The 72,089-nt window shown below is 42.1% G+C and overlaps 2 long non-coding RNA genes across 5 annotated transcripts; one reads left to right on the top strand and one right to left on the bottom strand.

Annotated features, from left to right (window-relative positions):
• Window positions 1-13,915: 13,915 nt before the first annotated feature.
• Window positions 13,916-38,227, bottom strand: LOC111097822. Of its 3 annotated transcripts, none has more exons than XR_005365351.1 (6): window positions 37,371-38,227; window positions 37,152-37,212; window positions 34,870-35,214; window positions 32,086-32,355; window positions 26,945-27,041; window positions 13,916-14,083 (listed from the first exon to the last, which is right to left on the bottom strand). It is a non-coding gene; the product is annotated as an uncharacterized LOC111097822 (long non-coding RNA). The 3 variants fall into 3 exon arrangements; XR_005365352.1 differs by lacking the exons at window positions 13,916-14,083; window positions 26,945-27,041 and adding exons at window positions 27,752-27,804; window positions 31,121-31,300; XR_005365353.1 differs by lacking the exons at window positions 34,870-35,214; window positions 37,152-37,212; window positions 37,371-38,227 and adding an exon at window positions 32,892-34,863.
• Window positions 37,383-40,221, top strand: LOC111097821. Of its 2 annotated transcripts, none has more exons than XR_005365354.1 (3): window positions 37,383-37,747; window positions 38,668-38,805; window positions 39,615-40,221. It is a non-coding gene; the product is annotated as an uncharacterized LOC111097821 (long non-coding RNA). The 2 variants fall into 2 exon arrangements; XR_005365355.1 differs by lacking the exon at window positions 39,615-40,221 and adding an exon at window positions 38,890-39,120.
• Window positions 40,222-72,089: the final 31,868 nt, after the last annotated feature.

Here is a 72,089-nt window from a genome sequence, read left to right as displayed (position 1 = left end):
TGGGTACAGAGGGACGTACTGTCTTGGGTAACTCAGATCTGGAACATTCCACGGCCACACATCGCAGGTGTGTTGTTCGATATCCATATGTCCCTCTGAGTAAGATCAGAAAACATCAGAAAACACCCTTGCCCTTGGGGGCTGGCCTGGCCAGTGGGGCCTGTGCCTCGGGAGCTGCTGTGACCCTGATGGCTTGACTTCTGGCACCTTCCTCCCTCATAGGTTATTGGAATCGAACACCCCTGACTCATCAGGGTTTCTTTCTTTATTTTTTTTAGATTATTTATTTATTCATGAAATACATAGAGAGAGGGAGAGAGAGGCAGAGACACAGGCAGAGGGAGAAGCAGGCTCCATGCAGGGAGCCCGATGTGGGACTCAATCCCGGGTCCCCAGGATCACACTCTGGGCCGAATGTGGCACTAAACCGCTGAGTCCCCCAGGCTGCCCTCATCAGGGTTTCAAAGGCTGCAGCTAACCAGTTTAATTCAAGGGGATTATTCCAAAACAGCTCAGGACGTGTGGACGCTGGGCCCCCTAACTGTTCCTCCCAAATAAGCATCAGAGGCGGCTGGGATCTCGAACTTTCTCCAGGAAAGAGAAGAGATTTCTTTTTTTTTTTTTTTTTTTATTGGTGTTCAATTTACTAACATACAGAATAACACCCAGTGCCCGTCACCCGTTCACTCCCACCCCCCGCCCTCCTCCCCTTCCACCACCCCTAGTTCGTTTCCCAGAGTTAGCAGTCTTTACGTTCTGTCTCCCTTTCTGATATTTCCCACACATTTCTTCTCCCTTCCCTTATTTTCCCTTTCACTATTATTTATATTCCCCAAATGAATGAGAACATATAATGTTTGTCCTTCTCCGACTGACTTACTTCACTCAGCATAATACCCTCCAGTTCCATCCACGTTGAAGCAAATGGTGGGTATTTGTCATTTCTAATAGCTGAGTAATATTCCATTGTATACATGAACCACATCTTCTTTATCCATTCATCTTTCGTTGGACACCGAGGCTCCTTCCACAGTTTGGCTATTGTGGACATTGCTGCTATAAACGTCGGGGTGCAGGTGTCCCGGCGTTTCATTGCATCTGTATCTTTGGGGTAATTCCCCAGCAGTGCAATTGTTGGGTCGTAGGGCAGGTCTATTTTTAACTGTTTGAGGAACCTCCACACAGTTTTCCAGAGTGGCTGCACCAGTTCCCATTCCCACCAACAGTGTAAGAGGGTTCCCTTTTCTCTGCATCCTCTCCAACATTTGTTGTTTCCTGCCTTGTTAATTTTCCCCATTAAGAGAAGAGATTTCAATATAAAAGAGCAGCAGCTGGCGTCAGACAGGCCCAGCCTCCACCCAGGCAGAGATGCCTAGTGCCCCTGGGGGGCTTTTACCTCCTCGTAGGCCAGAAAATGAGGATTTGAGCAGGTGAGCTCTCCAGGCCCCTCCAGCTCTGACCTGCTCCGCCTGTGCTCTCGGAGGCCTCTTCTAGCTCTGAAATTGGGGGACTGAATAATTCAAATTCCTCTCGGCCACGAGCATCAGGAAGGCTAAAGCGCTCTGGCTCTGCTCCCTCGCCTCAATCTGGCGCTGAACCAGGTGGTAAAGGTTCTGTTTAGATGAAGGACTTCCCACCTGCTACCCACTGAGTCTCAGCTTCCCTCTGAAAAGTCTGCAGCACAACCTCAGGCCGGGTATTGTGAAAACAAAATTATTTACAGCATCCCGTGACTCTGAGAGCTCAGGCTAGTTCCATAAATGGAAGCATCTATACTACTATTATCACCCAGAACAGCGTGCCTGGGAAAACGGTTCTAGGATCAAATACATTAGTACTGTACTCAGTACTCTCTTGTTGATGTAGCACCTTGCACGCCCTGCACCGGAGAAAACCTTTGCTTACCTTGGTATTTCTCAGCATTTAAGCACCGAAGTCTATTTTTGTCCCTCTGACACATTTAGTATCATTTTCCAAACCAGGGCTCCACGAAACCTATGGAGGAAATGCTGCTCTCAGCATCACCTTCCACTTGGTAGATGCAGTAGAAGAATTCCACTTCCACTTGGAAGAATTTGCCTTCCTTCAAAAGGAAAATTCTTTTTTTTTTTTTTTTTAAGATTTTACTTATTTATTCATGAGAGACCCAGAGAGAGAGGCAGAGACACAGGCAGAGGGAGAAGCAGGCTCCATGCAGGGAGCCCAACGTGGGACTGGATCCTGGGACCCTGGGATCACGACCTGAGCCAAAGGCAGGCGCTCAACTGCTGAGCCCCCCAGGTGCCCCACCTCAGATTTGCTGAATCCGAATCTTTGGAGATGGAGTCCAAAAATATCAGTTTTCCCAAGTCCTCCACGCAGTGATATACTGGGGCTGGTAAGTACCAACTTCCAATAGCACAGTGTTAAATCTCAGGAATTTTAAGAATTTGTGAGGCAATTGATGCCACCTTGACAGATTGAAATTTGCCTTGGGAAAAGTATTTTCACCAGGAAAACCTGCAAATGCTGTAATTCCGGGCTCCCCCCCCCCCCCCCCGCCCTCCCCTCTCTCTCTCCCAGACCATTGAGGGTTGAACACTTAACCTCAGGTCGCTGCCTCCAGGGGATCCTTTTGCACAGCACAGTGTGAGAACCAGTGTACTGCAAATACGTGCTAGGGCCACTGGGTAGCGTGTGTCCAAATTACATTGAGGCTTTCAACGCTAGCTTTACCAGGATTTTATTTTATTTTATTTTATTTTATTTTATTTTATTTTATTTTATTTTATTTTATTTTATTTTATTTTATTATTTTATTTTATTTTATTATTATTTTATTTATTTTATTTTTACCAGGTTTTTAGATAGTTCTTACAAATCACAACAAAACTTGGCATGCAAAAGGAAGTCCTGCGTCTTGTCCTTAAAGTAGGCAGGAATTATCTAGGGATCAGAATAAGTTAGAGGGAGTTTTTGCTCTTTCAGACTTTGTAAATTGAGGCAGGAAATGCTCAGTCATCATGCTGACCAATACAACTTGATTACTAAGAGCCGAGACCATAATCCGGAGGAGGAAAAAAATATCTAGAGGAATAAAAATATTCCCAGAAAATATTGAAAATATTCAATAGATGGGCACTTTTTCTACTTGATTTTATAAACTCCCCTTCACCACAGTTCAAACTGAAAGGCTGAAAGTCCCCCACCTGTTGAGACTCATCCCTGGGCTCCTTTGTCCCTGGAGTGCCTTGGTGGGGGACTGGTATGGCAGGTTCTTTGTTTCTTCAAAGGGACCGCCTCTGACAGATCCAGCGACAGGCCCATTTCACATCTGAGAGTAAACACAGAGCCCAGGGTGATCTCTCCCTCATTCCTCTGGTTCAGGCGAAGTGCGAGATCCAATGACAGAACCAGAAAGAACATTGTGGCACTGAACAGTTTGAGCTTCCCCTTAACATTTGTCCTTCTATTGCCCCTGAACATGGACAACCTCAAGGTGACTGCGGGACTCCATACAGTTTCGCTTGAACAGCTTATCTGGCATAAACACACCCCACTGGGCATTACACCCCCAGTCATGGGGACCCTGACCCGCCACCAGCAAGCATTGAATCCTTGTGAATCCAGCAGCTCGTGCTGGCAGCCAAGGACATCGCCTATCTCGCCTGTAAAATGCCAAGTGGTGTATGCTTCAGACAGAAATCTCTCCTCTCCCCCCAGGCCTGTGACTTCCTGACAGCCCCCAAATACACCTGAGGCAAGGTGGTGTCCCTTGTTTACTGACCACTTCACACTTGCCAGGCTCTGCTCAGGCATGTTGTATGTTCTCCTAAGCAGTCTCTACAGCAGACCGAGGGGAGTATTTGCCCGGTCCATTCTTTCCCTGTCCTTTTAAACTGAGGGTCGAATCAAATGCCTTGGAGGCCAGACAAGTAAGTAAGGTAAATAGACGAAATGAACAAGGTGAAAGAGTAGAAACACAACTAAAACCGGTGACTTCTTGGGAGAGAAGAGACAGAGGGCAATGGCAGTGACTATGACAAAGTCTGATTTTCATGCCAATACTTGAAATTTTTTAATATAGCCAAGTGATTCGGTTAAAAAAAAAAAAAAACAGACAAAGCTCTGTGGGCTGAACAAAACATATATATATATGGGCTGGAGCCACCATTTTGCATCATCTACTTCAGGCACAGTCCACCCCATCACCTACTGCTTCCCAGAGACCTAGAGTAAGAGCTGCAGGATGAGCTGGTTCTAGGCAGTGGTGCCCAACCCTTCATATTTACAGCCCATGCTCTGGCTTTGTGTTTTTATGCACTTCTGGTTCTGGAGCAGTGCTCTGGCTCTGGATCCCTCCATTTCGATGCACTTCCTTCTCTCTTACCCTTTAGGACAAGGTCTCCTCACTCATTCTCAGCCCAGAGCTCTATCTGTCATCATCCCATAGTCAAGGGAAAAACTTTCCTAGTCTGCCCCCTGGCCTTATAGACTCTACCCTTTAAATCTAAAGCTAGGCTGGAGTGGCGTGGGAAGGATATCCTGGGGGAAAAATTAAGTTATCCTCATTCACGAATGAGGAATATGAGGTCTACTTGGGTCAGGTAATTTGGCTAGTAAGTAACATGAAGGCAATTTGGATCCAGATTTACTCCTCCTCCAAAATCCTCAGAGAGTCTCCCTTTTGCACTAAAAGGGCTCTGAACTGAACAGGAACTTCTAGGAGACCTGGGATGATATGTTTCACCTTGAAATTCTATAGAAATGTTGCTTTCTGTTCCATAATATATTTGTATTTTGAAATATATATTTGTATATTTGTTTTTGAATGCAAATTTCAAAATACAAGTTTTTGAAAGAGAGTATGCACAAGTCGGGGGCAGGGACAGAGGGAGAAAAAGAATCTCAAGCAGGCTCCATGCCCAGCATAGAGCCTGATGCAGGACTCAATCTCACAACCCTGAGATCATGACCCGAGCTGAAATCTAGAGTCAGATGCTTAACTGACTCAGCCACTCAGGTGCCCCTATTTGTATTTGTTTTAATAAAGAATCTGGTATTTTTCCTCCAGGTAAAAATAATGTTTCAGAAATACTTGCTCTACCATTATAAGACTTCTTATTCTCCAGACTCCCAACCACACCTCCAGGGACTCATGTACACCTGTCACATCAAGGCCATCAATACTTCCATCCTCTTCCTCTACCAGTTTCCCCCAGGCTCCCCCAACCCAGCCTGCCAACAATCACCCCCTTGTCAGAATGGGAACTTTCAAATTGGGGCTCATGAAACTTCTAAAAACATAGATCAATAAAATAATTCATTGATTTTTTTATCTTTAATAAAACAGCTGAAAACCTCTAAATGCAAATTAAGTAAGTTTTCATTTATCTGCTTTTTCAGATCAGATACGTGAGCTCAAGGCTCACTCAAGCTGTTTTGTCAGCAGATGGTAGGGTGACTAGCCCTCACCACAGTGGTGGATTTGACCACTATACAGTTTTACAGTGTGTTTATTTTTTTGTCACTTATTTCTTATCCATAATGGACCATTGGTTAAAGAAAAAAAGCATTGAAACTAAAATCAATGTGGAGCCATAACTTTGAATTACATTCAGCAAATTCATCACATGGTTCTTTTCATCAGGTTTAGAGGTCATGTGCATCTGATCAAAATGTTACATACTGCATCAAGATGTTTTTAGCATTTTTTAAAAAAAATCAATGTTAAAAAAACAACTTTCACACCCCTATTTGACTTTAAATTTAATGGGAATAGAGACTTGTACACTGAAATATTCTATTTGCAGATATGTGCTTAAAAATAATAGCCTAACACTTTCTGTCCTGTCAGATAATTAAGGTGAGAAAATAAATTCATTTAAACATTTACCAGTTAATTTTTGTGGCTCAAATGTTAAGAATGTGAGCATCAGGTTTTGAAAAAATTTTTTTTCATCTATTTTCATGTCATAATTTTAAGTTTCAATCTACATTTTAAAAAGTTTGCTCCTCGAACAAAATGTCACATTAAAATATATTTTAACATATTATACTTTTATTTAAAGAAAATTAGGGGCACCTGGGTGGCTCAATTAACTGAGTGTCCATCTCACTCTTGATTTCAGCTCAGGTCATGATCTCAGGATCCCAGGATGAGCCCTGAGTTGGGCTCTGTGCTCAGCAGAGAGTCTGCTTGAGGATAGTCTCTCTCCCTCTGCCCCATCCCTAACTTGTGTGCACGTGCTCTTTCACTCTCTGAAATAAATCTTTAAAAATAATAGTTAAATAGCTTTTATCATTTTTATTTATTAAATTTGAAAAATAAAATTTATCTTTACATAGTTGAGCATTATGACATTTAAAATTAACTTCAAAAATATATTTAAGATGATTTTCTTTCAGAAAATTACTTTTTTATCATATGCTACATGGAGAACTTTTTAAAGGAAGTGTTTAAGGTTTTGAATTCATTCGAAAATGGTCTGGAACTTGGAAACATTTTGCTAATTCTGCTTTTGTATAAATTCATGTCATATGAAGCATATATTCTTTAAAGCTTGCTGTATTGGAATAAGAACCCAAAGAAATGATTCCCAAGTTGTAGAGCATCCAACCCATAATAGGGAAATAATTTGGGACAGTGAATCCCTTTTATTAAAGTCTTTTAATCTAACTATGTAGGTAAATGTCTACCTGCCAATCTATACAGATTATTATATTTTTTAGGATGTTAACTAAAGTCTCACTAAAGTACCCATATTACAGATATAGGATGTTGACACACTGTAAGTGTACAGAATTTATAAAGGAAATTTTTATTAAGATTTATTTATTTGAGACAGTGCAGAGAGAGAGCACAAGTGGGGAGGGAGGAGCAGAGGGAGAGTGAGGAGCAGAGGGAGAGGGAGAAGCAGACTCCCCACTGAGTAGGGACCCAGCATGGGGCTTGACCCCAGCACCCTGAGATCATGACCCAAGCCAAAGGCAGATGCTTACTGACTGAGCCATCCAGGTGCCCCTAAAGTTGTATCTAAAACCAAATTAAAAAAATATAAATCCGTATATAAAAAGTTTAGATGCTCGGCTAGGTTAAAGATATGCAAAGGTAAAAGACTGACGCAGAAGTTAGAGAGCTATTGATAACCCATGAGTCCCTAGCCCCTCCTCTACCCACAAGACTCTGCCTTAAGCCTGAAAAAGTCTGGGAACAGGTCACTTGTTCTTCTACAGTGAAAAGCAAGGGATGGACGAGTGTTTCCCTTAAACAGATGTGGACCATGGGAGAAAGCCAAAGTAAGGTCAGCAATAGGACTTTCCAGAGTGCTGGAAGAAAACAGCAACAAGTTGGATGAGAAAGTTGGTTGTCTACTATTCTAGAAGGAGTTGAAAATGACTACCCAAAACTAGAAAAGGCAGTCAGCAAATATGTTTTGGAAAAGGTTAGATAGTAAACGATGTAGGTTTTTAGGGCTGCATGATGTGTGTCACGACTACTCAACTCTGTGTAGCATGAAAACAGCTATAAATAAGCCGTAAACAAGTTTGTAGGGCTCTGTCCCGCTAGAACTTTATTAACAAAAACAGGTCGCATGCTGGATGTGGCCCACAGCTGTACCTCCCAGCTGTGCTCTAGACTCATCAGCCTGGCACGGGAAGAAGAGGAAAGGAGGGCAGAGCCTGGAAATACTTTCTGGAAATACCCAGAAAGGTCCAAGCTTTGGAATGCACACCCATGGAATGCAAAGCCAGCTTACACAACCAGCATCACACTTGAGAACCTTCCTCACTCCTCACTTTTCTTCCTTCCCCTGACTCCTACCCTAGAGATGTAGGAAGCCAGCAAGCTGAGGAGGGAGAGAAGGAAAAGCTCAAGGAAGGGAAATAAAGAAGGAGTAGCAGCCACCCTTTCCTCCCTGCAAGCTGCCAGCCTGAGGAAGACGGAGCTGAGGAAGAAGAGAATATTTGAATTAAATCCAATTAAGAGATCTTGGGCCAAACACACTTCATTTCGAACTTAAAATGACAATAGACCTGTTTGCCTAAGGATCAGAGAAGTCATGGGGTTGAGAAAGAGGAAAATACGTGTTGACTAAATCACACATGCTTTCAAACTACTAGTGACATACAAAATCACAGTCAAGTATTTTCTTCTCTTAGCCAAAGACCCCAGCTCTTCTGGAGAAACAACTGGTGACATCATCCACCTCAATCGCTTTTTGCAAACTTTCAACACAACAAACTCACCAGGAGGGCCACTCAGCAGTGTGAACATTACTGACTCATTGTCATATCCAGTTCCTCCAATTGTCCAAACCAGATATTTGATTATAGAAGATAATTGGGGATTCTTTTGTCCTTCAATAAATGGCATGACTAATTTATGTCTTCCTTCAAGTAATGTGTGCACATCCATTCAGATACTTTTAATTCTCTGACGGGGTCATGTTTCTAAGGGCCCTTCTGCCTTCCCAAGGGCTGCTGGAAAGCTTATTCGTGGCCTGCAATTCAGAGCAAATGGCTAATTATAGGGGGTGCTGATCAGTTCATTAGTGGCTCTTGAACTGCTGCCTGCGGAATGCCAGCCGAATCAGCAATTTTTCTTCCTCTAGGCTGAGTGGGGCCCCTGGAGCATTTGCAGGGATCAGCAGAAAGCTTGATTCAGTTTCAACTCCTCGACTAGGAAAGACAACAGTATGAGAATCCCGTCTGATTTTGTTCAAGATATAGAAGAAAGCTTTGTTTGTTTTGTTTTCCATATTCTGAGCTAAAAGGGTTCTTGAAACAAATGGCATCAACCTTTATTGATCTTAACACCTCCATGCTAAGACTATTGTAACATAGGTTATCAAATCCATACTTAGTCCGTGGTTTCCCAAATGTGCAACTCCCCTTTGTTGTCTCCAGCTACTACCACTCAGACATACTTTTCTTGATAATGATGTAATACTATTATGGCATTTTCCAGGATTTTGCTTTATGCTTAATCTCAGTGGGGTTCTCTTCTTAACCCATGAGCTGCTACCAGGGAGAATGGATGTGTGTCTGTCTCCTAATTTGTACTGCTTTCAGTGTGGTGTAATATGTATCATATTGGATAATTTTTCTTCTTTTAAAATTCCATCACAATCACCCCCCCAAAAAAATGGTGGTGTGGAAAAAAATAGCGTGGAGGTTCATGGTTATATGAATCTTGGTTAACTGCCAAGTCCAATGATCATTTTATTTTTTAGAACTTTTTATATAGGCAAAAGCAATTGTTTATCTAAAGTTAGTAGTGAATTGGCTCTCTAAGTCCTCTTTTGCTTCCTCTTTTCAGCAACTCATTGTCATGAAGAACAAAAGACTCTCTTCATCAAAGTTGAACTTTTGTCTTCAAAAGGGTGGATTATGTGGAAGACTGTCAGAGTGCTACTTTCAGGTTTGAGTTATAAATACCATTTTTAATGAAAGGAAAATTAGGTAAATATTCAGCTTGAGAACATTTCTGTTCTCATTTTCATTCAACAAATATTTAGGGAGAGTTCACCATGTTTGAGAAAATGTCCTAGGTACTGGGATATGCCAGAGAAAGAGGCAAGGCCAAGGACATTATCAGAGGCGATCAATGTCATGCAAGGGTGTAAAGCAGGAGGATGTAAGAGAGTGACCTTGTCGTAAATTTGGATTGAGTAGTCTAGGAAAGGCCTCTCTGTGAAGGTAAATTAAAGTTGATCTGAGTGATGAGAAACAGTCATGAAAAGATCAAGGAAGAGCAAACACATTCTAGAGAAAAATGCTGGGATCCCTGGGTGGCGCAGCGGTTTGGCGCCTGCCTTTGGCCCAGGGCGCGATCCTGGAGACCCGGGATCGAATCCCACGTCGGGCTCCCGGTGCATGGAGCCTGCTTCTCCCTCTGCCTGTGTCTCTGCCTCTCTCTCTCTCTCTCTCTCTCTCTCTGTGACTATCATAAATAAATAAAGAAAAAAAAAATTTTAGAGAAAAATGCTAATACAAACACCTACAGTAGGAACCAATTTCAGTGATCCAAAAGAAGCTTAGTATGGCTCAAGAGTTGTTGCTGATATGAAACTAAGAGTTGAGCCAGGGAAGGAGGGAGGGGTCATGAAATGAGGGCTTCCCAAGAAGGGTTAAAGATTGGATTTTTTCCAAGTTTTAGAAGAAGTCAGACAAAGAGGGTGTTTAAGTAAGGAAAATAACATGACCATAATCTGATCTAGATGTTTTAATATTTTTTTCTGGCTGCAATAGGAAGAATGGATTATGAGAAGATAAGAATAGAAAATTAAGGGGCGCCCAGATTGCTCAGTCGGTTAAGTGTCTGACTCAATCTCAGCTCAAGTCTTGTTGTCAGGGTCGTGAGCTTGGGCCCCACATTGAGCTCCATGCTGGGCATGGAGCCTATTTAATTAAAAAACATTTTTAAAGGATAGAAAATTAATATGGAAACTGTTCTAGTCCTCCAGGCAAGAGGTGATGGTGTCTTGGATTAGGGTGGTAGTAAAGATGTAGAAAAGTGGGAGAATGCAAGATAGACTTTGACATAGAGTCGGTAGGCCTTGCTGAGGGATAAATGTTGGCATAAAAGCAGTAGAAGAAATAAGAATAATGCCTAGATTTTTGTCTTGTGCAACTGGGTGGTGTGGTGGCAACGCTTACTGAAATGGGGCCTAAGGACTAGGAGCAGAATAAGGAGGTCAGCAGAGAACAAAATCCATTTTAGTGATGTTAAGTTTAAAATAGCATCTGGAAACCCATCCAGAGGTGCCAGAGAGGCACGTAGATTTGGGGACATCCATGCTGGAAGTAAGTATATAGAGGTTATCATAATAGAAAGAGTATTTGATGCCATGAGGACAGTTGAAGTCGCTAAATGAAAAAAAGAAAGAAAGTGAAGAAATCCAAGGCCCGAGGGCCTGGGATAGTCCTTTATTTAGAATAAGAAAGAAGAAGATCCATAAAGGAAAGGCAGCCAGCAGAGTAAGAGAAAAACCAAGCACATGTGGTGCCATAAAAGCCAGGAGAAGGAAGTGTTCTGTAAGGAAAGAGTAGCCAACTGTACCTAAAGCTGTGGAGATGCCAAGTGAGTAAGGGAAGAAGTATGACCATCGTCATCAGCAGGCAGCACAGAAGGCATTAGTGAGCAGTTCAAGAACAGCCTTAATGGAGAGGGCAGGTCAGAAGCTCAGTGAAATGGGGATGAAGCCCATCACTGCAGAAAAGTCATTTAGGACATTTCACTGAAACAAGGAACAGAGTAATAAGGAAATAATGGCAGGTAATTTTTTTTCCCAACAAATATTTATTGGTCAAGTGCTAAGTGTAAGGCACTGTGCTGAGTACTGCTGGGGGACAGAAGATAAATACTGAGTAATGCATGTTCTAAAAAGTCTCACAGCAGACAGTAGAGCATCAGGAGAGTTATCAGTAGTCACGTATATTCGTTATAGATTGCTATGCGATACGCTACCTGACAAACTGCCCCCAAACTCAAACATGGTAAGCATTTATTCTTGTTCATAAGCCAGCTGAAGGGTTCTGCTGATCCAGGTCTGACTCAATCTGGGCTGGGTTTGCTCCCATGTCTATGCTCGGGGCCCTTCTGGTGCCAAGAACTTGGTGAGCAGGAGAGTCACACAACCGTGAGGCTGGTGTTGACCACCAGTTCAGAAGAAGACCACCTGCCAAAGAAGAGAATGAGGCCCGCACCCAAAGAGGGACAGAGAGAACTATTGAAGGGTCTAAATAACACCACTGAGCCTGAATCCAAACATGCCTGATGTCTTCCATCCTGAACTTCCTAGTAATGTAAATCCAAAACGACTCCTTTATATTGAATATAATCTGCACTGGGCTCTGTCATTTGCAACCCAAAAAGTTCTGGCTAATACATCCACATTCAAATTCTTAGACCTTTAAAAATATAAATATAAATATAAATAATATAAATATAAATATAAATATAAATATCCACTGATGATTTAATCAAAGAGATTTCTTTTTAAGGGGGATTTAGGAAGATTCATTCTCATAGACTGGTTGGGAGAGATAAGAACCTACTGAAAGGAAGTCGAGCTGGCAGGAATTTCATAATTTAACTCCTGAGGATAAAAAGGAGAATCCCATTTCCCTGCCCACTAGCTGATAGTCAGTTGGTCCACACCAGTATGCACCGGGCCAGTTGTTTAATGCCGGCGTCCATTCTGATAAGGAACATCCACATTTTCTGATTGTTAATATCTTGATTATCACCCCTGCCCATCCCTGTGCTGCAGTATATTTTCAATAAAGTGAAATTGCTTCGAAACATTTTAGAATTCGGTTTTCTGTCTGCCTGTGATGTGTGACCTCAATTATCTCCACCTTGGATATCAAGATGCAACAGAAATAAATTTGCCTGCAGCCTGGATGAACTGGCTCCCCACGAGAGGGACTTACTTCACTTGCTCTTCTCCTTTGACCAAGTCGTGCTGAAAGAATCAGAACAGACTTGGGCAGAATGCAAATGGCAGTAACATCCGTACTGTCAAAGACACGGACAGGAGGCTGACCCCTGGCCACACGGTGCCAGAAGCAGACAGGCAGGAAGGAAGCCAGGGAGAAATAGAGGTATGAAAACCTACAAATTATGTTAGCAATGCCACATTTACTCAGTGTGCCATGAGCAAACTTGTGTTACCAACAAAATCCAGAGGGTCGGGGCCTCTGGAATAGGCCACTCCCCACCTCGAAACACCCATCCCATCCACTGGCTACTGCTCAAATTTCCACCACACTAACTTAATTCTTTGATCTAAGGAAATAATCAAGCAAATGGGCAGTGATTGAAACTTTATTTATAATAGCAGTCATTCGAAAACAATCTCTCTGCCCAGAGCTTCCTCTGACTGCCCACATAAATTATGATGTGCCCATACAATGGGATAAGATAATCCCATTAAGCCAAAACTGGGTCACATGCCACTCCTACCTACCAAAGAGTCTGGGGATGAAAAGACTTTTAGTTGAGGATGTTACCATTTTGAACAAAGTCAGAGTTGTCTTCATCAGAAAGAAGAATGGATATTCATAAGCAAGTTGCCATATCTACCATATAACTTAAATACCCTGAAATATGAGATTGTTCAAGTAATGAATGGAATGGCCCCTGAATGGAATACTCTGCAGCTGTCTGTAGCTATTAGGAATGATGAAGTAGGAAATTGTACAGTAAATGTGCTGGGCATTTTTAATGAAAACAAGCTGAAGAACGTAAATAATGCGATCATGAGTATGTGTACGTGCATGCATCTATGTATCTCCTTATACGTGCACACAAAATTTATGGAACAGCACATAAGAAAGCGTTATCAGTAGCTACGTCTGGAAAATGAGACTGAAAAAGAGCGTGACATTTTCACTTAAATCCATAGTATATCTTTTTTTAAAAGAAGTGCGAGCATGCGCAGGGCAAGGGGGTGGCAGAGGCAAAGGGAGAGAGAAATTCAAGCAGATTCCGAGCCAAGCGAGGAGTCAGAGGCGGGGCTCCATCTCAGGACCCTGAGATCGGACCTGAGCAGGAACCAAGAGTCAGAGGCTTAACCAAGTGCACCCCCCAGGAACCCCTAAATCCATAGAATTTCTTTTGTGACTGGAATCGTAGCATGTCTTAGGATGAAAATACTCAGTTCTAATCTGGTAACTTGCTTCCAGATAGGTCTACCGATAACAGCATCCTAGGCAAATCTGCCTCAACCCTGTCCTCTGAGATCATCAGCAAGAAGTGTGTTTACCAGGATTCCAGTTCTGCAAAGGAGGCTCCTCAAAAGAAGGAAGCATCCACCCACCTGAGAGACTCTGTGTCAGAGAGAACCCAGAGCTTGGACGGCAGCATACTCGCTTCTCTCCATGTCACCTTGTGCTCTAAGGTAAGGAATACACTCCTGTTTCTAAATTCACTTTGATGAGCTGATTTATTTGTAATCACCCCGATCAAAGTCCTTCTTTGTATTGAAGTTAAAATCTTCTATGCAGCCTATAATTCTCCTTCTCTTGGGCTGGTAGAAAGTTGGCCACCATCCTCCTCTGTGTTGTCATGGAAAACTGGAATGCTTCATGATAGCTAAAAAGAATTAAATAGGTATATCCAGGATTCAGAAAAGTAAACCATAGCAAGTCAGACAAAGAGTTAAAATTTCTTTTTATTTTGTTTTGTGTTAACAGTTTGTGAGAATCTTGCCCTCTGCTCTGTGATACTGCTATAGCTGCATCACATAAAAATCATCTCCTTCTCTGCCACACTGATATTTGAATAAATTGATGCCCTGAAAAGATGCACAGTGTCTTTGCAAAGACCACCCTCAAAACTTTATTCCCATAGATTATGCTTCCATATGACTTCACCCCCACAGACTTTTAAGTCAACCATTCCAATCCTCTTAGCCCATGGACAGGGTCCCCTCTTCACATCTTCCCATAATTTTTCTCCAAAGCCTACTCTATCTCACCAGCACCCTTAAAATATGATGCCCCAAAATTCGCTACAGCACTCCAATGAGGTAGTGTTTTAAAAGGCCCAAATGTATGGCCCCATTTTCTCTCTCCTTTTCAGGACACCTCCTACTTATTTGTATGTATGTCTGTCCTGGAACAAAAGGAAAGCACTGAAAAATCAAATTAATTGGTATTACTGAGCCTCTCCACTAACGACTCACGTGCCATCACGGTGCACAATAGGATTGATCAACATGCCGAAGTGCAGATACTGAAAGAATCTGCTCCAGAGAACATCCCAGCATGACCCAACACCTCCTCCAGACAAAATCCAGGCTGGAACCAGCCAGCAAGATTGAGCTTGCTGCTGGGATTGTCCCAGGCCCTGAAGAGAACTGAACAGTGGTCTGGTGAAATTTCTAGCATATTTTGAAAGGAAATGTTTTGTCCAGATATACATAGTTGGATTTGAATAATGCATATATGATAGGACTCCACCAATGGTAGTCCCAGAACCGGAAGTGTGTTAAGGATTTGGAGAGAAACTAGGAAAGAATAAGCATTGAATAAATACAGGGTAAAACATGCTTTGTATCTTTCACATGTAGATGGAAATTTTTATTTGGTTATAAAGAAAAAGTTTCTGATTCTTGGGCAAAAAAATAATAAGAAATTATTCCGATTATGAGTCTTTCCCTGAAAAACATTTATATAAGATTTCTTTATATAAGATTTCTCTGATAGACAGAGAAAAGTATACAGTAGATCAGTGTAGACAGCATATACAGTAGATCAGTGGTCCCTAAATCCGCTTAACAGAATCAGTACGGAAGAATTTTAGATGCAGATTTCAGACTTAACGAATCAAAATCCTGAGAGAGAACCAGGAAAGTTATTTATAAATCTGAAGATCTAAATCTACATCTGTTTCTGGTGGTTGTCCAGGTTTGGGAGCCATTGTGAGGATGACATCCTGTTGCACCTTCCAGAGGTAAGATCAAACTTTTTGTCTTCTGAGGCTGGTCCATAGTTGTAGTTTTTTGTCTTGTTATATTGAACTTTTAAATAATAATCCCTGCTTTTGTTCAAGACTAATGTCATACACTAGCATGATACACATGTTAGCCCCACTTATAACAATTCTTCATTCTCTGAGAACTTCCCAGTCTATAGGAAGGCACCCAGTAGACTTTTTTATATGATACAACCAAATCCCCTGGCTTCTGTTTAGTGGAATGAGAATGTTCCAAGAAGAGCAAGTCAGAAGCCCAGCCCCCTAGAAATATGAAATCAGGAGCTAGAGTGAAAGTTAGTCTTTCAGTGTGGCTAGACCTTGTTGACTTGGAAATGGCTGGCTGACATCTTCCACTGGACAGAGACACAGGAAGGGCTTTTCCCCCAAGAAAGAAGACAACAGAGGCACAGAAAGAAGCAAGAGACCAGCAAGAGTACTCTCCGGATCTCCAACAGGCTTCCAGCACCTATTATGATCTTCCCAAGGCCCTCATTGCTTTCTAGCCCTCGGGTCCCATGAGCCACCCTTCCTCCTTCTAATTATTTTTGTTATTTAAAAGCTACCTCAAGATGTCACTTGCAGCAAGTGATCTACCAATGTGCCTACTTCCACCTGATAATGAATGACATATTCTCCAGGCAAGAGAGGTTCCGTGTCCCTCCCCACCATGGTGACCAAAGTCATTCTTTTCCCAAGTGTAACAGTTCAGAGGACATATGACAGCTTCCTTTACATTTGATGATCTCTATACACTATGCATCTGTGAACACTGATATGATGGGGGAAAAAAAATCTATGTTCTTTATTAATATGGGAAAAAAGTGCCTAAACATGGTCTGGGACCAAATCATTTTGTAAGATTATTTACAACCTTCTGGGAAAAAAATGACCATTCCTGAATAAAAATACTTCAACAATTTTCTGATAAACTTTCATAATAGCTTAAGATCTCCTCTGGGAACTTGCTACCCACCCTTAGAGTCGTCTGTCAGGAATCAAATGGTATTTAACCAGACATTGCTTTTTATTCAATCCCATCAAAGACTCTCTAGCCCATTCTCTTTTCCTATAAAACATTCTTACCAAAAGAATATCTTTGAATTGGTAAGGTCTTTTTCCTTGCAGCAGGTGTGAAATGAAATTTAACAGCAGCTCATAGAAAAATCATCTGAAATTTTTTTTAAAAATCATCATGTTGGGTCTTTACAAAGGCCTTTTTTTAGTTATTGCGGCAGTTTACATCAGCCAATTGGCTGTGACTTTACTTCAGACCCCTTTAGACAAGCTCTTTATTGCTTTGTTCAAAAACATCCATTCAGCATTGATAATGAATTAGAGTATCTGCTGTCCTCTTAGAGGTCTTCAAAATCCTGCTGCTGTATTACTTGAAATGCTTCAGTACTAAGCTTAAAAACGTTGCCTGTCTACAGCTTTCTCATCTACACCCTTGCTCATCTAGACTGTGGTTTGGCATCTGATATAACTAATTTGCTTCTCCCAGAAAAACCCTATCAGATTGTTTTCTCCTTTCTGGCATTACTTAGATCTCAATTGCTGGGCATATTGCAAAACAACATCGGTCCCCTTTTCTTTTGCCAATGAGTGTGTGTGTGTGTTCGTTACTTCAAATCTTTGTTAGTGTCCATGATGTGCAAAGAGTCCTTTACATTTCTGGTCCTCCAGGAGGTAAGGGAATGGATAACAGAAAAATAAAGCTCCATAATGCAATAAATCCAGACCCCCTCATGTTTCAGGATGATAATATGCACTTAGTTAAACACATCAGAAGACATCTAAGAAAATTTTTAATATTGAAAACAAATGCATAAATGTACTGAAGTCTTTCAAAGAAGCAACTACCAGACATGACCTTGTACAACCCCAAGCAGCTGTCCTGAGGATCCTGTCTCAAAACCTTACGGCAGCTGCTTCCTTTAAATCCCTTCTCCTATCCCAACTCCAGCAAAGGCTTACCATTTTCTTTCTCTGTCTCAACCCCTTTCCCTTAGTCTAACATCCCAAACTGAACCTTTTCTGTCAGAAGCAGCTCCAGGCCCTTTCTAGCCATTTAAGGTTTTTTGAGCATCTACAGTTTTTATTATCTTAAGGAGTATGAGTCCAGGCCTGGAAGCCGTTCCACCAAATGGCCTTTGTCTTTACTAGCGGGTCCAGGGGAGTCAGCAAGACTGTTTATACTCAGATAACAATAACTCTGCCTCCAGTAGAGCTGTGATGTGACGCAACATGGGACAAGGGCCATATATACAAGTTGAAAGGCAGCAAAGGCATCTAGAGGAGTGCAAGGTTGTTTCTGTTTGTGAGGACTAGCCAAGTTTCATGGGCCAAGGGATGCAAATCAACTCAGAGTTGACACATGAGTCCTCCAGACGGCACCAAGCCTCCCTACCCACACGTGGATAAATGGGAATTTGCCACACCAGGCCTCCCTTCCTGATACTCTCCAGCCTGGCCAAAGGCATTTCTATCCAGATATCTCAAGGCCTTTTGCTGGCCAGGGTTGTCATGTGCCAGCCACCATGGTACTGGACAAAGCATAGAAGAGTTTCTGCTGATAGAACACACCGACCGGTGCAGAAAGAAGTTATCAGAGGAGGCCTTAGGATGCCTCTCTCCAGAAAGGGCTGCTAGCCAGGTTGCCCCTTGACTGGCACATGGGAACTTGGATTTCAGGACAATTCCCGCCATTCCCAGAAGAGGTAAGAAAGCCTTACTGTGCTCAGTTGTGCAAACCATGTGATTAATGCTGAACACCTGCTTTCTTTCTGGGAGTCTGGAATTGTAGTGTTTATTAGGGAAAGTATGCCTGTGTGACCAGTCTCCAGCAAAACTCCTGGACACTGAGTCTCTAATGAGCTGTGCTGGAGAAATCAAGCACACCCTGTGCAATTCCACTGGAAGAGGACTCTTGGAAGTTTGTGCCTGGTTTCCCCCAGACTTCACCCTATGCATCATTTCTCTTTGCCTGTTTTCCTTTGAATCCTTTCGCTGGGATAAACTATAGTCATGCAAATCACAGAAACTAAGCATGTTTTGAGACTCCTGACAACATGAGCCCTTCTACTTACACAGACTCATCTCCTTACACTCCTGCCCTTGCTCACTCTGCTCCTTTCTGTTCCTCAAACAATCCAAGTTCTCTCCTGCCCCCAGGGCCTTTGTATGTCCCAGCTCCTCTGTCTGGAATATTTTCCCCTATAACTTCTTATGACTTATCCTTCAGGTCTCAGCTCATGTGTAACCTCCTCAGACACCTTCCCTGACCACCACCAATGGAATTATATTACCTCTCACATCATCCCGTTTACTTACTGTCTACCAATCTAACCTATAATTCTCCTTTTTATTTACTTAAATACAATTAGACTGCAGTACCATAGGGCATGGGACTTACCTATCTTATTTACAATATATTCTTAACATTTTTTATTTATTTTTTTTATTTTTATTTTTATTTATTTATGATAGTCACAGAGAGAGAGAGAGAGAGAGAGAGGCAGAGACACAGGCAGAGGGAGAAGCAGGCTCCGTGCACTGGGAGCCCGACGTGGGATTCGATCCCGGGTCGCCAGGATCGCGCCCTGGGCCAAAGGCAGGCGCCAAACCGCTGCGCCACCCAGGGATCCCTATTCTTAACATTTTTGACACAAAAAGAATTCAGTCTGTATCTGCTGATAGATTAAATGAATATGCCCCTGTGTGCAGATCAAAATATCCAAGGGGGTAGGAGCGGATTCTTAGAAATCCATTCCAGCATTTTCCATTCTATAGAAGTCCATTTTACATACTGGAATTCCTTTTTTAAAAAAAAGAAAACAAAACACCACTGCTCTCTGTGTGCACATGTCCTTTCAGGGCTGATTTTAGCACTTCTCCTGAAACACCACAAACATCTTAGTCCTTGTTCAAACAGCTGGCTATAATTGACCTGAGCTCATGTTTCACTGCAAGATGCGGGAATTAGTAATGATCCTTCTTGCTATTGGTAAGAACTCAGATTCTGGCAAGGCAGTGCTCTGTCAACATATTTCAAAATGCTTACTCCCTAGTGACCTTCTCCTCCTTGCATGTATTTACAAGAGTTATAAAAACAAATGCCAAATGCTGAACAATAAAAGAAAAAAACCCTTTCAGTTTAGATTTCGAAAGTCAGTTGCTCTGCAAAAACACAAAATAATCCTGCCAAAATGTGAAACAAAGAGAAGTATGAATAACTTCCCTAATGACTTCCTCTCTTCCAGGAGCTCTTGGATCATTCACAGGACCTGGCCTTATATTCTGAAAACTGTCATTCTTAACTTCTTTCAAGTGAAAAAAAGCAGAGGTCAAAGACAAGAGGCCCTCTAAAATGCACTGCTATTTAAGGACTCCTTCATGATCAGAGTTCAAAGCCAGAAGACTTCAGTGAAGTACTCCAGCTCATCTGGCTCTCTAGGATCAGACTTTAAGTTTGCAAAGATAGGGGTGTGTCTTAGGTATAGAAAGAGACCCGACCTTGCAATACACTTGGCTGTCAGAGACAAGATGAAATCTGCTAGATGCAATGTCCATTGTCTTTGGCCTTGACCTGAGCCATGCTAACCTTTCAAAGTCATACGTCCTACTATTTTCCAACATGTACCTTAAGCTCCCATCATATTGAAATTTTCACAATTACTCAGGTAGGCCAAGCTCTTTTACATTTCTGAGTCTTTGTACATAGCCTTCCTCTACGTCTATGTATTTCTCCTTCCTTTTCTACCTTGAGGAAAACTATGCGTTCTCCAAGAAACTGATGAGGTGCCACTCTCTTGTGAAGCCTTCCCAAATTTCCCAGTTAGTGGCTCCCTCCTCTGTGTTCCTATTGCCCTTTGGGGAAACCTTGATGATAGCACCTCGGATATTATATTTTAAATTTGTGTGTGTGTGTGTGTGTGCATCTTTCTCCCCTGCAGCCAGGCTGTGAGTTCTTTGGAGGCAGCCAGCTTCATTCATCTTTGCATCTTTATTGTTTGGTAGCTTCCTAAGTGCTGATTAACTAGCTGAAGAATCATAATTGAGACTTCGGGTGTTTGACTCCAAGTACTAATCTGGGGATTGTTAAGATAAAACTAAATGTAAAATGCTGTAACGTGTTGGAGATTTCCATTTACAGCATTCTAAAAGGTTTGATACAAAAAAAATTAAGGAATTTTATATACCAAAGAAAGCGTCAATTATGTCCTGTCTTCCTTTAAATATAGACAGGCTGCATATCAAAATTTTTTTCCCTTTTAAGGGTCTTGGAGCCTATACTCTATAAATTTTGTTGGTGTTTTATAGAGCCCAACCCCCACCCCACTTCATCCTGGCTACGTGTTCGGGAAGGTCTTTTACACACCAAGGGAATGTTAATACCCAAGCTTTATGGAAGATTGGCTGAAGAAAAATTAACTCATGAAGCCCAGGACCATAGGAAAAGAATTATGGAATGTGTGGCTGTTTATCTCCAGGAAGATTTACTATCTCACCTGAAGAGACACGCTGCCGTGTGACAGGAATTTATTTACAGCTCAAGCCTGACCTTTTTCCATGTTGAGGGAGATTGCATTACTGGGTAGCTTGGGGATTTATTGTCTCTGTTTAGCGGCGCTGACATTTCCTGACTATTGGCTGCAGAAGCCCTTCTAAGCTCAAGCACAGAAAATCCTGACCCTGATGTCCCACCTCTACCTAGGGCTACATTTCTCAGGGCAAAGTATTAATAGGTTTAAAGGACAAAGTTTCTTGGACGAGAATAAGAGCACAGGGGACAGGTGATACCTTGCCACCTCCCATAGAAATCAAGACAGATAAGTTCAAGTAGACGTGGGACCCTAGGAGCCCAGCAGGGTGAGAAGACAGGTGGCAGATGCAAGGATATAAAACTTCAGGGAAATGAAATAGGACCCTCCTGCCCTTCACCTCTTTCCATCTCCTTTGGCTTCCTTCTGCTCCATATCTAGGTCACAGCACACAGTCTTCCAAACCAGAGATGCCATTCTCAAATTGGCTTCTGCTCCAATTACAGGTGATCTTTAGACAAACATTAAATAGACTGCCAAGCAGCTCTGTGTATCCTAAGTATATTTTAAGTGTCCTTTTGCTAAATATCCTTTTTTCTTTTTTTTTTCCCTCCACTCTCACCATTTCTATAAACGTTGGGGTTAAAAAAAATGTTGGGGTTTTTTAGATATTTTTAAAATCTATCCAAGGAAATTCAAAATAAAAAAATCTCTCAGACTAAGAAAACACAGTGTCTTGGTGATTAATAAATTGTGATTAACAAAACCAATGTTCCCAATTAAATTAGAGAGTGAACTTGATTCAGGATAGGGACATTTTTAATGGAGAGAACTATCTATATGCACCAAATTTAATGAGTCACTTCAAGTATAGCCTATTTGACTTCATTAGGTTCACAGAGATAAATATCATATGCAGCAATTAACCAAGAGAATGTCGATTTAACTATCAAATCGCCTTTGCCCCATCTGTAGTGTTTGCCATTAATCACAGTCATATACAAAACTTCAAGACACAAATGGACACGAATTACTGTGTTCTTCTAAAGGCATGTCTTCTTAAAATTCTGTGCATTTTTTATTCATGTTCAAGTTACATGCTTCAAACTATGGAATGAAAAGGCTAGAAAGAGACCTAGTTATCATTCTGAACAGGTTTTTCCAACCAATTTTTTAAGCAGAGAAACTCCCCCCCCATCTACCCCCAAAAAAGAGGCCCATCAAGTAAAATAAAGAAGAGCAGAGTTTCTTATCAGGAAGTCTTGGAGATCCATTTCTGTCTCTCTTTTTAAAAAAGAAATATTTTATTCATTATTTAAAAGACAAAGAGCATGAACATGGGGAAGAGTGGAGGGAGAGAGAGAATCTCAAGCAGACTCTATGCTGTGCTTGGAACCCAATGTGGGGCTCCGTCCCACAGTCCTGAGCTCATGGCCTGAGCAGAAATCAAGAGTCAGATGCTTAACCAACTGAGCCCCCCAGGCACCCTTGCAAACCCATTTTTTTGGGGGGGGTCTCATCCCCTCCTTGCTGTTGGCCTGGCCCCTCAGCCCAAGATCTCCTAGGTATCAATAAAAGATATAGAAGAGCCAAACCCTTACTTGGGACAGTCTGAAGGCAGATAAGCTGGGGGAAAAGCTCTCATTTTATAGTTAATGAAAATGAATCCAAGACAAGTTAAACTACTTTCTTAAATCTGCACAATCAACTAACCCGAAGCTAAAACCCAGGCGTCTATGACACCAAACTGATTCCCATTGATATCCACATCTCTTTTGGAGCAGAATTCTGGAAAACAAGCCCTTTACATCTGGTTAGAGAAGACATAATTCACTGCTGCCTTCATTGCTCAAGATAGAGGTCATTTTTTTATCACACGGTTTGCTATAGCAGGTAATGAACATCTATCAAGCCACAATCATGGAGTTTCTTCTGTTAAAAATAGAACTGCTGTATTATTCACAATAGCCAAGGTATAGAAACAACCTAAGTGAATGTCAGCAAAGACGATGTGACATATGTACGTACATACATAATGGAATATTATTCAGCCATGAGAAGGAAGGAAATCCTGCCAGTTGTGACATCATGAATGAAATTTGTGGCCATTATGCTCAGTGAAATAAGCCAGAGAAAGGCAAACACGGCACGATGTCACCTTTAAAAAAAATAAAATCCATAGAAACAGAGCAGAAAAGTGGCCAAAGACTAGAAGTTGGGGAAAATAGGAAGAAGTTGGTAAAAGGATACTGACTTTCAGCTATAAGATAAATAAGGTCCAAGGATCTAATGCAAAACGTGGTGACTGTAGTTGATAACACTGTATTGTATAGCTAAAATTTGCTAAGAGAACTTAAATATTCTCACCAAAAACAAATAAATAAACAAACAGTGAGGTGATGGATGTGTTAATTAACTAGATGGGGGCAATCTTTTCACAATGTGCAAGTTTTTTTATTAAATCACCACGATGTACATTTTAAATATCTTACAATTTTACATGTGAATTATATCTCAATAAAGCTGAAATTTCAAAAAAAATAAGTGTATTCCATATAATGGATAGCCATGTATTTCCACCAAGTACAGCATTTCAGTTGTCACGTTTGTCATGAACAACTAGTAATGCTTAGAAAGCATTTGAAAAATATAAAATATGGCATAATTTAGACATAAGAATATGAAGTCATTTCCTAAAAATGAGAACGTGAATCCGTGAGTCCCGTGGCCTGAACACCACATACCTGTCCCAACTTCTTCCTATTTTCCCCAACTTCTAGCCTTTGGCCACTTTTCTGCTCTGTTTCTATGGATTTTATTTTTTTTAAAGGTGACACTATGCTTGACTCCAGATGATGGAGATGCAATGTCGCAAGTAAGAGAGGACAGCCTGTGACACAAGGGAGCAAATATGGCCCAAAATTGAAGTAGCCTCTGCAGACATTCAGATGTTCAGAGTGGCTGTTGGCTGTATGGTCCTTGTTTGTTTTCTAGAATAAGTTTATTATTCTTACTGTTTACATCAACCCTGAATTTAAGGTAACTACTTCCTGTTACTGTCCATTTTATTTTGTTTATACCAGAAAAAAGAGGAAAGGAGATAAAGTATTCCCAAGACAGTATAAAGTGATCCAAGCTAATTAAATGCAGTAAGAGCCAAGTGACGGATTAGCCTTTCATCCCATTAGCCCACATGCATAAACCAAAGTCATAAACATTTAGTAAGTTCTTTGTCATTTATTTTAATGCTTTTTAAATGTGCTCAAGGAGAAAAATTTATGATGTGTTTCTCCAGCATTCTGGTTTATGAAGGTTCTATTTATCAATAACTAATTTATTTCTATAATAGAATATCAGTTTACCAAGAATGCTTCATGTAGTAAATATGTGGAATTAATGTACAAGGCTCTAATTATTGAATAATATAGGTAAGAATGTAAGTACTTACTGAAGAAAGTATATGTACTGAATGTGCAAGAAGCAATGTAAGAAGGAAAAATGTTTTAAGTATTTAGAGGAAAGAAGGATTTTTAAAAACCACGTGCGTAAGACGAATACCATATGACCTTACTTATATGTGGAATCTTCAAAACAAAACAAAACAAGAAAACCAAGCTTGTGGATAAAGAGAACAGATTGGTGGTTGCCAAAGGCAAGGGATGGAAGTGGACAAATGGGTGAAGGAGCTCAAAAGGTACAAATTTCCAATTATAAATAAGTAAGTCATGGGTGTGTAACGTACAGCATGGTCACTATAGTTATACTGTTTTTGCATTATTTGAAAGTTACTAAGAGAACAGATCTTAAAAGTTCTCATTATAGGAAAAAAAATTCTGTAACTATGTATGGTGACAGATATTAACTAGCCTTATGTGGTGATCATTTTGCAATATATACAAATATTAAAGCATCACATTGTACACCTGAAACTAATACAGTGTTATATGTCAATTATACCTCAGTAAAAAAAATAATAATAAAATTTAAATTTAAAAAAGTTACATGGGTTTAAAGTCTTGCCATAAATAAAAGAGCTCCAAAGCTCAGGATACCACCCCCTTATTAAAAACCTAAATTAAAAAAAAAAAAAAACACTAAATTTTTGCTGGGTTGAGCACTGGGTGTTATACTATATGTGGGCAAAATGAATTTAAATTTTAAAAAATGTAAAAAAATAAAAACCTAATTTTTTAAATAAAGATCTTATTTATTTATTCATAAGAGACACACAGAGAGAGAGGCAGAGACACAGGCAGAGGAAGAAGCAGGCTCCATGTGGGGAGCCCGATGTGGGACTCATTCCCAGAACCCTGGGATCACGCCCTGAGCCCAAGGCAGATGCTCAACCACTGAGCCACCCAGGCATCCCTAGAAACCTAAATTTTAATCCAATGAATTTAGAACCACTCCAGCAAGGTTACCATAGTAGGATTTTAAGTATTATGATGATATGTCTGTTAGGTAAAAATGACTGCCTCTATAGCACACTTGCTGGGAGGTTTACCTTAGTCAACCTATTAAGTCAAACATAGTCACTTAAGCTTCAGTCAATGGCTTATAGAAAGTCACTAAACATTTTAAGCCACAGACATAATATGCAAAGACCCTGTTGGTCTTGCCTTCCTTTAAAACAATTCAGGTTGAGTCTTCAAGAATTAAGCGCCACAGGAAGAGTGGTAGGAGCCACAGGATGCAGTCCTCAAGCCAAAGAAACAGAGTTCTATTGAAAAGACAAGATAGGCACCCCAAGGGCTTTGGCAAGCAGTGTCATGTCATGGTCAATAGAATACAGCAAGGTACCCAGGGCATAGCCAGGTAATCTCAGAGGGATTAGACACTCTGAGCAGACCATCTGAGAAAAAGGGAGCTTGACTAGCCCTTGAAGAAAGGAGTGATATTGGGAAGGTAGAAAAATAGGGTAGGGCATTCCAGGCTAGAACCCAGAATAGCAACCCGGTGAAGGTGGTGGTGACCAGGTCTCACTCAGGAGCTAACAGGACCTTTGCCTGAAGAGAGGGCACCTGTCAGGGTGTTGATGGGGGAGGGAGGGGCAAGCAGATGGTAAAGGGTCTTCATTGCTGCACCGATGAGTTTAAATCCCATTCAGTGGGGCAACCACTAAAATAAAAAAATTATGTCAAATATTATCCCATGTATGATTGAAAAATAGACCCAGGTGCATATTTATGTACATACAAAAATGCCCAGAAAACCACCCGCAATGATACACAAAAAACCATTATCAATGGCTGCCTCTAGAGTGGGGAGGAGTCAGAGTTGAAATGGATCGAAGAGGAACATCAGCTTTTTATTTGATACCTTTCTGGGTTTCATGGGGTTTTTGTTTGTTTGAGGCTTTTTAAATAACAGGTCATATTAAATATCACTGATATATATCACTTTTTATATTAAATATCACTGATATATATCACATTTAAAATGTAGGGGGGGAATAAAATAAAAATAAATAAAATGCAGGGTGGTTTTTTTTTAGAATCAATTTGGGGTGGTTTGTTCCATTTTTAAAACAAAAATGTAACTTTTCTTATGTAAAAGAAGAAAGTAAAATCCTGGGTCAACCCGTCCGACATGGTCTTTGCTAACTGGAGCCTCATTTCAGGACTCTTGATGTTCTAAACGCAAGTGCTGCCTCAGTAGTACAACAGAGAGATGTTAAGTTGAAGAGAACCTACGACCTGCTGGAAGAACAGCAACCTGCAAGAGTCAAGGAGTCAGCATCTCAAACCGGATCTGTGGTTTGCTCTCAACGCAGACTCTTGCCTCAGAGGTGCGCGCAGGCCGCACTGCTGGGGACCACAGGCTTCGGAAGGGCGGCTGGTTGACATGTATTGAGTCAACGAGGCAGGTGGTATCATCACAGAGGAGGAAACAGGTGCATGGACCTGTGGCATACTGTGGCCCATGTGACACCCACCTCATTGGATTCCTGAGCCTGGGTTCTCAGATCCTCCGGCCCCAGCTTCGCATCACGGCCACCAGCATCATGATTCCCCACGCTGCAGATTTCTCATCTATGAGGTAAGCATGAAATGAGATCATATATTAAGGGGGTACCTGGGGGGCTCAATGGTTGAGCATCTGCCTTTGGCTCAGGGCATGATCCTGGGGTCCCAGGATCGAGTCCCACGTCGGGCTCCATGTCTCTGCCTCTCTCTCTTGTGTCTCTCATGAATAAATAAGTAAAATCTTAAAAAAGAGAGAGAGATCATATATGAAAGAACCTAGCCTATTTTGGCACATAGTAAATGCTCAGTAAAGTTTTGAATGTTCAATCTGAAGACTAGTTTTTCTGATTTTACCACAAGTTTCAAAAGAGGGCCTGGAGGGTGCCCCCCACTTGCAGTGGTCTTTGTGCCTCATGGGCAAGCTTCAAGCACTTGGTGCTGGAAAAGCTGGTGTTGAAGCCGAGCTGCAGGAAGGGCAAACACTGAGATGCAGACTTCACTCCCCTGATCACACGAGAGTGGGAGGTGGAGGGGCAGCCTGCGGGCTCACAACCAAGGAGAACACCTGCAAGCTGCCCATCTCTGCAACATCTGCTTTCAGACACATCTGCAGTCTTCTCCTGGTGCCACTGCCAACCTCAAGAGGGGGCCATGTGGGGGCGCCCGGGAGGCTCAGTGTGTTCAGTGCCTGGGTCATGATCTCAGGGTCATGGGATCCACCCCCCCACACACACACCCGGCTAGGGCTCCGCGGGGAGTCTGCTTGAGATTTTCTCCTCTTCCTGCCTCTCCTCCTGCTCCTTGGCATGCTCTCTCTCTCTCTCTCTCTCTCTAAAATAAATAAAGAAATAAGAAAAACCTTTTAAAAAGAGAGGGAGAACTATATGTCAAACTCTAGTTACTGGGGCACCTGGGGGGCTCAGTGGTTGAGCCTCTGCCTTTGGCTCAGGGTGTGACCCCAAGGTCCCGGGATCGAGTCCCACGTTGGGCTCCCTGTATGCAGCCTGCTTCTCCCTCTGCCTGTGTCTCTACCTCTCTCTCTCTCTGTGTCTCTCATGAATAAATAAATAAAATCTTTAAAAAAAGTCACTAATCAAGCATCATTTTTGAAGGGTATTTTTTCAGTCAATTTAATCCTTGCTTGTTAATATATTTCCTGTAATGAAAATTTATTTTTTTCAAAAGATTTTATTTATTTGAGAGAGAGAGAGAGAGCATGAGTGAGGGGAAGGGAAAAGAGAGATGGGGAAGCAGGTTCCCCACTGAGCAGGGAGCCCAATGTGGGATTCGAACCCCCGACCTTAAGATCATAACCTGGGCCAAAGGCAACCGCTTAACTGAGCCACCTGGGGCCCCTGTAATGAAAATTTAAATTAAGCTTTAATGTAGCCTGTTTTGTGAGGGTTTAAAAAAAAAGTTTTAAAAATAGAAAAAAGAAAGAGTTTAAATGTTGTCGATCTGTGGATGGAACTACCCAGGGAAAATGTGTGGGAGGCACGCTGCATGGTGTTGGTTAGCAGCTTTTGCTTCTGTCCTTTTCAGCCTCACTTTATTTTTTATCATAATTTCCTCTGTCAACTGGTATGCTTTAAAAAGGATTTTTTTTTAAAGATCTGTGGTGACAAGTTGCAAAACTAACCTAAAAAAGTCATATTTTTTTCTTTTCTTCTCTAGGTGATTGTCTCTCATGCCTTTCTGAGAAAAATGTCATGAATATTTCATCAAATGTGAGAGAGAAGAATCCCATAAATATGAGCATATTTTTATGATAATATTCTGTTATGCAACTGCTATCAAATTCTTTTTAATGGGGCACCTACTGTTCCTCGGGTCCTCCATGACTTTGGTTTTCTCAAGCTGTCTCTCTCCACATCTCCCCACAAGAAGGATCTTTGGTTTCCCAAAGTACCCATGGCCAAGTTCACAGGACTTGAGGGGAAGGAACAGACTCCTTCGCCAGCAACTGCTGGCTTCCTAGGAAGCTCTCAACCATCCCCCGATTCCCACTGTCTTATTTTAACATTTTGAGCATTTCTCTTTCCTACAACTTACCCTGTGTCTTGGGCAAGTTACTTAACTTCTCTGGGTCTTTCTGCTCATCTGTAGTAAGGGCCTAATAATTCCTACTTTGTGGGTCATCATGGAGAATAAACATATGTGAAGTTCTGATCGGACTACCTCGAGCGGAGTAAGCCAATCCCTGATGCCCATTATTATAACTATTTGCCTCAAATTTATCTGGTTGCTCTACTTGAGTCAATGAAGGAGGAGCTACTTAGTAAATGGTTAGAAACAAGTAACCCTGTTCCATGGTCCTCCAAGCGAATTTGTCCTTCTTTTGGGTCAGGGTGGCCAGATTGTCCTTGTGGGAAGTCCTTTCCCCGCCTACTTAGTGGCTGCAGGAATGACTCCTGGACGCTGCTGGAGGGTCCGGGCATCTGTCAGAGGTAGTACACCTTGGTCATCTCGTGCTCACCGGGGGGAGGGAGACTGGGATTCCAGTGTCAGCTCCACCGTTTATTAGCATGGAAGGGTGACAATGAAGATTATTCAATCTTGTTTTTTTTCATCTGTGAGCTGGAGATGGATTATAATCGTATCCACTTCCTGGACAAGACAGAGTCGTCGAACACCCAGTGGAATCCAGTAAACTCTACTAACCAGCCTGCCAGCCCCAGCACAGGCGGTGGTCAGGAGCATCAGAGGCATGCAGGTCTGCTCCCCTCTCAGTCCTGGCAATGGTACCCCAGTCCTCGGGGTCAAGACAACCTCGCCGGAGACTTCTACTGTTTTCAACGTTGACATGATCCTACACTGGACCTACTTAAATTAGAATCCTCCTCTCCCAAGTCATCCAAAGACAATCATTCTCCCTGATATGCACTCACAGGTCTTGAGAACATAAGCATTGAGTAGCTGGATTCGCACATTAATAATCGGAGCCAAGATTTACTGGGAGCTTCCTCCGGCAATCACTTGTCGTGCATTATGTCATTTAATTTTTACATCAGCCCTGTGGAGTACTATCCTCACTCTACAAATAAAAAAACAAGCTCGGAGAGGTAACCTCACCCAGATTTACAGAGATGCATTTGAAGGTAGACAGTTTAAATGCACAACTACTTGAGGTATGATATACGCCCCTCAAAATGTTCTGTGCTTTAAATCATCGGTTAAATACATATATATGTGTGTGTATGTGTGTGTGTTACATACATATATATATATATGTAAATATATAATTTCAACCTATGTGATGACAGGCCTCTCGCTGACATTGCACCCTGGGGACACAGCTCCCCGCTGACCAAGCTCTCCGCTTCACCATTGCATTGTTCTGAGTCTCTGAACCCGGGCCAAGCTACTGCCACTGTTCATGAAAATCTTTCCTTGGGATCGTGCAAAGAAAACAAAGAGGGAATGCTAACAACCCGGTGGTAATCTAGAGCTTACACACTATTTAGGGAATGGGCATTCTGTTAAGCAAACATTCCAGTTAAATCAGAGGTGTTGGCGTTTGTGTGGAACATTAAATGCCAGTTTCCAAAGTATATGCATGTAATTTCTAACACCCAGACTGAGCACGTTTTCATCTGTCCTTGCCAATTCAGAAGTCATGGGTTGTGTCTCAAGGTCATTATCAGGCATATCAATCACCTCAATAAAAACTACCAAAGAGAAAGAAAAGTGCTTCTTCAATGGGATTTACTGGATCACAGAGAGAGGGTATTGTATTTGACGATTGGCTGAAACTGTCCTAAGTTTTTGTTCCTGTGTTTCATCGCACTTAAACCAGAGTCCTTGAGAGCCCTCAGGTAAGTGAAAACCATGTGAATATTTATTTGCCCAGAAGAGTTTACGAGTTCATTTGTAAAGGTGCTTTTGTTCTGGTGTCATGGGCCTTGCAATCTTCCTACAGTCTGATATATTGAACAATGTGGATTTATAGTGTGCAGTCGAGGATGAGAGCTGTGAACACAGGGATGGGCATATGGGAAAGTCACTGGGATCTGTCTAAAAAATTGCATCAAAGAAATTTTCTGTTTCCCAGGGTCTCCCTTTCCTTTATCTACTACCAACCCCACAGAACACATCCCACTCCCAACCCTGGGAGTCTTTCTCCACTACCCTATTCTTTCACCTACCTTAAGGTTCAGCATCAACTTGCCAGGAGACCTTAGTTCTGAGTCCTCACTTTCAGAATCCCACTGCCTCAGTGAGGTGCTTAGGAAAGCCATCTCCGGCTCTGACTCCATCCCTAGTGGACTGTGCCAGATAAGGGAGTCAGTACCTGTTGCGCGCGCTGCGGCAACATGATCAGGGTCCTGAGGATAAGGGGATGAGGAAAATAAAAGAAAAGTAAAGAGATGGGGACAGGAGGGACACAGTGGATGATGTCCAAGCAGTGCCAGCTTTATTCAAGGTTTTACAACATTTTATAGCATGAGCAAAACAAAGACAAGAAGGTGTTTATTTTTAGCAGGTTTGTGAAACTCTCCAAAGTTCCCTTTTCTCAGCATGCAAGACAGACTCACAGGTGCCAGAAGACCTTGGTAAATAGATAAGCTTGTTGCTCCAGATGTGCATACTTCAAAGGAATATTAGGTATGGTAAACAGACCAGCAAGGACAGACAGACCCTTATTTACATTTATGACCAGGGCAGAATAAGTTGTATCTATTGTGTTATGTGGGCGATCACGTACAAGCGAGCCCTGAGAACCATTGCTCGAGCCCTTTCTCAAGCGTCTACCAACTATTCACCCTTTAGGCTCCCGAGCCTTTTGAGTGAATGAGGGACGCAAGACCGGGCCTGGTTTGGTTCAGTTACTCCAGCTAGTCCGTGGTCGCCCACAGTGCCTTAAGAGCTAAGGCCATGCTGATCCCCTACAGATACCTCTAGGGTCTCAGCACGTCTGGCAGCATTGCTAAACAGGACTTCTCCTGTTTATCTATGGATTCTCCCTTATGTCATATATTGTTGGTTCAAAACCTCGGAAGTTTCCTGGGTAAGATCTGAAATTGGCCCCATCCATGAAGGGCAAAGAAAAACTGAAGGAAGAGGCCACTCCAGACTGGTGGGTAGAGTTTTGATAAGCAAGGCCACTTACCAGGCTCGTTGGGGGTGGCCACAGGACCAGTAGATCTCCACACCACCTGCCACATCTTAAAAGTTTATACAGAGGCCCTAACTGGGTCCAGATGGTCTCAATGACACGTTGCTCTCTCAAGGCTGCATCCTTGACAACAGCTCTGATTGTAGGATCCATGGGCAAAATGTACATTCCCAGGACAGGGGAGGGTTGAGTAGCTTCTGATTGTCTGGGTCCAGCTCGTAAGTCATGTCCTCTCCATGGCCTCCTCTAATGTGTTTCCAGTGACTGTGCAAACACAAAAGTGATTCCTCACGTCAGTATACACATACATTTCCTTCACTTATTAATCTCAAAATCTATTTCTATGTGCTGACTATGTAATTTGTTGATCATATGATGGTCTTCTTCTCACAAATTAAAAAATATTAGCGTCAGCAAGGATGTGGAATTCTAAATCAAACCCTGCCCTCCACCCACATCTGACCAAAGAGCCCCTAATGGGTGAGCTCTGCTGTATTTCACTTCTAAATTCTAAAGAATTTTAAAGATGCTCCCGCAAGATCATTCAACCAACACAAATGTAGGCACTGTTGTAAAAAAGAAAACAACAACAAAATTACGGATGTAATTACAGTTGCAGATCTTAAAATAGGGAGATGATCGTGGATTATTTGAATAAACCCAATCTAATCAGGAGAGCCCTTAAAGGAGAAAGATTTCTCTGGCTGCAGTCAGTGGATGTAGCAGCAGAAGGCAGCAAAGGAAAGATGAGGCAAGAAGGAATGGAGGTCTGAGAGACATGAAGATAATCTTTGACCCACCTCTGTTGGTTTTGAAGATGGGGAAAGGGAGCCATGAGCCAGGGAATGTGGGTGGCTTCTAGGAGCTGAGAAAAAACTTCCAGTGGGTGGCCAGCAAGAAAATGGAGACCTCAGTTCTTCAACAACAAAGAACCAAGTTGAGTGAACAACCTGATTGAGACTGGAGGGAGAGATTCCCGGGAAGGAATGCAGACACCTTGAGGTCAGCCTGAGTGAGCTTGAGACGAGCCTACCAGACTCCTAATCTACAAAACTAAAAGGAAATAAATGGATGTTGTTTGAAGCTACTATGACAGTGGTCATCTGCTTCAGCAGCAGTAGGAAACTAATGAACTAACGTCCAGGGTGGAATTCATGTCCTCCAAATGTCTGGTCAGTGTCCCTTACTACAAACTGTTGTTCCCTGTTTGGTCTTCTTATCGAAATCACCTTTGATTCAATTTCTCACCTTTTCATTCCCATTTACTAGGATATAGAGATGGATCCATAAAGTCCATATTCACTCTAAAATTGAAATCCAAGGATGCCTGGGTGGCTCAGTGGTTGAGCATCTGCCTTTGGCTCAGGTTGTGATCCCGGGGTCCTGGGATGGAGTCCCACTTCAGACTCCTTGCAGGGAACCTGCTTCTCCCTCTACCTGTGTCTCTGCCTCTCTCTGTGTGTCTCTCATGAATAAGTAAATCTTAAAAAATAATAATAAATAAAATTGAAATCCATATTCATTATAAGACAAGGGTCATACTGAACATCTAATTATGTGACATTTTTCTGCCATTTCCACACTGTTAGAGTGCAGGAAAGTCATTGTATTATAGAGATGCATGTTTATTTAATATACCAGTCAGTATGGGTAGGCAAGAGAAAGGTTTAAAAATTCTGTCAAATGCATTTGACCTCAGCTTACACCATGCTTTTTATAGGAACGGAATCCACTTTGAAAATAACCTTCAGGTACCTAAATTGATTGTTGGAAAGTCTCAAATGCCCCCATAAAAGTCACAGGAATAAATACAATATCATCTTTTCTTTATAAAACCTTGTAGTGGAAATTGGGGGAATTCAGTGAGAAAAGCCAACAGTTATGGTAGATGTAAGGAAGCCATGACTTATGGTCTTCAACCATTTTCTTCTGAGCCTGGAAACCATCGAATGACATATTGTTTGATGTCTCTCAACCAGAGTTCCTAAGCACAATTTGAAAGAGCTGGCCTGATAGTAGCACAATTTAACAGGATTTGGTTTATTGGAATTCAGGCTAATGTCTCTGCCTTTGCAAACAACAGCAAGCCGGAAAGTCTCCAGCCATGACAAGCAGGTAGCCTTACCCCACTCTGAGGGAAAGATGAGAGACATGGGTGTGCTCTGAAGCCTAATACTCCCCACTGAGACTGCTCCTTGTGAGCAAATTGCTAACCTCGGGTGGGGAGACTTTCTGGGCCCTGCGTAGCCCTCTGTGTGGACCTGGTGTTGATATCAAGGCAAAGACAGTTCTCAAGTGGGCTTGGCCCTGAGGCCTGGACATTCTGTATTTCTGTTCACCAGAGTGGACTATAAAGTCCCCAAATGCATAGTGTGCATTTTGTGTGCAGTCTAAAAGAAAAAAAAATTCTATTAGCATATGTTTTACTTCAAATCTTATTTTCTGAAACAGTGAGAAAGAAGATGTGTTCCAAAGAAGCCAACGCAGCCAATTAGCTGTCCATGGACCAAGACTCTAAAATCTGGATCCCATTTCTGGTTCTGCCAATGACCTGGAATGAGAAAACGACAACTTGCAGGCTTTGGGGCCTTTAGCTACACCCTCTTTCTACCATAAAATGGCAAATAATGTGGCGCCTACAGGAACAGACCACCAAGTGAGACAGACCGGGCTCCCAGAGCCAGCTCTGCCACTTGGTGGCTGTGTGCCTCTACGTTCGCTAAGTTCTCCAAGTTTCAGGGACTTGGCCTTCAAGGGAGTGTAACAAGATCCACCTACCTCATCAGGATGACGTAATAGCAAAACAACATAGTACGTCCTGCGCAATTTCTTGCCCATCATGAGCCCTCACAGATGCAACTGTTGGGGTTCTTCCAACGAGGAAACAGGATTACAGATCCCTTCAGGTGACGCAGGCCGCAGGTCTTCATCAGGCGTTCCTAATTTCACTTTATCTATAGCTTTACGTCATCAGAACCAAACGACGACCAAATTAATTGCTTATAAAGAATCTATTTCAAAAAAGTAAATCTTTTGGGCTCATGTGTTCCACCTCCACAACTTTGTATTCCGGCCATAGCCTAACCTGTGAAACTGCCTCTCACCGTGTGAATTCAAATAACACTGCTTGGAAAAGAAAAGGGGAGAGAGAGAGAGAAGGAGAGAGAGACAGAGAGAAGGAAGCTGTTAGGACAGGGCAAAGCAGACACGCAGAGGGCAAACAAAGCACATTTGTCTCTGTCGTTGCCACCTGGCCCTGTTTCCAGAGCTCAGAGGACATTTTTGTATGTTCAGTTTATTAATTGGGTTTCTGTCACCTACAAAGTCCACCGCTGTCAATCTCAAGGCAAGGTTGAGCCCTGGAGTCTCACCGCCTACCTTAGGAGGAAGCTTCCTAAAAGCCACAACTAGGAAGGCTGTGAGGTGTCACAGCAAAGTGACAGTCCCTGTGAGGAGGGAGGAATGGCTCCTCTCAGAGGACAAACGCATTCCCTCTGAATCAATCAAAAAATCTTTCAGATAAGTAAACTTGTCAAACAAATGGAAATATCAAAGAAGGGAGGTCACCGGACTCAGAAAGCCGGAGAGCATTTCAACAGCAAAATCATTTTTGCATTCATTAACCCTATTTCAGAATGGTCATTATTTTTTAAGAAATATTTTCAGAAAAAAAATATTTTCAGAAAGCCTTAACTTCTTATTTTACCTTCCTTGAAACAATCATAATAAAATTTCCTTTGCCATGGCCTCGGTGGCTACTCACATAATATTTGAGCTCACGGGAGAGAATCAAATGGCTTCTGTCCAAGTGAGATATTATTCTAGTTAATTATTAGCATTAAAATTCCAATTTAGTGCTCAACACACCAACAGACAGATGCTGCCACTGTCATGGGTCAATGCTTTTGTAAAAAACAATCTCATACTAGTCAGGTATGAAATTACCTTGAAGGGTGAGTGAGCTAATGGCACCGTGTGCAGCGGGTGTGTGCTCAGGACTCTCAGCACAGAATAAAGCCCACAGAGGCTCCCTGGGGGAGTATGGACTTTGGGAAATGAAGTTCATTTACATTCTGCAAATTGTTTCTATAAATAGCATCTAAAGAACAAAATATAGTAGAGGGCACTTTGGGGGATTTCAAAGGAAACAGAGAGCCTCTGGCTTGGAGAGGGGCAGTGAGGACATAGGAATATGAATCACACGGAGAACAGCTGCACAGAGCATCTGATCCATGTGCCTACGTAAAAACACTTCCATCTCCCCTCACAAGGGTTTGGAGGGCTCCAGTCAAAAGATGGGAATTGAAATTAGAAGAATCAATCTAGAAAGTCTTTGAAGGGCAAGTAAAGCAAAGGGGAGCGTTTCAGAGGCAGTGATGGTGATACAAAGGCTTGAGTCAGAAACCAGCCACGAGTGTGAGGAAGGAAGGAAGGAGAGGACTACTGGTTGCAGGGGAAGGCCTGTATGGGGGTAATAACAAAAGGTGGCAACCTCTGAGAGTTGTTCTGTATTCTGACTGTGGGGATGGTTACCCAGGTGCGTACACTTGTCAAAGCTCATTGAAATATATACATGTCCAATGGGTGCAATTTCAGAAACACAAGTTATATTCCAATAAAGAATTTTGAAAAGATAGATGATGTTTTTAATTATAGAAGTTAAATCAGCAGGGGATGAATTTCTTCAACATTAATCTCTTTGTCTTTCCTTTTTTAAAAACTTGAATTTGACATCTAATAGAGAGTTAACCAGAGAGTATGCTTCCCCGACTTAAGGTTTGGAAAAAAAGACACTCGTCAAAATTACACTTTGGGAATTGGATGAAATTTGATTTAACTGTGTATACATTTTTATGATCAAGGGCAAACTGAATTTAGAATAGAATATTTTTCACTCTCTGCAGCTGATTAAACTATGTCTTCTTGTCCATTGTCTGGTAACATATTTAGACCTTCAATCCTCAGTTATAGATTAATATACAATTTATATAGTCTAGGCAAGTATATTGCCTTTTCTGGTATAAACTATGGTGGGATTAAAATTGTGGGCCTCCACTCACCAGCATCAGCACCATTAAAAGTGAGATAGGATGTCATTGCAGTAACCAAAAGAAAATCAAACTGCAAAAAAAAAAAAAAAAAAAAAAAAAAAAAAAAAAAAAAAAAAAAAAAATTAAGATATTAAACTATTATTTCCTGGAGGCAATGAGGTTTAGATTAACTCTAAAATCCCATCCAGGGTAGGGAAAACTCTTTCTAGGTAAGCTGACCATACCCACCTGTTTCCTCCCTTTGAGGCGCTTGCCAAGAGGTGAATGCCATCGGTAGGAGATCAGTGATTGGGCTTGGCCCAAATAGGCTGAAACCAACAGAGCTTTCTGTGCTCACACAAATCCTGCAGATTGAAAACTAGAGGAGACCCAAATGCAGGGCCAGGTTTACCATTGATAATTTGCTGTTCTCAGTCATTTATTGCAGAGAAGATAAAATCCGACGACTGGAAAGAAGGAGCCTGCAACAATACAACTGGTCTCCTCCTGAAGATAGTGCTCGGGTCCTGAATTTGCATGGCTCAGAAAGTGGAAGAGTTAACACCTCAGAATCTTCAAAGAGCAAGACTTTCAGGCTAAAGAGAGAGACTCCCATCAAAACTAGAGTAAGTACGGTCTATGAGCATGGATGTCTTCCACGGGAGGGTCTCCCTTTTCTTCCATTGGGCAGGTGGAGTGTGTTATCCTGTAGTAACTTTTCTGAACCCAGCCATTCCACTCCTAGGTATTAACCCAAGAGAGAGGAAAGCATATGTCCATAAACTGCCCATAAGTGTTCATAGTGGTTTTATTTGTAACAGTTGAAAACTGAAGACAACCCACATGCCCATGAAGAGAAGATTGGATAAACAAATTGTGGTATATCAATACAGTGGAATATACACAGCACAATATGGACCAATCTCAACGATACTGAGTAACAGAGGCCAAACCAGAAAGAATACGTATTATAGGATGCCATTTATATAAAATTTTAAGTGCAGACTTATCTACAGTGACAGAAAGCAGGTCATTGGTTGCCCAGGGATAGGTATGAGAGAGGAGGAAGGGACAGGGAGGGACGGGGGTAGGAACTACAAAAAAAAAAAAAAAAAACAGAATATTTGTGGTAGTGAGGGAAATGAACTTTTAGTTCTGTATTCTCAAATGCTTTCACCGTATGTGGTGGATAGAAGGTACTCAGAGTTTATGGCATAAAAAAGTTTATAAATAAGTGCAGGCTATCTTTTATGGACTGTGGTTAAGAAGGTTAAAGAAAATCATAGGATAGCAACTCCAAGTAAGTATGTGTGTCTGTGTGTGTGTGTGTGTGTGTTCAAAGACAGTAGATATTTCAGTAAGTTCCTAAATGATAGAGAAGGCAGCAGTAAAGAAGTTGAAAATAAGAAAGAAGGGATAATAGATGGAATAAAAGAATTTGGGGTTTCTGACTTAGATATACTTCCTATAAAATAATTTTAATGGGGTAATTTGAATATGAATTGCCTACTAGATGATACCAAGGAATCATTATTAATTTTGATAGGTATGATAATGCATCGTGGCTCTACAAGAACATGTGTTTTAAGATATAACAACTGAAATATGTAAATGAGAAGACACAATGCCTGAGAAGTACGTACAGCTGTGGCCAAATCGAGTAACTATTGAATCTGGATAACAGGTGAGAAGTCACTTATTCCATTCTCTGTCATTTATACACAGTCTTATAATAATAAAAAAATACTATTAGTCATTCACATTTCAGTATGAATAGATTCCCACAGAAGGAGCAGAAAGAACAATGAAGATCAAGTTACAAGCACAGGGTTCAAGATCCCGATCTAACACCTTAGAAAAGTCACTCAACCCAAACCTCACCTTCCTCATCTGCGCCGTAGAGATAAATGGTCCCTGATCCACTTTAAGCCCCTGGGTTACTGTAATTTTCAAGTGAGATCATGTCTATAAGGACGATTTGAAATAAATGCTTTAAAGGTCTACGTCACTGTAAATAATTAATTTAGGCAGAGCCACTGCCAGCTACAGGGTGTTTTTGGAACAGAGCAGAAAGGGAAACTCCCTCCTGGTGGATGAATCGCACAAAGGCCCTCATGGGCTGCCACAGACCCATGGTGCTCACAGGGGGAGCCCTTGGCAAAGAAAAGGGCAGAGCACGGTGGGTGACAGACAGCTGGACCTCTGCCCAGGCTTGGTGTTTGGGTGAAGGTACAAACCCCCACCCTTCCTCTGGGCTTCTAGGTGTAGTCTAATCCTTTCCTCCTCACTGGGTGGGAACAGCTGAGGGAGAGCTGGAGTGGAGTGGAAGCAAGGAGGAGGAGGGCGCCCCGAATGGAGGCGATGGGCATACTCAGGGGTTCCTGGAGGGCCTTGGCTCTTGTGAAGCAGCGAGAGGGGACACCAAGAGGTGGAAACACAGCTCAGAGAAGGAAGAAGGACTCAGCAACATGGCCCCTCCCTCTTTCCTGCCAGGTCTTGCCTTGGGCTGGCCCAGGCTCCAACTTCCCACAGGCAGAGCTTCCTGTGGAAGGTGAATAGACCACGTGCATGGACAGACCTGAACCAGAAGCAAGCCAGGGTCGAGCTCCTGTCTCCCTTTCTGAATTAACTTGCTCCAAATTACCAAACCAAAGGCCATTATCTCAACATCATAAACCTTATTTCTAATTAAGATGATCGATGCCTCTTTCAGAATTACACATTCCAATTAGCCAGGGAATAAAGTTATTCCTATTGTGTACTGGCACACTGAAATTATCACAGAAAAAGTAAAAAATTACTTCAATTACATGAAAATATTACTCTCCTGTCAAGCTTGTTCTGAAATACGGGTCCTTCACATTCCGTTTAGTGGAATTACAACTTCATTAAATATATTTGCTTGTAAAAAAAAATATAGTCTTCAATATTTTAACACGTCCCTCAATGTTTTTAAGTAGCAGCATGTACGTCCATCAGCTGTGAGAGCTCATAGCCATGCTCATGTTATTTGCATCTAAATATTCTCCCGACATTATTACAGAAGATAATTTTACCCTAGGGAGACATGCAAGACCCGGTATCAGATGTCCTATCATATTTCCCCATCATGTAATTATTCAGTGTTTTTTTTAAAAAGCCCTACGCATTCTATAAAAAGAAGATTCCAGAAAAAAAAAATGTAACTGCGAGATGACGGGCATTTACTAGACTTCTCGTGGTGACCATTTTGCAATATATCATGTTGTATATCTGAAACAAATATAATGTAACAAATAAGTAAATTATATCTCAATTTAAGAAAAGACTGACGGTGCCATATATTTGCAAGGAGGTGCAGCAACTGGAACTCTCACACACCGCTGGTGTGAAAATTGGTTTAAACACTGTGGAAAGCTTTTGATACTATATTTAATGAAAATAGATACACACGTATCCTATGACCAAGCTAAATAAATATATAAATATATAAATAAAAGATTATCCCATTATGCCACAATATCGGCTATCTTGTGGACCCACAGATGGAACAAATATTCAGAAATCTGATATCAAAAAGTTCAGGGCTCATGGAGGACATGAGAAACTAGACTTAAATTCCAGCTATGTCAACCCTACGTAGTGGCTTAACCTCCTCTGGGTTTAGGTTTTTACACCGGAGAACAGGCTGCCGAGGAGATCAAGCAAAATCATGTGCGCAAAACTCATGTCACGTAATAGGGGCTCCCTAAATACCGAGACCGCCTTACTCGATATCAAGCCTACGATGGTAGTTTAATACATATTCAATCTATTGAAAATGGGAGTTCCAAAGTGGTTTAACTGGTTCTACAAATCAGGGAGATTCTTTCTAGAAGTAAAGTTTGAATTGGCAACAGGCTAAGTTCTGGGCAAAATTTCCTTGCTGTTCATGCTGCCTAAGTGTAGCTTGGTAGGTCTTTCTCCAACTCCACAGAAGCTCCAGAAAGCCCGTCTTTCACTGGTGCCCATTCTAATCTCCAAGAACCTTTAGATTGCTAGAAAGCAATGCGGGTAAATCAATTCTTATCTGGCCCTGACTGTCTAAGCCACCTAGAGACACTTGCATTTTAAAAGGAAGCCCAGGACGTCCATTGAAAAGAACAAATGGGCAGAACTTTAGGCAGCACATCAAACAGAAGAAATCCTTTTGTATAGGAGAGGCATTTAAGGTGAGAACAGGCTTTGCACCCCGTACCCTTTAAATTATTAAATGAAGGGGAGCCCTTATTGGCACAAGGGGCAAGGCGGTCATTCCTAAGTATGGCTTCCTGTGTGGGGAGGTGATTCTTAACACTGGGGGGGCTTTTGCTTCTGGAAACCCTTTAGCTATCCTTTTTCCTTGCCCAGCACCCATCACTCTGACTCGAAGAAATGTCCGTCAGAAGTACCAAAATCAAAGTTTTATTCCACAGAAAAAAATTGTATTAACTTCAATAGTTCAAGACTTCAACTTTTTTTTCTCCCCCTAAAGTAGGAATTGGTGATAAAAGAATATTTTTTTCTTGAGGTTAAAAATCATTGAGTTACAAACCACAAAAGTAGTTTGACTTCCAGAACCTCTTCTAGTCTCCAAACACCTCCATTCTCCTTCCGCTGCTACATGCCAACCAGCCAGAGAAATAGTGAGTAGTAGGGTTTGCACGTCTTCCCTAAAGGGAGCCGGGGAGGCCCTGCTGCAAGAGGCGATGGCCTCCAGCCTTCGTGGATTGCAGGATTTACCTCACCTTCCCCCATTTTAAACTCTCCCAACGCCTCCCCAACCAGCATCCCTAATAAATCCCCCCCATTACCTGTTGTGGGTTCTGTTTCCTGACTGGACCCTAAACAATGCAAACACACCTCAGCAGGGGCTGTTGGCATGTGCTCCAGGGTTTTGCTGGTATTTGGAGAACCGATGGTCTTTTGCGGGCCTCTACGGTGTCCTCGGAGGACCTTTGTGTCCCCTCTGGCCTCATGGGGCATTGAGCTGAGGTCTGCTACTGGAGTCTGTGATCCCAACAGTTGGCCTCCAGCTGACAGGTCTTCAATTCTGCACTTGTTTCTCTGGCACCAAACTTCTGTGATTCTCTGGCTTCTGAGCACCTCCGGGTCCCTTTATCAGGGCACACAGGGGCTCTGAGGTCTCCCGCAGGCTGTGCTTCCCCAGGGCCTCAGGCACGTGCTCTCTCTCTCTCTCTCTATCTCGATCTCTCTTTCTCTCTCTCCCATTTCACTTTACTGCCTTTTCTCCCTTTTTTGGAGATGGTATCAATTTAAATACAGAGTGTCTAGAAGCTTGCAGCCTTCCCCAGGCTGTTCCCATGGAAGTGGGTCACTACCTTCGATTTCCGTACGTTCCCTCACGCTTACCAGGGTGCTGGGGCACCTCACCCTTCAAACCCTAAACAGTAGGAGGAGGCGAGAACACTGGTGTCTCACTCTCCCCCCTTCCTCTCAACCTCCCTCCTGTCTGCATCTCCTCCTTAGATCAGAAACGTTCTCTTTTACTTCTTGGTCTTATTTGACAGAGACTTGCCCCAGATTACTGCCTTCCCCCCAAAGTGTTATGTACATCCACCACTTTCCGGGGAATCCTCCCAACGGGAAGGCTGCGGGGAAACATGATTTCAAGTCGAAGGAGAGAGAAATGAAAACTACATTCATTTAACATTATAACATTTTACTCCTACTACGTGCTCCCTCTGGGATAATCTTTGGGCCCCTCGAGGACACTTCCTCTTCTCTAGGTGTCTTCTCTCCGTGAGGCAGAGAGCTAGGCCCCTTCGTCGCCCTGTGCACCTGTGCTCTTTAGTAGGGCAGCCACCAGCCACACGTGAGGGTAGAGAGCTTGAAATACGAGGGGATCCCTGGGTGGCTCAACGGTTAGCACCTGCCTTCGGCCCAGGGTGTGATCCTGGAGACCAGGGATTGAGTCCCACGTCGGGCTCCCTGCATGGGGCCTGCTTCTCCCTCTGCCTGTCTCTGCCTCTCTCTCTCTCTCTCTCTCTCTCTCTCTGTGTGTGTCTCTCATGAATAATTAATTAATTAATTAATTTTTAAAAAAAGAAATACAGCTTATCCAAATTAAGATGTGCCCTAAGTGTACTAAGTTGCGTAACGGATATTGAAGACTGAGTGGTAAAAGGAATGTAGTATGTTGCATTATTAATTGTTCTATTGATTGCATGTTGCAATGACAGCTTGCATGTGCTGGGACTCACAGAATATATCACTGAGATGGACTTCATTCGTTTCTTTTTACCTTTTTAATGTAGCTGTTAGAAAACTTTAAATTGCTCGTGTGCCCCGTCATACTCCTATTAGCCGCCAGCTTCACCGAACTTAGGAGAGTTGCCACTTGTAGACTTTTGTACTCGTGGCTGGTACCCAGAGCATTTGCACCAGGGCGCCCGTACCAGCTGTTTACTGGTGTTGACAGTGTGGGCCATTGACTTGCCATCAAATGGGATCGAATATCTTCCCTAGCACTTGAGTGGATGGCCATTGGCTAGCACAGTGCGGGCATATAGCCCTGGTAGCATGAATGAAAAGCTGAAAACTCAGATGAGACCTCCTCTTGTCTCTAAAATTGCCATGCCCCTCTGACACGCCAGCAAATCACAGAAATCTGTCACACTGGCCAGATTCCCATTCTCCGTCCTGTGATTGGGAAGCCTAAGCTACAGAGCGTTGTGTTCATGTCCAAACACAAATGGTGAAAATGCCTCCTGCCCTATCTCTTGGGTGGGAGATTTAATTTCTGCTTTCGCATGTGGCATCAGATGGGTGGCAAGACGCAAAAGCACCGTCCATGTGAGTTTACCTACGTCCAGATTAACTGGATGGTATCAGACAGGGACTGGGGGGTCTGAGATTAAGTTCTAGAAATAGAACCCTCTGCGCCTGGAGACAGCAAGCCTAGAGGGAGAACCACAGTCTGCATGCAATTTGTAAGAGGCAGGGGAGGATGTTCCCCTAGGATCACAGCAACAAATAAACAGAGGGCATCAAGCCCTCGCCAGCGGGAGGGGAGCCAACCAAACTCAGACCAGCACTTACTGAATCCGAACCAAGTACAATGCCAAATGCTTGGCTTACGGTATTTCATCCAATTCCTGCAACGGACTCACCAGGGAGTATTATCATTCCCACTTTCCATGAGAAAATTGACATTTAGTGAGTTTAAATAATCTGCCCAAGGTCATACAGCCAGTGAGTGATAAGACGGGATTTAAACCCAGAGATTTGCTGTTAGGATGCTTCCCCAGCTTCCCCGTCTGGCAAGCAGCTGCCCTAGATGACTTTCTTTCATGCTGGGGCCACTAAAAGCTGAAGAACCCACGTATTTTAGAGAGTCTTCTTTACCAATATTGGTTCACCTGTCTAGCAGCACTATGTGCATACCCAAATTTAATTAGCTTTGCATTCCCACTTCCTAACACAGGACTCAGCTCCCAGCTGGAGCTCAAAAATATTTCTAATAATATTTATTTTCTAATAAACTAAGTAAACACTTGTTGATCGTGTCTACATACTTAAAAAAAAAATCAATCAATCTTTGGACCTTCTTGTCTGTAAAACAGCACTTACAAAAGTATTGACCTGGAAGGAAGCATTTCTCTTTTCTCCTTTTCTTTTTTTTTTTTTTTTTTTTCTTTTCTCCTTTTCAACTGTGAAGTACTACAGTATGGTTGTATTTTTTTGTGAATTAAAAAAAGCATCCAGGGCCACCCCAGAGAATGTCCCCATCCTTAGTTGCCAAGCTACCCGTGACAGCTGGCCTCTAGACACCCATCCTCTCTCTCCTTCTAGATTCTTATACCTAACTCTCCATCAGGTTCCCTTTTGCTCACTTATTCCAATTTTTCTTGGAGTTGTTTTTGCCAAATCAGGAGCTTTTCATTTTAATAAAATCTCCAAGGCAATCAAATAATTGATATCTTCAAATGAGATCACTCCGAAAGGTAGCTAATTTTAGACAGCAGTGGATAATAGACCTGGGGATAATTTCTCTCTCCTAATAAGGAAATCAGAAGTCAACTGGTAGATGGACAAGCAGGATACAAAATTTCCATTCCTCAACCAAGGTCATGTGAAATTGTTTCTTGGCAAATATAATTTCATTTCTTGTGCTTGCCCTCACCCTAAGTGGAGAAGGGAGGACTGCCAAACACCAACTTGCAGAGCCTTTAGAGTTGCCAGTCCCCAGAGAAGGTCTGAGTTCTCATTAGTAAAGAGATATGAGATCCTATTTTGCAATGAGATAGCTCACACATGGCTCAGATCCTGAATAATTATCCACACAGAGTGTAGGCTCTAGAATGGGAGGCCTTGAGGGGCAAAAACCCTTGCAGCGTGTAATTTGATATTTATGATGTTCTGTCGCCATCTCCTGGAAGGAAAGACCAAGAACACACACAAAAAAAGGACCCTAGGATCGCAGGCTTCAGTGAAGGTAATTTTCTTCCTTTCTCAACAAACGTAAAGACTCTGCAGCCACTCAAGGTGCATACTTACATCACAGTCCCCACAAATTAACATAACGTTGGGCAACCACGAAAGCTAAAAGGCAAATGTTCAGAACTCCAGCGTCAGTTATTTGAGAACAAGAGATAACATCAAACTATGAGTGATGAGCCTTTCCAGCTGCCAGTCCCCAGAGAAGGTCTGAGTTCTCATTAGTAAAGAGATAGGAGATCCCATTTTGCAAGAGCCAGTTGCACTGTGGGAGCAGAGAGAGATACGAAAAGGATGACTTTCACACTTGGCTTTGAAAGCAGTCATCCTTATCTTCGCCTTTTAAGTCTCAGAATCTGACAAAACTGTTTTAAGGATTTTAAAACATGATTGATGGGACCGAGCGTTTTTCCAGATTAACTCTTCCTCCCAGGCTCACTTGTGTATTGGAGTTATTTACACATATGGCACGAATACAACCGAGTGGATTGAAATGTCTGACCCTCTCTAGGCAAGATCCCACCAGTCTCCGTATCTCAAGGTTTCATTTACGTAACAACAAAGGCACGTGGTGCAACACTTTAAAATATGGTTTTAAAAACAATTTTCTTGTGGTCGTTGTGTCTTTTCCACCAATATCCTCATGCAATGAGTGAAAAAAAACAATCATAAAACTTTGGAATAAGAAGTCTTTTAGTCCAACCACGAGCTACATTCACACGACGAGGAGAACTCTGTGGTCGATTCCCATGAATCATCTGTTCTTTCTGAAATGGTGCCCCCATCCTGCCCCACTCGCCTGACTTTTGGGGAGTTTTACAGCTTACACAACTCACCAACATCCTGAAGTAGCTGATCTCCAGGGACCGCTGATTTCTTTTCTGAATATAGGTTTATTCACAAAACATGGAATATAAAACACAGGTTTTGGATTTTAGAGCTGGAGGGGACCTCTCCTTTATAACTGGCAAAAGTGATTTGCTGGTGATACCTGATGGCCTATTTTGAACGATGGCAGGTTTGACCAACAGCATTGAAATATGTGGGGTTTTTTTTAATTCAACTTCCCTTGAGGGCTTACCCTGTAAAAAGCACTGTGAGGAACCTGTAAAAGATTTAATTTCTGTTCCCCAGAAATGCTGGACTGTGTTGTCTGAATTTGGCTTCCCCAAGCTACCCATAAACTGAAAGGGAGAGTGTGGCGGTCTAGTAGAAAAGTGGATCCAAGGAAGCCTCATCCTTCCCTGTGCTCTGCCTCTTTATAACATGTCTCATGCAAGAGGATACTCAGTGGGTTCAGGGGTTACTTGAGAGAGCCCATCACCGCATGGGAATTCTTTCTGAACCTGATGGCCGGGAAGAGAATTAACCTTTGTAACTGCCAAGCTTCTTGCGGCAGGAACTCTGCCCACACATCATCAATAACAACATTTCAGCGTTCCAACCTCCCACTGAATCCACATTTGGGGGTCAGAAGTTCAGTTTTCATAAATACCAAAAAAAAAAAAAATTGAAATTCTTCCTTGGCACACAACCAAAGCCTTGGAAACTTCTCAATCCATCCTGTCCTCCTTTTAATTCCTCTTCCCCTCTCAGAGTGGAACTGGGTTGCTGTGACACTCCAGCAGTTCTGGACAAACTTCCTGTCCATCTTTCAGCTAGCTTCCAGCTGAATATTGGCAGTTTGTGTTAGACGGTAAATCCATAGAGTTCAGACATGTGACCGAGATCTGCGAGGTATTGATACTACCAATTTGGCAATTATCTGTCCACGTCCTGCAGCAGCTCATCAAAATGAGCTCGCGTCGCACTAACCAGTAAGCCGAGAGGCTGGCTACCTTCATAAAATTCATTTCAAGCATGTCACAGATATGTCGCAATTGCCGTTGACCCATTCCCAGATCTCACCAGTCTCACGGGTTGATTTTAAAGATTTTATTTATTTGAGAGCGAGAGCAGAGCAAGAGAAAGAGAGAGCACAAGCTGGGGGAGAGCAGATCGAGAGAGAGCGAGCGAGCATGAGCAGAGGGTGAGCACGAGTGAGCATGAGCGAGCACAGGGTGGGGGGCAGAGGGAGAAGCAGCAGAAAGACAGATCACTGACTTTCCTCCTTCTCCCTCTTTCCAGCTAGGTGGTGTCCTAGACAGCCCCATTTTCCCATCACCACAAAGCTTTGGACCCACAGGAGTAAATCTTTCATTGCAGTGGTTAGAAGCCCTCAGCTTTTCCAGGCCTCCCCAGAGAACTAGAGTCTCTCTGAAGGCCAGCAAGGAATGGGCCACCCAGACCCGTGTGACCAGTCTCTCTAATATGCAGGGTCATAGCGCCATGCCGGGCAGACCGCTGACACTTGGTTGGGCCTTATACAAATCCAAATTTTTTAGTCCTAGACTCAGAACAGACATCAGAACTTCCCCTCTTCTCCCAACTCAACTCACTAAGAATCTAGGCTTCATTCTTTGTTCTTTTTTTTAAAAAGATTGTATTTATTTATGCATGAGAGACATGGGGGGCGCAGAGACACAGGCAGAGGGAGAAGCAGGCTCCATGCAGGGAGCCCGATGTGGGACTGGATCCCAGGTCTCCAGGACCACACCCTGGGCCAAAGTTGGCGCTAAATAAACCACTGAGCCACCAGGGCTGCCCATTCTTTGTTCTTCTAAAGCCAACTGTGTTATGAAGGGAGATCTGTTTCTAGGGTAGAAGTCCATACTTAAAATTTCCCACTGATTCTACAAAGGCACCATTTCTATATCCAGAGGAGAAGGCCATTCAGGAAGATCTCTTAACTTCTAGAGAACATGTGACCATGGGAAACCTCAGCTCCCCAAATTAACATGCTTTGGTGTCAATGTCAGAAAATGCCAGGTTTGTGAGAATAAAGACTTGATATGTAGTTCCCAATATTATTTATGAGCTCCATATTCCAGATTATGAACTATCAGCTCACTCCTTCTATCAATTTTGATGATCTGCAGAGACTTGAGATATAAAAACGTGGGAATGCACGTATTTCAAAATGTCAGTTTTTCTCTCTATTCATCACTTACACTTTGTTCAAATATTCTGTTTCAGGAAAGCTTTCTTTTTAAAGTCTCCAAGTAATTATTTTACTTTCAATACTACATTTTTGCCATGTTATAATAATGAGTAATATTTTAATATTGAACCATGCATGTTTCCATTTCCTGTCATCCCCACCCAGTGGTTAGGTTAGGGTTAGGCTTCCAGTCCCACACCAGTAGCAGCTGGAATGGTCTCTGGATGCTTCCCTTAATTGCAAAAGCCTGGGCTTTCAATGGCAAAACATTGAGAATGGCTTCTTGGTTTTGTTTTGTTTTGTTTTGTTTCATTTTTGGAAAGAGAGGAGTTGATTTTCTGTCTTTTGATGATTTTGTTTTTAACTTTTAAAACACTAGGCTTTAAATATCATAAGCCAAATCTCCGTGGACCTAGAGCACAAACTTTACACAATAAATCCTACAGCATGATGGCATGAGTTGCTACATTACTCCCGAAATCAAATAAGAGTTTGACTAGAGAGTAGAAAAGGGAGAAACAGAGGGACCATGATAGCATAAATAAGCCAGGGCGTCCCTGAGAAAAAGCCCTGCCCTCCAGGCCATAGACTTCATCCTAGAAACAAAGGAGGCAGCAAGACTACAGAACTGCAATAGAAATCCCAAGAAAATATGAGGCGCTCCCAGAGCAGAAGCTTCCCAGACCATTGTCCAGGGGGTACAAGTGGTATGAAGAAGGGCACATTCCATCTGGCAGCAATAGACAGAGGAAATATGTAGGCTGTTGGGTTTGGGGGATGTCGCACCAAGTCCCCGTGCGTCCCCCCAATACACACACTCCCAAGCTTCCACAGAAGTGTACAGAAGTGGCCAACAGCAGTGAAGAACCTCCAGGGGATACCGAGTGAAGGGAGTGGTGGTGACAACCAGTTGCCTCAGTGGGATTCTAGTCAACTCAAGGGAAGTACTGATGGTAAGGACGGAAGCCCAAGGGACAGGCAGAGGGCCACATCTCCAGGGGGACTGGACTGACGTCCGATGCCAGGGGATGTATGAGGCCTGTCATAATCTGTTTGGGCTGTTAGAAGAAAATGCCATAGCTGGGTGGCTTATAATCCACAGAAATTTATTGCTCACGGTTCTGGAAGCTATTGACACAGATTCAGTGTCTGGTGAGAGCACTCTTCCTGGTGGGTGGCTGTCTTCTCACTGCGTCCTCACATGGCAGGAGGAGTGAGAGAGCTTTCTGGGGCATCTTTTATAAGGTCACCAATTTCCCTCAGGAGGTCTCCACCCTCCTGACCTAATCACCTCCCAAAGGCCCCCAGCTCCTAATACCATCATATCGGAGCTTGATTAGGTGTCAACGTACGAATGTCGTGGAGATGCAAACATTCAGTCTACGGCAAGCCACTTGGAATGCAGGCCACCTAAGTGAGCTTCCTCTAGGAAAAGAGTAGAGAATTATGAAAGAGATAGAGCCTTAAAGCCGAACAGATGAAGAAAGACTGAGCTTTCCATTACCCAGCGGAAATGGAGGCTTACAACTTACATTGATTTTAGTTTTAATAAAATAAATTTATACTCTTCCAAGTACAGTCTTTAAATATAAGTACAGTTATACTTAAGTCCTTACTCCACAAAAATGAAAACTTAATACATTAACATCATTTATTCATTTAACCAAAAATGGAATATTCTAAGCACTATGGTGAAAGCTAGAGATATAAAGATAAATAGGATGCCTTTAAAAAATATATGATTTATCTAGCGCAGGAGACCCTATAATTACATGTGATAAGTACTATCATAAAGGCATGTGTGTTTGTTTTCTGAGGCTGCTGTAACAAATTACCACAAACTTGGCAAAGTTAAAGCAACATTCATTCGCTCACAGTTTAGGAGGCCTGAGTCTAGAATGAAAAGTGTGGTGAAAACAATATTTACTAAATGAAGAAATTCATGAAGCACTAACATGCAACTCACGAGTCTGATATAAATCTGTCCAAACCAAGCCTCTATAACCTGCCAATGAAATTAGAGTGATTTTTACATATTTTATATCACCATACATAATTAAAATAACTAAAGTACAAAACTGACATGAGGAAGCTGATGTTGAAGAAAAGCGATATTTTAGCGTAGCTCTAGGCTTCCCCTGCTGCCTTCTATCAACTGGATTTTTGAAATGCTTGATTGTTTAAACAAATTACTTTTTAAATCAACCTAAGTACTCTACAATGGTGTGAGGCATTTTTGTAAACAAATTTTCTTCGTTTTGGGTGCATTTTATGTGAAAGTATTGAAATCTTTAATCAAGGCATTCAACAAATGGAGAACCAAAAAAACTTCAGCTTGCCAAATGTTTTAGGAAATTAAGGCTATTGAAAACAAAGATAGCAAACAGAGAAGCAGTGAATTTAGTCCCTACAAAAGCAAGGAAGTGAACAAATGTAAAAATAAGCATTAAAGTGGTAGACAGGATTTAATTTTGAAATTCTATAATTGCACTTCAGAATTATAAGTCAAGTCTTCAGAATTATAAGTCAAGTCAAGTCTTGACTTGAGGAAAATCTTTTGATGGGGCACCTACTTTAATTGGAGAAATTGCATTCTGTTCCAGAATGGAATGGGATATAGTTGAGAAGCTTATACTGTTGCAACATATAAATTTGATGAAGCATTGGGCTGCCTAGGTGGCTCAGTCGGTTAGGCGTCCAACTCTTGATTTTGACTCAGGTCATGATCAGAGTCGTGAGATCAAGTCCAATGTCAGGCTCTGTGCTGAACTTGGGGCCTGCTTAAGATTCTCTCTCCCTCTGCCTCTCCTCTGCACACACTTGCTCTCTCTCTCTCTGCCTGTCTCAAAAAAATTTGGTGAAGCACTTCAAATAATCATAAAGACAACCTCTTACAGCAATGTATGTCAAAGAACAGTGTTCTAGATTGAAAGGAAAATATCTGGGCTAAAATTTTTACTCACCTTAATATATTAAAAAAAAATAGAATTGAGAAGATATTTAATTTAGCAGAACTTGCTCTGAGCTTAGTAAGTACCCCAGCGCCCAGAGAACATATTCTCATTAAAAATAGGGTCTTCAGAGAAAAGTCAATTAAAAGTGTCAAAAATTTCCAAGTTATATACCATAAATCCAGTTTTGAACATCATAGCCAACTTTATGAAAATCTAGAACCATATCAAAAAAAGAAAGAAAGAAAAGGGAGAAACACAGTATCATAGACATAGAGACTGATCAAACTAAGAAATTAAATAAAATGTAGTCATGTTTCAAGAATAATTATTATGCTTGTGTTATTTTTTAACATTTAGGTAATCTGTCTGCTTGAGTGCTTTTTAGAGAGACTTTGTAAAACCCCAATCTAAAGGAATTATTTTAGATGTCCACCAATAAACCTAAAACCAATTTGTTGATCAAAAAATAAACATCTCCAAAGTCACATGATTTTAATTTTTTAAAATAATTACTTAGTCTCAAAATAGTTTGGCTAAGAACTTAGATTCTCAGCTCAGCCCAAGTGCAGATTGGGTGGCAACACCTGAGGGTGGAAACAGGTCCTTTTGGGGCCTACTGGGAGGCTCTGCTTAGATCCTGACAGTTCAGAGGACCAGGTGGGATGCAAGAGGAAAGAGTAGGTGAGGCCAAGCAGGCAGACGAGGGAGGTCCCCGCACCCACTTCCCCTGGAGCAGCTCAGCCTATATCCATTTTACCTATTGGATTTCCATATAAATTCTGATTTGAAGAAATGGTTCTCTGGCTAAAAATAAGCCTGAGAACACTGCTGTGAACAACGGAGTATCAGGGATGAATTTTAAGCAAGGAAGTAACACTAGCAGGTTTGCATTTTTATTTTTTTTTTTAATTTATTTTTTATTGCTGTTCAATTTACTAACATACAGAATAACCCCCAGTGCCCGTCACCCATTCACTCCCACCCCCCGCCCTCCTCCCCTTCCACCACCCCTAGTTCGTTTCCCAGAGTTAGCAGTCTTTACGTTCTGTCTCCCTTTCTGATATTTCCCACACATTTCTTCTCCCTTCCCTTCTATTCCCTTTCACTATTATTTATATTCCCCAAATGAATGAGAACATACAATGTTTGTCCTTCTCCGACTGACTTACTTCACTCAGCATAATACCCTCCAGTTCCATCCACGTTGAAGCAAATGGTGGGTATTTGTCATTTCTAATAGCTGAGTAATATTCCATTGTATACATAAACCACATCTTCTTTATCCATTCATCTTTCGTTGGACACCGAGGCTCCTTCCACAGTTTGGCTATCGTGGCCATTGCTGCTATAAACATCGGGGTAGGTTTGTATTTTTAAAAGTCACTCTGGCAACAAGGAGGATGGACACTTACAAAAAGTGAACAGCAGGATATGTGGGTTTAGCACATGCACAGAGGACTTCGCTGCACTAAGGTTTACGGTCATGCCCTTGGCTTTCACAACAACAACAAAAAAATTATGTTTCTAAAGCCGCTAATGTGAGGATCTACCATTAGATTGTGATTGGAATTCCACGAGAAGAAATGTTCTGTTTCTTTAGACGACCTAATTGGATTTCAATAAGAAATCAGCAAAATCTATATTACACAACGTGTTTCCTGTTTTTGATCTAGCTGCCTGGATGCTCAGAACTAAATTGAATGTTTGACTGTAGCAACTAATTTATTCTAGCCTTGCAATACAAATTTTTCCTCTACTCTCTTTCTTTGTTTTGTTTTACCTTTTTTTTTCTATATTACCATTTTCAATATCTTTGGGAAATAAGGAATCGAAATGATAAATAACAATTGTGATTGCTATATATGTAATTGCTATATTATACAGGGCTTACACGTGCTACGCAATGCTCTAGACTCTTTACATATATTAATTCATTTATTCCCAACAAAACTAAATGTGAAATTCTCTCCGGCTTTGGGATTAGTAAACTATGTCTAAAACTTTGGTGATGTTAAGGGACATCTGTCTCTCTTTATCACCAGTATAAGCTTAACTAACCATTTCTGTGTTTAAAACCCATCAAAGCTTTGAAATAGCCAATTTAAAAGAAAAATTAACTGCTATCAAATGAAGAGAATCACTACAAGTCACCTCTCTGATCCTCAACTAACTCTCTCTTAAGTAAAAGAGGTATAAAAGGGATACATCACAGGATGAGAAAATTAATGCAAAGTCACATCGAATGTTCTAATGGGGTAAACAAATGCAGGTGTTGTTCTTAAGAGGCAGATACAACGAAGAGTTCTTTGTCCCTGTCTTACACCTCTCATGGGCTCCATTGGCAAGTGGCTCCTCACAATGATTCCAGAATGCGATCACCTCCCAGGGCCTCTGCCCTGGCTCAGGGCCCCACCGTCTCTTACCAGCACCACCGCCACAGCCTGCTGATAGGTCTCCTGCATCACACGCCTTCCCCTTTCCACACAGCAGGTAGGGTGATGCTTTTCACATACAATGCAGAGCACATCACTGCTCTGCTCAAACCTTCTGAGGGAGGCAGAAATGTCCGAGTCCAGTCCTAATCCGGAGTCCCAATCCCCAGCACCTATGACTGTGTCCCCTTTCATGGCAAAAAGGTCTTTGCAGGTGTGATTAAGTTAGGGATCCTGGGGTAGGGGAGATGGTTCTTGATTTTCCAGATAAAATCACAAGCATCCTTATAAAGAGGGAGGCCGGAGGTCAGAGTCAGAAAAGGAGATGTGACAATGGAAGGAGAGGTTGGAGTGGTGCCATTGCTGGAAGGGCAAAGAGCCAAGGAATGTGGGTGGCCTCTAGAAGGTAGAAAGGTCAAGAAAGAGATTCGCCCCTTGAAGTTCCTGGAGGGAAAGCAGCCCTGCCACTGCTTTGACTTTAGCTCCATTTTACAGATTGGATTGGGCCTCTGTGCACAAACAGGTTGGGGGCCTGACCCATAGCACCTCACAATGTAATTTTGCTTGGAGATGGGGCCTTTACAGAGGTAATCGAATCAGAAAGAGGCCATCGTGTGGGTTCTACTCCAATATGACTGGGGGATTTATAAAAAGGGGAAATTTGGAAGCAGACACGCATCCGAGGAGGACCCCGTATGGAGTTGAAGGCAGACATGAAGGTGACGCTGCTACAAGGCGAAGAACGCCAAAGATTGCTAGCAAACGGCCAGAAGCTAGGGGAGAGGCATGGAACAGACTCTTCTTCACAGCCCCGGGTAGTCACCAACCCTGCCCAGACATTGATCTCAGACTTGGAGCCTCCGGAAGTGTGAGAGATTACATTCTTCGGTGCAAGACACTCAGTTGTGGTACTTGGTCGCAGTGGCCTGAGCAAACTCACATCCTTCAGAGACCATGGGGGCTGCCCAACCTCCAGAGATAATCAATTCAGATCGCTCTAAGCCACAAGTTTATAGTATTTTGTTATAGCTGCAATAGGAAGCTAATCCATCCTCCAAAGTTTCCCCCTCAGAAATCCTAAAATCTGAAGCCATCAACATAGCTTAGCATCTTCCAACCTAACCCTTCCTCTCTGATTTAATCTCCTGCTTCTCTTCCCCTCACTCTTCTGTCCCAGACTCACTGGCTTCCTTGCCATTCTTGGAACACCCTTGCTCACTCGCCCCAGGGCCTTTGCATTTGCGGCTTCCACTGGCTGATACGCTCCTCCTTCCCTCATGCTCCCTTACATCTATCAAGTCACTCGAGGCCTCAGAGAGGCCTTCCTTCAACATTCTACGTAAAATAGCGCTCACTCTAGCTCCTTTCTCTGCTTTATTTTTCTTAGCTTGGGTCACCATTTGACATGTTACACACTTGTTAGTTTGTGACCATCCCCTCCCTTTGCCTCAATTAGAACACAGGCGCCTTGAGAGCAGGGAGTGGTTAGGCTCCCTCCTGCATCCCCGCTGCCTGTAGCAGTGCCAGGCACCTAGGAGGCACTCAGTATTTCAGTGAATTCAAGTTGCTGCCATCTTCTGCCTCTAAAGCTCTCTCCACCTAAACTATTTTCAGTATTTTTGTCTTTGACCATACAAACAACGAAACCGTAGCTCCTGGGGTCATACAGCCAATATACTCACTCCGTGTGACCCTCATCCAAATAAGTTGGAAGATGAGCTCACCAGGGAGGCAGCAGTGCCGCTTTCCTGCAGAACTTCAAAACCTTTCAAACCAGATAGTCAAGAGCACCACGAGGCCGACTGCTCCCGACCAGAGAAACCAGTCAGATGTAATGAAGGCCGTGGACTTCTAATTAATCTCAAAAGGCTGGCTAGGCAATTAAGCCTGGGTTTGGAACTAGATGTTAAAATATTAATGCACTAAAAGATTTTTAATGCAGTAATTAAAGGGGGTAGGTTTTAGTTGTTTATAAGGAATTCAAAATTAATCACAGTTTTCAAAAGCTCTCCCATTTCTAACTTAAAATTTTTACCTAATAGGATGTGACTGTGGTGACAACACAGGCAGCCTCGCCATGAGAGTCATAATGTGGGAAGATAGGCTGGGGAGTGCAGCTCAAAAGCAAACTGCTGCTCAATCCCACGCTCTTCCATTTAACTTGGAAGTTAGATCAGACTCCAGATCTGAATACAGGGGGAAGATTTAAGCACTTTTGTTTTAGCCCTAAAAATCAGTGTCCTTTTTTTGTACCATCGTGCCCATCCGCTTAGGACTCACAAAGCCAAACATAAGCAATGGAAAGAGTGGATGTGTCCATTTCTAAACAAGCTTAAATAAAATGTCTTCCATTACTTCTCAGTGCTGGACATCTATCAGTCCGATACATAGCATAGAATAGACTCATCTTATATCTTGGAGATCCTTCTAGACTCAAGTCCCCAGATCTGTAATTGCCATCATAGGAAGGGGCATGCTTCCATCCTTCCTAAATATTCTCAAGGGAAGAGGAGGTGCTAATCTGGTCAGAGAATACAACGTGTTTCTTCATGTGTGAGTCTGTGGCTCCTGTTCATTCTCTAGAGCAGGGAGTCCCTGAGTCAGGCCCGGCCCTGGGACCCAGCAGTCTCGCTCTTTCCCATCCCGTGCCAGCACCTGTAGGTCACTGATGAGAGTTCCTCTGAGGGGAGGCCAAGCAGAGGTGGTAAGATTCCAAACTTTGGATGTAGGCTTGAGGGAACTCAGAGGTCCCATATGAGCCTCAAACATAAGCCAAGGATGCCTCAGTGGTTGAGCGTCTGCCTTCCGCTCAGGTCGTGATCCCAGGGTCCTGGGATGGAGTCCCACATCTGGCTCCCTGCTCAGGGGGGAGCCTGCTTCTCCCTCTGTCCATGTCTCTGCCTCTCTCTCTCTGTGTGTCTCATGAATAAATAAATAAAATATTTTTTAAAAAGCCAAAACCTCCCGCCATGCATCCTACTGGGGTCCATATTGGCCTAGTCTCCCCTCTCCCCAACAGCAAAATGACCCCTAATGTTGTTATTGGGAAACAACATTACATCTATCTCCCTCTTGCCAAATCCTATTAGAACTCTGACTTTTATTCCACTCTACATACACTTTCCCCTCTACAGTGTGAAGGGGAACACATCAACCCAGGCATGATCCCTTGGGCTCCTCCATCTGAGCATCAAAGCGTAGTAGCCATTGGCTGAGAACCACCTAGACTTTGCAGGGCTCCCTCCCCAGTTACTCCACTCTCCCTAATTTAAATGACAAAAATTACATTACAGCAAAACCACAAGAACCTGCAGGGCTGCTTGCGAGCAGTCAACACCGTCTATGTGAAATGCAAGAATGCTGTGTCCACTGTTTTATTTTCAGTAATGTCGACATTCTGTAGATTGCTGCAGGCAGTATCACATAGGCGTTAAATGCACAGGCTGAGGAGTTGGGCGGCCTCAATCTGCCATCACAAGGTATGTGATCTTGAGTATATTCCTTAGGACTTTGTTTCCTTAACTCTAAAAGGGGAATAGTAATACTTATTCGATGGGGTTTTTCTGAGGACTAAACAAAAAGCATTGTGTACAATGCTTGCCACACAGCGAGCACTCAGTAAATGTTAGGAGAGATTGCCATTGTTACTTCATTACCAAATGAATTAGTCTCAGCAAATACAGAAATGATGAGGGCTTACTTAATAATCCTCTTTTTTTGTAATAATGCTCTTTAAATTATTACCACATTTGGAAAGGCATCTAAGAGTAAAGCGATCAAAATGTTTTACATGAAGAAATAGCATATATACTGAATAAAACAACCAACCAGCCATCACAGTGTGGCCCCATAACCCCAATGTCATGTTCTGAAGGCTCAGAGAGGAAAAAAAAAAATTTTTTTTGACCTCAATGTAAAAGAATATAAAGCCTGTCAAACCTGGGAGTTATTTCTATTGCTAAATAATGAATTACTAAAATTTAGTGCCTGAAACAATGCAAAGTATTACCTCATGGGGTTTCAGTGTCCAGGTTAGCTTGGTACTCTCTTTGGGAGTCCATGTGCCCAACATGTCAGTCATGGCCACAATCTCATCTGACGCCTGGGTGCTCTTCCAAGTTCACTGGTTGTTGATAGAATCAACTCCTTGTGATTATAGGACTGAATCCTCATTTTTCTTACTGACTGCTGGCTGGGAGTTGCTCTCAGTTACCAGATGCTGCCTTCTTAGGGCCCTGCCACATGGCGCCCTCCAGGAACAGTTCATATGATTGTTTGCTTCTTCAAAACCAGTGGGAGAGCATCTCTGCTGTTTGGAATGTCCCTGCCCTGTAAGTCCTCCCTCTATAAAGGGCTTACCTGATTAGGTCCAGTCCACCCAGCACAATCTCTCTTTCAGTTAACTCAGTCAACTGATTAGAGACCTTAATTACATCTGCAAAAATCCCTTCACATTTTTCATATAATATAGCCCCAACCATGGATAACCGTGATATCCATCACTTTTGTAGTTCCTACCCACACTCAAGGGGAAGGGATTTACATGGGGAGGGTGTACACCAGGGCACAGGAATCATGGGGGCTAGGTTAGAATTACATCAACCACAATCTGAAATCAAATATTAAAACCATAAAACACAACTTACAGATTTAATGATTCTCAGATTGAGTGAAAATTACATTATTTTAAAATAAAGATAGAAACTGAGAAATAATAGACTCTGGCATAAACATAGTGGGTTGAACACATTCACTTAACTCATCTGTCTCCAAAAAATGCATTTGAATGACAGTAAAAAAATAAAACAGTGTAATGCTTCCAGGACAAGGAGAATATGAGACATGAACAAAGATGTTGACACGCATATGAAAGGTATAAATGGATAGAGACATGGTAAATGGCCCTAGTCGAAGAGAAAAAGCTGAACCCAGGTGCTCACAGAGGCAGATGCCAACAAACAGAATCCAGGAAAGACCCAGGCATCAGAGGGCCCATGTGGCAGGGAGCAGGTTAAAGAATGAAGAAGTGGCTGCCAGTCTATGTGAAGAACAGTTATACCCCTACATCTCCCCCACTCACTCACCCCATAGAGCGAGACAACGTTCACGATGCCAGCAGGAGATTCTGGATTCAAGGACAGCAGAGAAGCTAAGTGAAATTTTATACATTGTTTTAAGATGTCTCGCCACAACCACTATTTCTGCCCCAATATTTTCAAAATTTTGAGAGAACAATATCTCATCCTAAAGTTCTTTACTGAGCCAAACCATCTACCAATTATAGGGTAGTGTATTAGGGGTCCAAGGTGTCCGTAACAAAATTCTACAGATTAAGTGGGTCAAACAAAACAAAATTATTTTCTTGCTGTTCTGGAGGCTGGAAGCCCATGACCAAGGTGTCTCTGCGGCTTGTGGATGGCCTCATATGGTTTTTCCTCCTTGTGCGTACAGGTGCCCTATCTCTCCCTGTGTGTCCAAATTTGCTCTTCTTATAGGGACGTCAGTCAGATTGGATTAGGGCCCCTCCTACAAGCTTCATTTTAACTTCATTACATCTCCGCATCCCCTCTTTGCGATATAGCTACATTCTGAGGTGCTTGGGGTGGGGACTTATGTATATGAATTTTGACTAACACAATTCTGCTCATGACAGATAAAATAAAGTCATTTTTATAGTAAACCAAATCTGTAAAAGGAGGAGGTGTTCAACCAAAATGAAGCCCCCCGGGGAATAGGAGATCTAACATGGGAAAGAAACAGAAGAGTTTTCCTAGAATGACAGTGAGAAAAGTCCTAAGACCATGCGTGTGGAAGAGCAGCCCGGGCAGGATCCAGTGTGGGGCAAACGGATGACCTGACACGCTCAACTGTATTGAATGTACTTCTATGATTCCAACAATGAGAGCTACAAAGAGGTCTAAGCAAACAAAAGGAGCTAAGCCATTATTAAATCCAGGAAAATCCGAAGTTGTGAAGGAAACAAGTGTAATCACAGAGGAGTGGAGGGTTCAGGCATGAACGATAATTATAAATCCTAATCAAGTAAACACAGAATATTAACTCAACCCAAAGTTGGGGTATAACCAACCGTTTGGGGGAAGATAATGAGAAAAAGAGCAGGGAAAGCAGGGAAAGGGGGTGGCCTACGTTTGTTTAGTACACATATTCCTTAATAAGAAGTTGACAAGGAAAGGCCAAAGTTGGATAATAAGGAGATTGCAGGTTAAGCATGTTAATGAGAGATCTAGAAGTAAGTGGAAGAGAGACAGAAAGTTACAACCTCTGGAAATTCAGGGATCAACACAAGTGCAGCCAAGGAGTGATATTTTTATCATCAGCTTTACGTTCTTGTTGCCTTTTTAAAACTACTTAGATGCATCACTTTGTGTGAGAATTAACCTCTGGAACAATTCTCACCCATTTCCCTGTAGGACACTAAGTCCACCTGCTAGGGAGGTCCTCCCATTTCTGTCCCTACTAACATAACTCTAGCTTAGGCCCTTATCATTTCTTTAAGACTTTATTTTGAGAGGGCAGTTTTAGGGTCACAGCAAAAGCGAGAGGAACGTACAGAGATTCCTCATATTTCCCCTCCTCCCACACATGCGTAGCCTCCTCCATGGTCAACGTCCCCTGCCAGAGTGGTACATTTTTCACAATTGATGGACCTGCCCGGAGATGAGAAGAAGAGTAGGGATTATTATTTCCATCATAATCCCCTTAAATCTGTAGATTACGTTAGAATTCACTTCCGGTGTTGTATATTCTATGGATATGAGCAAATGTATAATGACACGTATTCATCTTTATGGGATCATAAAGGGTATTTTCACTGCCCTGAAAATCCTCTGTGCTTTGCCTATTCATCACCCCTTTCCCCCTTCAAACCCTGGTGAACACTGATCTTTTTCCTGTCCAAATAATTTTGCCTCTTCCAGAATATCATATCGTTGGAATCGTACAATATTCAGAATTTTCAGATTGACTTCTTTCGCTTAGTAATATGCATTTAAGCTTTCTCTGTATCTTTCCGAGGCTTGATAACCCCCCTTTTTTATTTTTATTTTTTTATAAATTTATTTTTTATTGGTGTTCAATTTGCCAACATACAGAATAACACCCAGTAGCACTGAATAATATTCCATTGTCTGAATGTACCACAGTTTATTTTCCCATTCACCTACTGATATTCATCTTGGTTGCTCCAAGGTTTTGGTAACAATAAATAAAGCTTCTATATATAAAGATCCAGGTGCAGGTTTTTATACGTATATAAGTTTTTCAACTCCTTTAGGTACAAACCAAAGAGCACGACTGCTAGATCATATGGGAAGGTGTGCTTAGCTTTATAAGAAACCACCAAACTGCCTTCCCTAGTGGCTGTACCATGTTGCCTTCCACCAGCCATAAATGAGTGTTCCAGTTGCCCTGCATCCTCATGAGCATTTGCCGGCATGTGCTGGATTTTGGTCATTCTAACAGATGTCCAATGGTAGATCGCTGTTGTTTCAATTAGCATTTTCTTAACGACATTTGAGGTGGGGCATCCACTCATATGCTTATTTGCCTTCTGTTTATCTTCTCTGGTGAGATGCCTCTTAAGGTCTTTGGCCAACTTATAGAATCAAGTTGTTTAATTTCTCAGAGTACAGTGTTCTCAGTTGTTGTTTTTTTTTTTTTTTTCTCTCTCAAGTCACAAAATATTTCATTCCACTCTCTTCTTGTTTGCATGGTTTCTGAGCAGAAGTCAGATATCATTTTATCTTTGCTCCTCTACAGTTAAGGTGCCTTTCGCCCTCTGGTTTTCTTCAGAATTTCTTTTCTTTATCCTCGATTTACTTTAACTCAAAAATGATATACCCAAGTGTCGTTTGTTTTTGTTTCTGTCTCAGCATTTAGCCTCCTTGGTGTTCTCTGACCTTCCTGGAGCTACAGTTTCATGTCTGACATTAACTTGGGGGAAATTCCCAGTCTTCACCCTGCTGGAAGTTCAAATATTTCATCTGTTCCTTCCTTTCTCTCTTTCCCAGTGGTATTCCCACCCTGCATATGTTACATCATTTGTAGGTGTGCCACAGTCCTTGGATATTCTGTTCTATTCTTTTCCATCTTTGTTCTCTTTGTGTTTCAGTTGTAAAGGTTTTTATTGAGATAGCTTCAAGCAGTTTCCTCCCTCAGCTGTGTCCAATCCAATCAGCCCATCAGAGGCATTCTTCATTTCCTTTTATGTTTTTGATCTCTAGTATTTCTTTTTGGTTCTTTCTTGGGATTTCCATCTCTCTGCTTACGTTGCCCATCTGTTCTTGCATCCCATCTACTTTATCCATTAGAGCTCCTGGCATACTGATCATGCTTGTTTTAAATTCCCTGTCGGAGAAAGACAAATATCATACTTTGCTTATATATAGAATCTAAACAACAGCAAAAGCAAACAGAAAACAAATGAGCAAACAGAAAATAGACTCACAAATGCGAGAACTTGTGGTTGCCAGAGAAGGGGGATGGGAAATGGATGAAATAGGTGAAGGGCATTCAGAGGTACAAACTTTAAGTTATGAAATAGGTCAGGGAAATAAAAAGTTTAAGTAGGGAATATGGCCCATAATATTGTAATAATTTTATACAGAGACTGTACTTATCATGGTGAACATTGAGTAATGTATGAAATTGTTCAACTGCTACGTTGTAATTAGTATCACATTATTATAACCTTAGTTAAATTATTTTAAATCCTCTGATAATTCCAACATCCTTGACATGTCTGGTTCTGATGCCTGTTCCATCTCTTCAAACTGTGTTTTCTGCCTTTTGATTTGCTTTGTAATTTTTCTTGATATATGGACATGACAGACTGGGTAAATTGAACTGCTATACATAGGTTTTTAGTAATGTGGTTGTGGGGTGGGGTGGGATGGGGAGAAAAGCATCTTGTAGTTCCATGATTAGGTCTCAGTCTTTTAGGGAACCTTAGGGACTGTGAACTTCACAGGTATTTCTCAGTTCCACCCCCTTTCGGGTGGGACAGAACTGCTAGATTGGGCTGGCCATCTTCCTTCTCCCACGAGGAAGGCTGGAGCCAGCTGGAACTGGGTGTTTCCATTCTCCCTGGTAGGCACTGACAATAACCCCAGTAGGTTAGGGTCTGGTTAATTAGTTTCCCCTGGTGGCAGGCCTTATTAAGAAGAGCAGAGTGCGCCTGAGTATTTCAACATGGTTCCTTTTGCTTTCACCCTGCTGGAAGCACAAGATTTTTCTCTGATATTTACTGTGAGAACTTGGTCAAACTCCTTGATGTAGGGAGTGTGCCCCCCAGCCCCCATGACTGGGTCCACCAGGAGTTCCTAACTCTCAGAGTTGTCTGCACCACACCTCCAGCAATTTGCTATTATGGTTCAAGTTGTCCTACTGTCCAAGGTGGTTTCCACTTGTCTCTGTTCAGGTAAGCTGAGACTCGCTGCATTTGCCCAACTGTCTCTCCTGGGGGTTGCAGGGGGGCGGCGGTGTTCGTCCTGTGTCCTGTTCGTCCTGTGTCCTCATCTTCCTTACAGATTCCAGAAGAATTCATTCTTCGGTCTGTTTAGCTCTTTACTTCAGGCCTTTGTCAATTTTCATCTGGTCTATTAACTATTAACGTTGCTCCTGTCTTCTCTTTCTCCCATATTCTCGTTTTCCTTTCCATCTTTCCACATCCTGCAGTTTAGCTTTCTTTTTTATTCCTCTGTGCCTCTGCATATGCTATTTTCATGTGCCATTACTTCCATTATCCACCTAGCAAAATCTTATTGCATGAGTTAAGATTCTAGTGGTTACAGGTGGAAGAAAAGAGAACTCAAGCGGGAGGAAGTATAGAGAGGGAATTGGTTGGCTTATGGCACTGGATTTGCAGGGTTGGCTTGTTTCAGGAATAACTGGATTGAGGGCTCAAAAGTTGTCATTGGGACTCTTTTTCTCCATCCCTCTGCCTATTCCTGCTTTTTGACAGGTGTTGATTTAATTAATTCTCAGTGACCCTGCACTGGCAAGTGGCTGAGATAATTCTGGTCTCCTATTCTTGAGGCTCAAGTCCAGCTAGAATGAGAATATCTCTTTCCAGGCATCTAAGCAGCTCTGATTGACTCAAGCCGTGTAGCCATCCCCGACCCAATTGCTAAGCCCCAGCCAACAGAAAGCATTTATTGGCTTGCCCTATTTGTTGCCATGCGCCTATCCCATTACTCCACCAGACCCCAAGGACTAAGCATGGCAGAGGGATGGGCTCCTGCTAAAAGCCAGAGGCTGTTACCCGAGGTAAGGTAAGGTAAGATAAGGCTGCTAGATGACTAAAACACAATTATCCACTATTTTATTATTTTATGATTTATTTATTTGAGAGAGAGAGTGCGTGTGCATGTGAATAGCCTGAAGGGGCAGAGGGAGGGACACCTGGGTGACTCAGTGGTTGGAAGGGGCAGAGGGAGAGAGTCTCAGCTGACTCCATGCTAAGTGTGGAGCCCAATATAGGGCTCAATCTCACAACCCTGAGATCACAGCCTGAGCTGAAACTGAGTCGATCACTTAACCAACTGAGCCACCCAGGCACCCCCACAATTTTATTATTTTAAGACTCAGCTGAAGCATCCCCACTGGACTGAGGCCCCTCTCTGAGGTCAGAGATTATACCCCTTTCATCCTTGAACCTTAATGCCTTAAATATGTTAATGAAGAACGTGCCTACAGGAAAACATGGGGGCGGCAACTAACCACCAGGGGAAGTTGGGGACAGTTTCAAAGGGAACGGAGCACTGAGATAAGTCTGGTGGATGAGTCTGAGTGCCCCAGGACTGGGGGAAGAGCAAGGAGGATACCCAAAAAAGAGTAATAGCTTACGCAAATGCATGGACCAGCAGGGAGTGCTTCAAGCTAAATCATCTAGGAGGAGTGGGAGATAAAGTGGCAGGAGATGGGACAGGACAGGGAGACTGGGGAAAGCTTCTAAAAGCCAAGAAAACAATGAAAACCGCAAGATTTATATTTATCTCTAAGCAATGGGGAATTACTGCAAGATTTTACCTGAGGGATGAAAACCATCAAGTATTTTCCTCAAGAAAAACAATATTGATTTCTTTCTTCTCCCAATCTATCCTCCCCACTGCTGTGAGAGTCAAAAAACCAATTAGAAGATTGGTACTAAATCAGGCCAGAGAATATGAGGGAAATTAAAAACAGGATTTGGGGGGAGCTAGAATTGAGAACCGGTAGTGATCCCATCCGCGTGAGAGAATGGAGAGGAGCGTCAGGTTGTCTGACCGAGTGGGGGCAAGGCTATGGGCCAAGATAGAGAATACAGGAAAAAGAAAGGCAGCCTGAGACCGGCCTCCCCTTCCTTCTCTTTGTTTTGCTCTCCCATGCTGTTTCACTTGCTTTGCAATCCAAGAAAAGCTTTGGCCCATGCTGCAGGCCTCACAGTTGGCCAAGGCCTTCCCCAACGTGATGACTATCTTGCCAAGACTCTAAGGACAAAGGCAGGGTGAGGTTTCTCGAAACCTGTAAAAAGAGGGGTTCTAGTGTAAGTTCCTCCGTGTAGATTATAATTTTTCCCAGGAAGAGCATGATGGGGAAGAGAGAGTTTGAGAAATCTGAGCACAGGCCAAGTCCTTGCACAGGAGAAGGTAGCGCAGGGAGGCAGCAAGGAGGAGGTCTACTCCTCCACTGGTTGCCAGTTACTGCCTTTTGCTAGTGTTGGGTTTCCAGACTCTCTGACAGGTCAGTCTGGGTACTAAACTGATGGGAAGAATTTTAAAGCCCTTTTGGTAGAAACGTTAGCTTCCTTTCTGGAGTCCATGAAGACCAATTCCCTGTACATATGAGGGCATCCTATTCCTGGTCCACTACTCTGGGTGTTCTCCTGACAGCAGGATCTACCTTAACCACGTTACAGCTAACAGCCGCCTGCTGTTCCGGAGACATCCATGATGATAATACCCGGAGTTAGTGGGAGGGGGAAATGGACACTTCTGGCCGCAGGCACAGGTGTGAGTGTGTAGAGCCTTGCTGGCCATTTGGACACTATGTATGAAGCAGCCTGCATATGTGCCTATGCTTTTCTGCAGCAATCCCCTCTTTGGAGAGTGTGCACACGTGCAAAAATTTACTACATGTACATCCAGGGTGTTCTTTAATCATAAAGATTAGAAATACCCTAAGTATATAACAATAAGGACGTTTAGGTTTTTTTTCAAAATAACAGACTTCACTCAGCTTATGAATTTCAGAAAGATACAAAAGAGAAAATACGGATGTATATGTATCAATGTGACAAGACATTCTTGATGTTTTACAAATTAAAACACATTTGGGCACCTGGGGGGATGAGTGGTTGAGCATCTGCCTTCGGCTCAGGGCATGATCTCGGGGTCCTGGGATCGAGTCCCGCATCGGGATCCCCGCAGGGACCCTGCTTCTCCTTCTGCCTGTGTCTCTGCCTCTCTCTCTTCATGAATAAACCAATCTTTTATTTAAAAAAAAAAAAAGAGGAAAAAAACTAAAACACATTACATAACAAAGGTTAGAATCTAGTGCTATTTTTTGAAAGAAAAAGTGAACTAGAATACTGCTTGGGAGTATTGATTATTGTTCACCCCCAGCCCTGTGATTACATCCCACTCGAACTTCGACAGGCAGGGCCCCCAATACACTAGGAGGAATTTTAGAAATAGATTAAGAAAGAAGCTAAAAAATATAAGAAATTCTCATCTCCCAAGTTTAAGAGTGACAAGTTTATGCAAAAGTGAAGATTTGAAAATGGATATGAGGTGGCCAAACCAGTTTTGTCCGGTCCCTTCGAATGGAGAGGAGGGAGAGAGGACCCAAGTAAGCTGGAAAAGCAGACTCCATGCGCACTGCCCCTCCTCCGGAGGCTGAATCTTGCAAGTGGACTCCCTCCACCATCTGGAGATCCAGCAGGAGGGTGACCCGTGCTCATCTTCCATTAGAATCTTGGCTCCCCAGTGTCCAGGTTGAGATGAGTGCGCCCCAGAGAGGCAAGAGGACAGTGGTAGATTAGTCACTGGGGCGGGGTGGGGACAGCATTCCCCTCCCAAGCTCCCCTCATTACAGAAGTGTCCCGGGAGGCCCTCAAGGACTGAAGGGAGAGTATCATTGTTAGCCCCGGAGAGATGAAGGAAGATGTCAGTGGGTCTGTGTGTGGTCTGGCTGCCAGGAGGAAGGGTTACTAAACACAAAGGTGTGGGGTGAGGGGTCCCCACTGGGATCCAGGGAGCACACATTTGCAGCTACTCAGGTTTCTCATGGAGGGTGGAAAAAGCAACAGAGAAGGTGCACCTGCTTCTTACAAACCAAAAAAGGTCCAACATGACACAGCTCACTAGTACCCCGACTCCCCCCAAGGCAGGAACTCATGCACAGCCACGCCTAGATGAAGACAGGTGTGCAAAGGTGGCAGGTAGCAAGGGGCTGGCTGGGCAGCAGCTTCCCATGTCAGGTCCACAACGTGGCAAGAGCCACAAACGTCTGGTTTCTCTTACAGGTTTAACCCTGGTGCTTTGGAAAAACATTCAGTATTTACAAAATATAAAATGTTCTAGAAGCAGTGAAAGGGGTTTAGCAGGTAAGATATGGAAAACTCACGTATACATTTAAAAAAGCAATAATAGTAAATGAGCACCAGCTTTTGTGTAGGGAATCAATATAATCTTTCTTCTTTTTCACTGAGGCAAAGACAAATATTAGAAATTTAAAGATGGACTGTGGAATTGAAGATTTGGACGTGGCTTGTGAGTTGTAGTCTCTAGGTACCAAGTTTAGCAGCATTTGATCTATGGTTGGAATTACTGGACTGTTTTCGGTAGTATCCGCTTACAAAAACCTAAGATGGTTTCATAACCATCTGATCTAGTAATTTTACTCCTGGAAGTTTATTCTAACAGCAACTTCAAAACATGCACCTTTTGGGATCCTTGGGTGGCGCAGCGGTTTGGCGCCTGCCTTTGGCCCAGGGCGCGATCCTGGAGACCCGGGATCGAATCCCACATCGGGCTTCCGGTGCATGGAGCCTGCTTCTCCCTCTGCCTATGTCTCTGCCTCTCTCTTTCTCTCTCTGTGACTATCATAAATAAATAAAAAAAAAAATTAAAAAAAAAAACATGCACCTTTTAACCATAACTAGATAGGTGATAGATTTTTTTTTATATTTATACAATAAGAAGTTGAAGCAATGTAATTAGCCAAAAATAAAAGGATTGATAAATCCTTTTATAAATAAATCCTTTTATAAATTTTTAGGATTTATATAAATTTTTAGGATTTAAACAAATTTATATAAATTTGTAATCCTTTTAAAATTTTATAAATCTTTATCAATTTATAAAAGGATTTATAAGTTGGTACATACACTCCATGACTGCTATAGTCATGGATGGTACATATACTCCCTGAACTACTAAAACTAAATTAGAAATAAGTTTTAATGAATCAGAAAATGATTACTAAATAATAAGTATACACGGTGTAGGTTAAAAGCCTATGTACTGCTGGTTGACAACTATATAAGAAAAATCCATGCATAGAAAATTCTGGAAAGAAATTCACCACACTACTGTAATTTAAGGGATTAAATTGTAATTATCTTCTTGTTTGTAGTTTTAAAATTTTGACGACATTATTATATTTAGAATAAGATGTTAACCATTAAAAGATGCTTCTGAGAAGCACCTGGGTGGCTCAGTCAGTTAAGCGTCCCATCTCTTGATCCCAGCTCAAATCTTAATCTCAGGGTCTTGAGTTTGAGCCCCATGTTGCACTCCATGCTGAGTGTGGAGCCTACTTGAAAAAAATAAATAAAAGATACTTTTCAGCATTGTGATAATGAAGATGTTTTGTTATAATAGGATATTTATCTTCATAGCAGTTATCAACTGGAAATGAGTTTTTGTGGCAACTTATAATCAATAGTTGATGATACTTTCCAAATTCCATTTATATTTCTTAATGAAACAGCCTAGGATAGCACCTTCTACAAAGTTTCATTTCAGTTAGATATGTTTAGCCCTGTTTATCTTACGGATGATGGAATTTTAAATTATTTCTTTTCCTGAAAGTATTTCAAAGCCCTCTAGTAAGTATATACGATTGTTTCCTTGAAGGAAAAACTTAACTTCAATAAGCAAAGACTATGTAGAGATCTATAAAATAAGTCTATAAGCATTCTGGAAAAGATTTTTCAATTTCCTAGTTTTGAAAATGCCAATATCATAATTGTCATGTTCTAAAATAACTTAATCTAGAAAGTACTTTGACTTTTAAGTATCACCTGTTAAATATTTTCCCATTATCATTGCAGTGTAAAAGTCCAAGAACTTAATATCACGATGGATGGTGTAAACTATTTTTTGTATTTATTTCAAGAGAAAACGCCCTTCTATCCCCATTAATCATGTCAGTTCCTTCCTCATTAACTAGAAGTGTTTCATTATTCGTACTTATATTCCCACACCTAAGACTATTATAGCAGTCACCAAAATAAAATGCTGGCAAGTTCATTTTTATGATTATTTCTACTGCAGGATTCAGAAATTTTATAGCCAATACTCAGTGAACATCAAATACTCGTAATTCTTTTCTATCAAGGCATCAAGTCTACAAAGGCCAAAGCATCAGGGGAAAACCCAGAGAAAAAATCATTTCCACCACCACCCCCTCACCACCGAAGATGTGTAATAACACTCAACTAAGTCTAAAAAAAATTAACTTTCATCAAAAAATATAGATCAGTAGTCTTTTCTCGATATTTTGACCATTTAGGGTAGAAAAATTACATAAAGAACACATCAGAGAAAGAAGGGTTGTGGTAGAGGACGAGGGGCCAGCTGGGCCAGGCATGGTGGCCTGTGGAATGCTTTGGCTAAAAGGAAAGCACAAAAGAAGACAAAGGCAGACACAGACAGAGGTAGTCTCCCCAAAAGAGCCAAAATGACAAGCCAAGCCACTTGGGCACACTGTCAAAGGACGCATTTCTCAGATGATGATGATGATGAGCATCGTGTCATGTGCCTGCTGGCCAACTGTTGTCCTCTTTAGAAAATGTCTATTCAGATATTTTGCCCATTTTTTAATTGGATTGGTTTTGGTTTTCTTTTTTTTTTCCTCTTTCTTTTTCTTTTCTTTTCTTTTTTTTTTTTTTTTTTTTTTTTGCTGTTCAGTTGTGTGAGTTCTTTATATAATTCGCATACTAACCCCTGACCAGATACAGGATTTGAAAATATTTTTTCTAGTTCAATAAATGGCCTTTTCATTTTGTTGATGCATTCTTTTGCTATGAAGAAATGTTTATTTATTTTTAAGATATTCATTTATTTATTCATGAGAGACCCAGACAGAGAGAGAGGCAGAGACACGCAGAGGGAGAAGCAGGCTCCCCGCAAGGAGCCCGACATGGGACTCAGTCCCAGATCCCAGGATCGCATCCTGGGCCCAAGGCAGATGCTCAACCGCTGAGCCACCCAGGCATCCCTGCAGGAGTGTTTAATTTGATGTAGTCCCACTTGCTTATTTTTACTTGGGGTGTCAGATTTAAAATATCATTGCCAAAATGGATCTCAAAGGAACTTATTGCCTGTTTTCTTCCAGAAGTTTCTTTAACTGAAGTATAGCTGACGTACAATGTTCTATTAGTTTCAGAGGTATAGCATAGCAACTCAATACGTACATTACGAAATGTTCACAATTAGTTGCTCTCTGTCATCAAATAAATTATTTCAAATACAAATTTATTTCAATATTATGGACTATAGGGGATCCCTGGATGGCTCGGTGGTTTAGCGCCTGCCTTCGGCCCAGGGCCTGATCCTGGAGACCCGGAATCGAGTCCCACATCGGGCTCCCTGCATGGAGCCTGCTTCTCCCTCTGCCTGTGTCTCTGCCTCTCTCTCTCTCTCTCTCTCTCTGTGTGTGTGTGTGTGTCTCATGAATAAATAAATAAAATCTTTAAAAAATATTACAGACTATATTCCATATGCTGTAGTTTTATTTATTTTATAGCTGTAAGTTTGTACCTCTTAATCCCCTTGGCTTGTTTCACCTTTCCTACCACTGCCCTTTGCTCTGGGAACCACCGTTTGCCCCCTATACTTATGAGTCTGTTTTTCTTATGTGGTTATTTATTTGTTTTGCTTTTTATTTTATTTTTTTTTTAAGATTCAGTTATTTTTAAAGAGCCTGTGCACAAGCAGGGAGAAGGGCAGTAGGATGAGGACAATCTCAAGCAGACTCCTGCTGACCACAGAGCCCAATGCAGGGCTTGATCTCACGACCCTAAGAGATCATGATCTGAGCCAAAATCAAGAGCCAGACTCTTAACTGACTCAGCTGCCCAGGCACCTCTCTTTTGTTTTTTAGATTCAAGATCTACCTGAAATCATAGGGCATTTGTCTTGCTGTCCAACTGATTTCACTTAGCATAACAGCCTCTAGGGCCATCCATGTTGTCACAAATGGCAAGATTTCATACTTTTTTGTAGCTGAGAAATAGTCCATTTGATATAAAATATATATAAATACATATATCACATCTTCTTCATTTATTAATCTACTGATAGATACTTAAACTGCTACCCTATCTTGACCTTTGTAAATAATGCTACAATAAACATAAGAGTGCATATCTTTTTGAAATAGTGTTTTAATTTTCTTCAGAAAATTCCCAGAAGTGGAATTACTGGATCCTATAGTTTTCTATTTTTAATTTGTTTGAGGCACCTCCAGAGTGCTTTCACAACAGCTACACCAATTTGCATTGCCACCAACGGTGCATACGGATTCCCTTTTTCTACACATCTTTGCCAACACTTATTTCTTGCGTTTTTTCATACAAGCTATTCTGATTAGTGGGAGGTGATATCTCGTTGTGGTTTTGACTTGGATTTGCATTTCCCTGATGATGACAATGTCGTCTTTGGAAAAATGTCCATTCAGTTCCTCTGCCCATATTTGTTTTCGGTTGAACTATTCGGGTGTTTGGTGGTGAGTTGCGTGCAATTCTTTATGTGTTTGACATATTAATCCCTTTTTTGGATGTACTGTTTGCAAATAT

This window comes from Canis lupus, chromosome 10 (genome assembly GCF_011100685.1).
Source record: "Canis lupus familiaris isolate Mischka breed German Shepherd chromosome 10, alternate assembly UU_Cfam_GSD_1.0, whole genome shotgun sequence".
Taxonomy (NCBI): domain Eukaryota; kingdom Metazoa; phylum Chordata; class Mammalia; order Carnivora; family Canidae; genus Canis; species Canis lupus.
The sequence above is the reverse complement of the archived record's forward strand: the minus strand, read 5'-3'. Positions and strand labels throughout refer to the sequence as shown.